The sequence below is a fragment of the Thermobia domestica genome, chromosome 6 (assembly GCF_964235325.1).
Source record: "Thermobia domestica chromosome 6, izTheDome1.hap1.1, whole genome shotgun sequence".
Classification (NCBI taxonomy): Eukaryota; Metazoa; Arthropoda; class Insecta; order Zygentoma; family Lepismatidae; genus Thermobia; species Thermobia domestica.
In genome coordinates, this window is record NC_137459.1 from 10,005,985 (window position 1) to 10,078,073 (window position 72,089).

Sequence of the window (72,089 nt, forward strand, 5' to 3'; positions counted from 1 at the left end):
CTTTCTTTTTTCTTCTTCTTTAATAAGCAACAACATTTTGGGAAACCAGCCTTATTTTCGTTTCCCAAAAGTAAGATTTTGTAGAATGTTCTTCTTCTTCCACTCACTGCTTGAATTATAATAATAATGTCAGTTATTTACTCATCCAGAGGTAATGCAAAATTATAATAGCACGAGATCGTCTTTAATAATATCGTATTCGATTTGGAAGTAGGGTCGATAACTTATCGAATCTCACTTGTAGAAGAATCATTAATTAGTCTTATTTAATTATGTCGAATTATCTAGTTGTTAATCTATTGATTTCCATTCATCTATTCATATCATGCAGGTTGCCTGTTATTGACTTTAGGAATATTCATTCATTTTTCCTTCTAATACTTGATTGATTTAATCTTAATGGTCAATTCAATAGAGATAATCATGGCATCTCTTCTCTCCCTACCCCATCAATAATATATCGGTTTTCTTTTCCTTTTGTATACTCTTTATTACTCTTCCTTTCTAACTATACAAAGCTTACTATTCTTCTTTAGCACTGCATAACAAGCAACTCCGTGCTTTAAGGACTTTGGCTTACCAAAACTCATTTATATAGCAATGTTCTGATTGTGGAGTCTAAATAATATATGTGGAGTTTTAATCCTTCACATTTTATTATGAAACTAGCTAAAATACCAATTCTTTGCATGGGTCAGATAAAATATCAAACAAACAAACAAACTGAACATACAAAGGAAAAAAATATTGGTCATTTTCTACAACTTTTACATATCCCGGTAAATGCCCCCTGAGACTTCCTGGTTCGAAATTAAAAAAAAAAGACTCTGGCCCCAGTCGATGGAGGCTGTATTTGGAAGTCAACGCATGTGAGAATATCACAATTTATCTCAGTAACCGCGAAAACTATGGACTTGACACTAATATCGGTTAGTTTGGATCTTTTTACCTGTCTTGGTATCTCCCGGTGACTCCCGGCCCGCAGCCTAATGGAGTGAATACGATCGGGGTTTCACCATTGATCTCAGCGATCTCGAAAACTATGAATTCGACACTAATATAGGTCATTTTCGATTAGTTTTATATGTCCCAGTAATCCCCCCCCCCTCAGACTCCTAATTAGAATTAAAAAAATAAACGCTTCGTCCTGGTCTGGGACTTGGACCAAGGTACCCGTAACCAAAATTTTGTAACTGTCGGTCCATTCGTCTGGTCCCCAGGCCGCACATAGACACACAGACAGACAGACACACAAACAAACTGTTTATTTATATTAGAATAGAATGAACGTATTTTTTTCTATAAAATTTTCAGTGTACAATAACTTGAATGTTCCTCGGCAAACAACGTGGCCTTGGAATAAAGTGTAATTGCCTTGGCCTACAGAGGTCTTATAACCGCTACCAGGTTATAGAAGGATTTTTTGTGGACACACTGTATATTTCGTAAAGACAGTAATCATTATTTTCGATTTATACTTTATTCTGCAACGCACATAAGTTCTTTCTTCGGTGGGAATTGCTTCTTTCCCACACAATTGGACAAAGAAGTCTTTCATCATTTTTTCATATATATATTTAGAACATTGCTTTTGGTGAGAACATTTCAGTTAGTGACTAACCATTTCAGTGTTTCTCCCTGACTCATTATATGCACAGTATATATTCTATAGTTATTGGGAACTGAATTAAGTGCTTTCCTTAATTACTTATGGAAACATTACAATGGATTAGAGAAATACTGGCTGACCAGATGTCTCAATGGCCAAAGTGGAACCAGCCTCACAGTTTTTGCAGTTCGTTATCTGTACTTTCTCATGCCAAAGTTATTGCCGTGTCTAGTGCATTATAGGCAGTTGACTAAAATTAACATAAATTGTTTTCCGTATACTTTTTGTATGTGCATACAGGTGAGTTAACTGAGTGATTTCTGAAATGAACTGCCAACACTTTTAGTTGATCATTGCAACCCGTTCCTTGAGCTTGGGTGCTCAGGGAGTTTGACTCCAGGTCTGGAAGCCGTAACCACGCATCTCGCGTCGAGCTTCAAATATAAGTGGTGTTAAGGGGCACAAGTTACTACCCGGCAAAGGACGTTTTCTTACGGCTAGCCCCAACTAGTGAAGTCCCAGGCTCACAAACCTAGTGCGCTAAAAAGTTACATACGCGCCCTCCAACATCAGCATTCTACTTTGGAGGATTTCTTGTTTCATTTGCTGAAGATTCATCTTTGCCCTGCATGGTTGTTGGCGCAGCAACTGGATTCATCGTGGGACGATCCAGACAACTTTTCCCCAGTGCTAACCCCCCAAGTGTGTCAATGGTGTGAGAGAAGCATTTACAGTAAAACTCATGACAGTAAAACTCATGTTCGTAGTGATTTACAATGTGTGTGGGTATAGATACTTACAATATATATATATTTACCCTGTCGGTGTGTCAGTCCGGGAGACAAGAAAATCTGAAGAACTGCTTCACGAGTCACCACAGGATGATGTAAAATTTGGTCATGATGTAGAAGGTTAAAAGTTATGAATTCAGTTTTTCGATAGAACCGATATTCAATCCGGAAGTGACAGACTATTTCCTTTCCAGCTGATTACTATAGAGCAAAGGCAATAACATATTGAGAGAAGTGTTTTTTTTCTTCAATCAATTAAGAATACCAAGAGTACATTCTACCACTGATTTCAGTATTAGGGACATATCGCCCCATAAAAACCAAACTCTTTCACGTGATGTACAGGTCACCTACTACTTGTTTGTTATCTCCTCAGGTACTCAGGTTCCTCGTTACGCAATGCTCTTAATAAACAACTTCCTTTTTAAAGCTCATATCAATATAATTCGTTGTTCTTGTACTCCATACTTTTATGTTGAGGAAAAACGAGAAGGTTTCTACAATCCGACTCAATATACATTTGTAGGTATTCTATGATAACTTTCATAAAATTCATAAAATTTTAAAGACGTGCAATTTCCTTGTGGGCTTTAGTAAATACGACTTTACCTAACAGAGTTCGGGTCATTAAGTCCTGGAGCTCTGCTGGGCAATTTATATAGCCAGAATGGAATAAAGTAGGAATGGTTTGAAAATTTTAACTGAAAACCTAATCGGTAAAAGACAATTCGGAAAATTTAGGCACAGTTGGGAGGACAATATGAAGATAGACCTCGCAGAAATACAATGTGTCTGTAAAGTTGCGCAACCGAAAGTTTGAGTAGGTATATCTTTTGAATCAAGAATGATAAAGACCTGAGACTTGAAACAAATGTAAACGTATTGTATGCAGATATTTTCGAAATCACCACTAATGTTGGAATTTGTAACGTTCTTGTGTAGTAACGAAAGAAATTACTGAAAGTGTAAAATAAAAACTGTACAAAATGAAGAAAATCAACATTCAGTTGCAGAAAATTGATTTCCGGCGGGTGAATCCCTGTATATATGTGCAGTATGCATCAACATTTATTGATTGGTAGGAAAATGCGATAAATTTGTACATGCTGTGTTACCATGTAAGAAAGGCTTTTTAATGCAAGTCCGTAAAATGGTTGTTTTTTTGACAGAAATGCGACCCCTGCCGACGCTGTTTTTGTAAAATTACTGCAATAGGTGTGTTTTAGGTTAATTAGTCCACAAAAGTTTTCCTTCCGTAACCTGCGATCGAGGCTGGTTAAATCGCAAAGTAAAGATGTTCATAAAAAATAAAAAAAAAGTGTTCTGGCTAACTCAAATTTTAATATCGAGTTGATTGTACATAATGTACATATGTAATAATAATTGCTTCTAGGCGATTGTCACACTTTGCCAACTCTTTGCCGACGGTTGACGACCGTCAAAGTCTGCAAAAGAGTCGGAAAGGCCTCTTTCCGACCCTCTGGTGACTCCTTATGCCGGCCACTTTCCGACGGCGGCGCCGGCGCATTTAATGCTCATTTCTGGCTGTTTGCAGACTGCTCGGCAAGGCAACTATTCGTCGCGGTCGAAAATCGCGCGGAAAGACGCTGGTGTCCGGGACTGGCATGGAGAAATTGTCCGACTGTAGGCGGCAGGATTCCGATGGGTTAACTACAAAATGGTGCAAAAAAAAAAAAAAAAAAAACATTTCGGCGCTTATCTCGAAAACTATTGGTTTTTCGTCAAAAGTCTACACAATCATTTCTACTTGCCTTAGCAAGACCTTTTAAATGAGCCATGTTTTATTAAAGTCGGACAAAAATTACGGGAGCTACAGTTCTTAATGGCGGCCATCTTGATGACGTCACCAATGCTGTCTGCGTCAGAATATAAAGTGCCACCATGAAAATTGTTCATGTAGATGAAGTTTTTGACGAAATAAAACTATCGCCAATATTTCTGCACTAAACCTTCCACGATATGACATATGCGCCTCTACTAATATACACAAGGATTCACCCGCAGGAAATCAGTTTTCTACAACTGAATATTGATTTTCATTTTGTACATTTTTTTTTATTTTACGCTTCCGGTATTTTATTTCGTTACTACACAGAAATGTTACAAATTCCTACGTTGGTCATGATCTCGAAAATATCTACATAGAATACATATGGTTTATGGTTCAAAAGATATACCTTGTCAAACTTTGGGTTGCGCAACTTTACGGACACACTGTAGAAATACATAGTAAAAACTGGATCCTGTTTGGTAAGGACATAAATCAACGGAGAACTTCTGTGAAAGCAGCACTGAACCTACGGGTTCTATGGGACATAGAATTAATAAATAAGGTTAGTTAAATAAGTTTAGGGTTGAAATGTGTCATGCATTGCAGAAGAAAAGGATTAAATTCAACTAAGTTGAAATTTCATGTATATACGAGTACCAAGACAATTGTCAATCAAGTATAGCTCTGCATGGGCAGGAATTTTTAGTCTGGGCGCGGCTCGGCCCATGAATTTATAATGTTTTAGCATTTAGGAACGAGCCCAGCCCGAGCTCATGTGATAATCAAATGAACCCGAAATAAGCCCGAATTACTGAAACGTAATAATTGTATTTTTATTTACAACACTTAGCGGTTTAATTTTCCAGTTGTGATTTAAAAGTTCTCTAGAAAGAATGGTGATGTATCGTTGCACAATATATTTACGAAGTTAGGCCCCTAAAAGGCCCAAGAAATATGATTGCATATTAAAAAAAAAGGCCCGAGTCTGGCTTCGGCCCGAAGTGATATATGCATTGTAGGCCCAAGTACGGCCCGTTGGCCGGGTTGGAACTAAGCCCAATTGCTCGGCCCTAGCTCATGCAGACTAAAGTATAGTGCTGGATGAAGTACTCTGCAACGTTTCACCACAACTACTGTATCTATCTTGCGTAATTCTTTTCCACGTTGCTGCGAATTGTTTATTTTCAATTATGTCACGAAATTTTGTTTTAGACTGTTTCTTACATTGCTAATATCAATTGTAACTTCCGTAAATACTGCATGTTCTCCTTGGGGCAAGAAGTTCCTCTGCTGGTTCAGGCTGATGTAAGTAAGCAGTAAGGTAATGTTTCAGGGCACCATTCGTTAAAATCAAAATCAATTTTCACGAAACACAGCATACGTATTAGTTAAAAGTTAAAAGTTAAGAATTACTGCTATTGGTTAGGGACTTAATCAAAGGCAAGGCAGTAAAATCCTCAACTAACGTATTGTCTGTAGGTTCAAAATGGATCATGTAAAGATAGACAAAAATATGTTTTATTTTCATAGAGCAAAATTTTACCATTTGGATAAAATTGTTTGTTTTATGGTGTTTAAAAAAGGGTATTTGTTTGCTACGGCTCGGCTGAGGAATACCTCTTGCGATGAGTAATTATCAATCGTTGTATGTTCCATATTTGTTGCTATGAATAAACATGAATTGCTGAAATTTTTCGGTACAAAAGTGACCACAAATGATCAGTATATGTATGTGATTAGAAACATCCAGCACTTTATAATGAACAGTATGACGCTCGAGGATATGAGCTTTTACTACTGTCCTAACGAACCTCGATTACACCTAAAAATACAAACAAAGAAAAAAAATAACTATTTTTTTTCGTTTATATTATGAACGAGAGTATTGATTTCGTTTAAATGTTGCACTCTCACTGGGAGGATCAAACGCAACGAGATCTGATCTTGTGTTCAAACTGGAATTGAACGCCTGTCGGGGATACTGACAGTCAGGAATTCTGCATGGAGCATGATAAAAAAAAAGTTCGAGGGAAAAGAGTGTGAAAGATCGTGCCTGAATTTCACGCATCGTTCCCCGCAACGGCAATAATTTAACATAGAAAAAAAAGATAGAGTAGTGTAAACACTATTCGTTCCAATTAATTTACACACACCGAGAGTTCAGGTGAGATAGGGTGGGGGAATAATTCAGGCACTTCAAACGGATTTTATCTGTAAATTTACATTTTCCAATTGGCTTCAGGTTTCCATTTACAATGGATATATTACAATTAAAACGACCTGCGTTTCATAATGCTAATGATTGCACGATTGAAACACAACAATCAATAATCCAGTAAAGGAAACACAGTGAACTTCTTCGGATGTGTTTTTCTGTTATTCGAATCAAAGTGCATTCTGTGTTTAGTTCATATTATGCAACGAACATTTCACTCTTTTCTACCAATCCAGCTACTTTTAAATATGGAAAACTATTGTTGAGATGCAATATTTATGTAGCCAATATATAATATTATAGGTTTGTTTTAAATGACTATACAACAAAATAATATTGATGAAATATTTTATATTGCATAGCTTCTCGTTAACAATTTAGTGTATACAAGACAAAGAAAAAAAATGCTATTTAAATAGTTCTTTCTGCTGGTTTAAACTAAGAAAAAATTGTAATAGAAAAATGTGTTCCTTTAGTCAGTTATTTCTTATTATTACTGAAGCTCTCTCATATCTATAGAAACAAAGAGAATATAATGAAAAATCAGAAAATAACAAGTAATAACTAAAAAATATATAATATATATAATATATATATTATTATATATATATATATAATAATATATATATAATATATATAATATAATATATATAATCTATATAACTAAAAAATAAGTATTATTACTGTGACAATTACGCTCACACACTTAATTAATTGTTCTTATATTCAAATTAAAACATCTTTATATGTAAATTCAATTTATTTTAAAAAGTCAAGGAAAATTTTATTTTGTTTCATTTAGCAGCAAGCGAACCTCTTTCATTTGTCCCAGGTAAAGAAGTTTCTATGCTTTTCAGAAAGAAAAAAAAACATAAGACGGTAACCGCACTAATAGACCACCCATTTTTCTACCTCGCCAGTAAACGGTAATGGAATTTGCTATTGTTACTCCAGCCATACTGTCGCACTACCTAAGTACCTCGATATCGCAAATATCACGTCACAGACACACAGGAACCAAAATTTTTTATCTACAATCTTCACAAGTGCTTATGAAACTCTTTAACATCACGTACTAGCCCAGAAGAGACGCTAGAAACCCAAGCCAAATTATCAACCGATTTTTGGGAAATGGTGTCACGAACTTAAAGCGGCGAATCAGAATCCGAAATTCAAAATTCACAAAGAGAAGAATGAAGCGTCTATTTTTTTTAAAAAAAAATAAAGAAAGCTGGGAGAACGCCCACACGGAAGAGAGGTTACTCTAAGTCGACACTTCATCGTGAAAACATCACCAACACGCGATTCATAAGCGTACGTCAACTCATATATACATATACATATATATATATATATATATATTTAAGTGTTTAAATTTCAGAAAAATGGCTAGCTAAACACCCGTTAGCAGCCAGTTACTTAAACCACGCGTTATCCACAGCAACTTCGTCGTTACAAGATTATTTATACAAATATTTAAAACATCGACAGATTTGAACTGAGTCTGTGATTCTAAATACGTTGATTTTCCGCATAAAGTGCAAAGACAGGAAAAGTAGTGCGATGTATGGCGGATATATATATAAACTGTGCGAGTGAAATTTAAGTGCAGATGGATTTGATAAGTGACGCATCGTTGCATTTCAACAACATGGAGATGAAGGACGGAGACACGGGTTCGATCCCCGATACTTGGAACAGATGCCTTGCCACACGAAGACCCAGACGCTTCAGACAAACGTGGACCTCTTCTCCGGGAGTTGAATCCAGAGGACAGCGTGGTCTGAGAAGGGACATTAGGAAGCATTGTGACGGTCAGTTAAGTACAGTGCAGTTTTCTTCTGAAGTGTGGAAATATAAGCGGAAGGACTTATTAAGGTAGGACAAAGTATTCTGTTATTTTCGTTATTGAAGAAGGACTATGGCCAATATTTCCGTGATTCGTGATCTCCATACTCACCTTTTTCTAGAAACTTCGGGACATTGTTTATTCATACGGAACTGTCCGTAAACATTTAGAGCATTTTTTTTCTTTCTTTTTAAAAGAAATAAACAAATAGCCTAATGCCTTGGGTGCATTTCCAAAATTAATTCACTGATATAGGAACTGTTAATTTCATTCTTGAATAAGTACCATAAAATTTTTTATTATTTTACTAGTGAAATTTGTATACATTGATTTGATCTTCAATCATGCATTTATTTGTAATCGTAATGTGTCAATATTTAGATCCTTGAAGCCGTCATTATAATCATTTTTATGCAATCCAGTATTTATTTATATCAAGTATGAATTATTTCTCTTTTAAACATAAATCGCGTTTAAGATGTGTGAATGTAATGTAATTTCTGTTTTGAGTAAACTATGATTTAGCGTCAAAGTCTAGTTTTTCAAATTTTAACAGTTGTATAGGTTGTGTTAGGGAAATATGTGTCAGAGCGGTAAACAGGCTTAATATGATTTTATTGTGACTTGTCAACTTTTATTATACTCATTCTTAAAAGAAACAATCAATATAAAGCTTCCAAAGACGTGCTATGTTGAGTAAGTTTCAGACAAATAAGTGTAAATATTCTTATCTCGTAATATCGTTAGAGTCTCATAAATAAGGTAAACAATTTAAGATACTCGAGTAAATCCCTTCGGAGGTACCTATTTGAGCAACGAACGCAGATAGGGTCCATAGCTATGGAGAAACGTGTATTCGCAAAATAAGGAATCAGTGAGAAAATCAGAAAGCGTCGACAATATAATTATTTTGATCAATTGGCCAAATGATAATAATAGTAGTACTATATATATATATTTCTGTGTAGTGTACTTGAATATGAAATATTTGTGTAGTTAGTGTTGTGTAACGATTTTTATTGTGAATTGTATTATTTACCAACTGATATAGTATGTGTACAAAGCTATGTTTTGTTTATGCAGATCTTTTAATATTGAAAATTCATTAGAGTTCATTAGAAACAGTGCACTAAATTTTCTCAAAAGCATACTATCGCTTCTAAACTATTTCTCCAGTAAGTCTTGCAAGCAACCTAAATCATTAATTCTTTCATTCCGCAATCTGATTCTTAAACTTATTTCCATTTCTTTTATTAATAAAAAGAGGTAGTAACTGTGGGCGAATTACTTAATAGTCGTTTATGTCTAGGGGGAAAACAATAAATCATTTTGCTAATTAATATTCAGTTTAATATAAATTTTTGTTTGTATAACTACGTCATAGTAATTATAAAGAATCGAATATTGTCAGTTTAGTTGAGTAGAAATAGATTGTTGCTAAATTTTACAGTCAAGATTGAATAATTTGAATATTACGTTGTACAGTGAAGAATGTGTTAAGAGAAATCATATTATTTGGTCAAAACAGTTAAAAGTCTGATTCATTTTCAGTAAAGTCAATTAATTCATTTTTTTGTAAATCCAAATTAACTTTCTTGTTGATTTTTGTAGATATCACCTTATTTCTCGTTAAATTTATTAAAAGTCTATTTGACGTTAGAACCAAAGCAGTTATGTGGTTATCATTTCAAAGATATGCCTATTTCTTTAACCGTTATTAGCATACCTAGAAGAACAGAAAAAGTTGAAGCACGGTTACATTGACCATCAGAAATTTTTATCTAAATTAACTCATTTTTTTTAAAAAAAACTTTAAATTAAACTTTCCTTGTTTGTTGCTTTTTAACTATTTTTGCTATCTCCACACACTTCGGTGACAGGGTGATAGTCAGTGTAGCCAACTGAACAAGCCATTAGCGAAAAATCTTTCTTTCAGCTTTGCAGCTTGTGAGATTTTTGCTCCGCATGTTTAAATTACTTAACTATTAACTACGCACCTGTTTTCCTAGCGCCTTGGAGACACCGTTATGGGGAAAACAGGATCGATTAGACATTAGGTCATCTTTCGTTATATATATATCATTTTTTTAAATTCCTAACCATCTTAGCAAAACTGTATCTTTACCTTGGAGAACTGAAGTTCGAGCCCCGTGGAGTCAACTTCAATTCTCCAAACTCTCATTCATTTTTTTTAATGTTATTGGTGTAATAGGCAGATGAGTTGCCACTCATCAATACCATTCACTTTTCAAGTACAAGGTCAGGTATTCATTTTTCTGATGCATATTAGGCTCATCCGTGAGTGCCTTAATTATTCGTTCTAGTTCAGATTAAATATGCAAATTAGAGATAAGGAATCGAATTCCGAAAACAATACGTTTCATATTCTTCGTCGCCCAAATACGTAAGATCTGCTTATTCATAATATCACGCAGTAATTCTATTTGGCAGCCCGAGCAGAAATTTTCCTTTAATTATTAGTAATTTTCTATCGTTGCAAAACTTAGCGCCCGAGACAATAACATTATCGTTACAAAACTTGGCTTCCAATACAGGAACCCCAGTGTAACAAGAAATGGCTTCCCGAACAGGGACACGAATGCGTAGTTAATCTTATTTGAAGGACCAACATGCGTAGTTAATTTTATTTCAGGACCGAAAAGCGTAGTAAGCTTAAAAAAAAAAAAAAAAAAAAAAGTAGGAAATTTAGTTTGGAGAAGCATACATAGTAAATTTCGAACAGCGAACGAAAACAGTAATCAAGTCTATTACGTAATACTAAAATTAAGAATGGGAAGCGTGATAGGAAATTAGGTAACTTTGTATTCAAAGAATCATTATTTCGAGATTACCCGTAGGGAACGATTAAGCGTTCTACTCCCCCTCGCAACCAATTTTATTTCATTTCAGCACATGCGTAAATAATAATAATAATAATAATAATTGTTCTTACCTCATGTTTGTTTATTGGTTTGTTTGATTGGAAGAGAAAGGAGATACACCATTTTGTTTGTTTAAAAAAAAAAAGAGAAGAAAAGAAGGAAAGAAGAAAACAAAAAGGTAATGCACCAGGTAAGCGACTAATATAAGTGAACATGCAAATTCTTGGCATATTGATGCATAAATTTAGCTAAGTTTGTTTCTAGTGAATAACATTAGTATTAATATAATTATATAGTCATATATAGATATATGTTTAGAATAGGTTAGATATAATACTTTTATTTACACATGCATTTTATTACTTACATATTATTGTGTTTTAGACATGTTATCTGTTAATTAATACACTATTTGTACACACACATAAATATACATGTGAACAAAAAAAAAAAAAAAAAAGAATGAACTAAGTTGTTGTGGAAAACGTGTGGTGATAAAGTAGCTTGGCATGCTACATTGATGAAATAGTAATATTTTGCGTATTAAGGTGAACTTAGAGTACGAAATTTAGAGTGATTGACAGCATAGGTCAGATAATTAGAATTAATTTTAGACAAATTTTAATAGGAATTATCCTGACAATCCAGTTATTTAAGTCTACTTGCAGATGCCACAGTTGAGGCCATCTACCTTGAGGCAACGACCAAGAAACAGGATGTCTGCAATGGAAGAAGCACAACGTTGTCGCACGTGTGGACGTGACCTATGGGAACAGGATTTGGATCCCACGGATGAGGCTCAAAATTGTCCTGAATGTGGTGACCAGAGGAATACAAGTCCAGTTATGGAAAATGATGTCACTCAAGGAAGTAGAGACAACATTCAACAGCATCACAGGCCGAACAGCATTAATGGCGATTTTCAGGAATCTCTTCTATCAGCGTTACATGAGTTCATGAGACAACAAAAAGAAGAAAACAAGAAAAACGAAGAATTTAGAGAAGAACAGAGGAAGAAAAACGAAGAATTTAGAGAAGAACAGAGGAAGAATATAGAAGAACAGAGGAAGAATATAGAAGAACAGAACAAGAAAAACGAAGAATTTAGAGAAGAACAGAGGAAGAATATAGAAGAACAGAGGAAGAATATAGAAGAACAGAACAAGAAAAACGAAGAATTCAGAGAAGAACAAGATAGAAAACTTGACAAGCTCATGGAAAAACAAGACCATTTGGCAGAAGACCTCTCGAGGAAATTACAGGAGCAAGCCAGGAGGCTGGACGAACACGAGAAGTCAAACAAGGAAGCGCTGGAGGACTTCAAGCGCACCATCTCCCAAAGTCTGGAGGAACAGAGAGAGCGGCAGCACAGGCAGTTGCAGGAGACAGAAGAACGTCTCACGGCACAAGCTGGCCAAATGGAAGAGAGGATGGTCAGGCAAATGGAGGAAAGGCAGGAACAGGTCCTAGAAGATATGCAGCGCATGCGGATGGACTTGGAGACGCAGACCCAAGCACAAAGGATAGAGCTGCAGACAAGGATGGAGAATATTGAACATTCCATGACTGTACGACAAGAGGAGCTAATAGAGAGCCTCACTAATCAGAGCACCAGGATTGAGGAACTCCGGCAAATCCAAGAGGTCGAACGGGAGAAAGCAGGAGCTATTCAGCAGACGGTGGACCAACTGACAGCATCCCTAACGGAGAAGATGTCCGAGTTGGTAGAAAGGAGAGTTGGGGAAGCAGTAAGAAATATACCTCAACCCGCCTTCTCAGAACCCCCTCGAAGGACTCCAACGCCTCCGGTTTCAAATCCAATTTTAGAAGACCTCAGTCAAGGGAATCAGGAGAGTGGAAGATCTGTGGACTCTCACGCTAGCTGCAGAAGTTTTCTTCGAGCTCCTAAAATAGATGAATTGCCATCGTTTGACCCGGATACGGATGTGGGACTGCCATCAACCTTCCTTGAGCGGTTGTTGGATGACTGCAGGCTATACGGAATAGCGCAGGAAGAACTTCTCCACATAATTCCACGTATCCTACGTGGAGCAGCAAAGATGTGGATAGACAATCACATCCAACAGTTCAGAACTTTTGAAGACTTCCGTCGTGCCTTTCTGAGGAATTTCCAAAGCGAAGCCATTATTCAGCGAAAGCTCACTCGCCTCAGAAACACACGCTATAGGGCTGATTCACGTAAGTCCCTGCGTGAATTCTTTTGGGAGCAAGTCAAGGCGTTCCGGGAACTAAGTCCTTCTATGTCAGAAGCGGAAGTTCTCTCAAACGTGAAGAACATGTTACCTTTACGTATCCAAAGGCAGCTCATCGGAGTTCAGCTGGAGGACACGGAGCAACTGTCAATGATCCTCTGGGACAGCGAAGAGCTGGACAGGATAGAGAGTTTCCAGAGAGACCGAAATGCCCAAAGGAATAACAGGGGTACGACAGGCCAACGGAGAGTACAGCATGTGCGTAGGCAGTCAACGGAGGAAACCGTATATAGGGACTCCGGAAATAGAAGACAACGGAACCATCCTTATCGAAGAGAGGACAATCGATTGCGCAACACTCACCAGTCATCACAGCGGACAGATGAAGACAGTTCCGGCAGCGAGAGAAGTACAGGAGCACCGACAAGAGGTCACGCGCAGCGCCGTTTCCGCCGCAATCAAAGAAACAGAGGAGACAGGCCAAGAACTGAAGAGAGACAAGTCCGACAAGTGACCACGCATCGAGGGAACAGCTCGGAGCGAAGAGGTCACACCAGAGGAAACAATCGTGGGTCACGAGGGAGAGGTAGCAGTACACCAGACAGCATCAATGCTACCAACCCACTGGTCCTGCAGGCAGAGCAGCAGCAGGAAAACTAGAATTTGACCGCCAACGGTCCAGGGTTCGGGTTGACGGTCAGTCTCAGTCTGCTAGAAAGGAACCCAATAAAGTAGTTGACACCGATGTGGAAGGAAATGAAACAGCAGTGAAGATAAGAATTAATGCAGAAGGCAGATGTTGCACAGAGACTAATCAAAGAAACGTTGTAGAGCAAACACAAAAGAATACTGAGCCTCAGAAGATGAATGTGCATGTCTCTGCCACTTGGCTTACCTCTGATGATAATGAGAATGAACAAGAGGAAGATGAAACACAACGATATCAAACACCCAGAATAGAAGTCGTTATAAACCAACATACCTTCGAGGCAATTCTGGATACGGGCAGTGAAGCTACGTTGATTACGGAGTCTACTTGGAAAAAGATATCGGCAGATGTTCGCAACCCGACATTGCGACAAGCACAGGAGATCAGATTAGTGGATTTCACGGGGAAGTGTCAATCCAGAGCAATCGGTCGTGCAGTTATACCGATTGAGCTCTCGGAGATGGAGATTGCGTTGGAAGTATTGGTAGTTAAACGACTCAACGCACCCATTCTCCTGGGCGTGGACTTTCTGTACCGTGTACGCGCCGAGCTAGATTTCAATCGCTGTGAGCTGCGAGCGGATGCAGAACCCGCCAACATAATCCGCAAATTCCTACCTATGTCAAGAATGGAAGAGGAACTTTGCGTCGAGAAAGATCTTCAAATTTCAAATGTAACCAAAGACGAATTAATGCAAGAGATCGAAGAAAAAGTGCGTGCAGCCAATCTACCCTCGCACATTGAGGCACAACAACTTCAAGATATCCTTCGTAATCACTGCTCAGTATTTTCTGATCGTCCAGGACGCTGTAGGGTGTATCAACATGATATTGTTGTTGAAACAGAGGAGGCCATAGTTTCAAAGATATATCCGGTTGCATTAGCACACAGAGATGAAGTGCGTACGCAACTTAAGCAAATGCTTGAATGGGACATTATTAGGCCTTCAAAATCCTGTCATTTGAATCCACTGCTGGTTGTACCTAAAAGTGATAAAACTCTACGTCTATGTGTTGACTTTAGATCCCTAAATAGGCATACCAAGGTGCTACAGACACGACCTCTGGAAATTCAGGAGATACTGCAGAGATTCCACGGTGTGAAGCATTTTGCAAGAATAGACATGAACTGTTCTTTCTGGCAGCTAGAACTGACTGAACGCTCGAAACCCTATACCGCCTTCCCATTTGAAAACAAATTGTATGAATTTCAAGTCATGCCATTTGGACTTTGCAATGGGACTCAATCCTTTACGAATGCGATGAACTTGGTATTAGGGGATGAGGTTCAGGACTTCACCATTTGTTATGTGGACGACCTCCTAATCTTTTCTAGATCGATGGAGGAACACCTGCAGCACATCGACACCGTTTTGGCACTTATCAGCAAAGCAGGAATGACGGTGAAATTGAAAAAGTCGGAGTTCGGATTAAAAGAAGTTAAATTTTTGGGACACGTGATTTCGCCAACCGGTATTGTAAAAGATAAATCGAAAGTAGAAGTCATATTGAACCTGGAGCCGCCTCGCACAATAAAACAAGTGAGAAGATTTCTTGGCATCTTAGGATATCACCGCTCATACATACCAAACTTCTCGCAAGTGGCGCAACCTCTCTTTGAGTTGCTGCAAAAGAGTCGAAGATGGAAGTGGACTCAAGCACACCAGAAAAGTTTCGAAGACTTAAAGAGGGCTATCGCGGAGGATGTGATGCTGTACCATCCCAACTTCCAGGAACCCTTTTACGTGCAGTGTGATGCATGTTTGTCAGGCCTGGGAGGCTGTTTGTACCAGAAACAAGGGGATGAAAGGCGAGTGATCCAATACGCCAGCCGAAGTTTAAGAGGAGCAGAGAAGAATTACGCCATCAATGAGCTGGAATGTCTTGCCATTCTTTGGTGCATACAGAAATTTCGCATCTACCTCCTTGGTCGGCGCTTCACTGTGATCACTGATCACAAAAACCTGCAATGGCTGCACCGCAGCAAGAACTGGAACAGTAGGTTGACCCGCTGGAGTGTACAGCTGCAGGATTACGCTTTTGATGTAGAGTACTGCAAAGGCAAGGATAACACAGTTGCAGACTCCTTGTCACGCTATTACGAGGAAGGCCCTGCAAACACTTTCAGCGTGAATACTGTGAAGCAGCAGACCTTGGTACTTGCAGTCACCAAAGAAGAGCTTGCGAGACAGCAGAGAGAGGATCCTCAGTGGCAGGATATAATTGACTTCCTAATAAAAGGCGATACTACGGATGGGAGCACCAGGAATCGGAATTGGAGTCAAAGCTATTGCTTAGCTGACCAAGTTCTATGCCTCAAGAACTTTCATGCTCCAGAGATGCTGACAATCTGTCTTCCGAAGACACTTCAAGACAAGGCACTCCAAGACATCCATGACAACGGCGGACACTTTGGCTTTTACAAGTCGTGGAAGGCCCTGAGCCAATCTTACTTCTGGAAAGGAATGAGGCGAGACTTGAAGAAATGGATAGCCGATTGTGAAGTGTGTGCTCGATCCAAAGTGGACAGACATCCCCCTCAGCGAACAGTAACCTCTTACCACGCAGAGCGACCCAGAGATATTTACTATGTCGATCTTGTAGGACCAATGACACGAACACCCACGGGAGAAAAGTATATCCTCACCGTGATGGATGGATGCACGAGGTATCTCGTAGCCATTCCCTTGAGGAACAGTTCGGCTAACCTAGTCCTCAAGTATCTCAGCCGTTACGTTCTACCCATCATTGGGGTACCAAATGCCATATTGAGTGACCAAGGACCACAATTTACCTGTTCAAGATGGAAGGAAGAAATGGAGAGACACAACATCAAGGTCTTGTACGCACCTCCATACCATCCGAAGTCGAACCTGGTGGAGAGAACACACGCTGAACTTCACCGACTATTCAGAGTATTCTGTGCCAAAAATCACACTTCTTGGGCAGAACATCTACCAAGCATTGTCATCCTCGTAAATCATGCGGTGACAGAATCCCTCTCTTATACTCCAGCGGAATTATTTCTAGGAGCAGTGCGAAGAAATCCCATCTTGGAGCATTTTGGTATTCCGAGGGAAGAACGAGAGACCTGGGAGGACAAGCTGTTCTATGCATCCCGTAGGAACATCACCTTGAAAAGGCGAAGAAATGAAAAACTCACCACTAAAGGTCCGGTGGTAACACCTGGGGACTTAGTGTTCCTGAAAGCGCACAGGTTAAGTGCTGCTGCAGACCAGACCGTGCGGAAGTTTTTCGATCTTTACCAGGGTCCGTATTATGTGAAGAAGAAGGTTGGAGCTAATACCTTCGCCATTATTGACTGTAGTACAGGAAAAGAATTGGTCCCACAACATCTGGAGAATCTCAAGACGTGGAAATGCTCAGAAGAGAGAAAGGAAGAATGGATCCAACGCATGAATGAGAGATTCTCACCCGGAGCATCCAGTAGCCAGAAGTAATCTTCAAACATGACATTGAGATTATCTCTCTCAGCGTGCACGAAATTTTAACATTAGGGTTCGGATTTTTTGTGAATATTTAAATTTTCTTCTTCAACATAGATTAGGGTTAGGACTTTCATGTATTTGTACTTTCTGTCAGAATTTGAACTTTTATATTTATCAAATGTTACTTCTCCTTAGATGCAGCCGTGCTTCACTCTGTTGCAGCACTTGCTACATCTTGGGAGGGGGGTATTGTGACAATTACGCTCACACACTTAATTAATTGTTCTTATATTCAAATTAAAACATCTTTATATGTAAATTCAATTTATTTTAAAAAGTCAAGGAAAATTTTATTTTGTTTCATTTAGCAGCAAGCGAACCTCTTTCATTTGTCCCAGGTAAAGAAGTTTCTATGCTTTTCAGAAAGAAAAAAAAACATAAGACGGTAACCGCACTAATAGACCACCCATTTTTCTACCTCGCCAGTAAACGGTAATGGAATTTGCTATTGTTACTCCAGCCATACTGTCGCACTACCTAAGTACCTCGATATCGCAAATATCACGTCACAGACACACAGGAACCAAAATTTTTTATCTACAATCTTCACAAGTGCTTATGAAACTCTTTAACATCACGTACTAGCCCAGAAGAGACGCTAGAAACCCAAGCCAAATTATCAACCGATTTTTGGGAAATGGTGTCACGAACTTAAAGCGGCGAATCAGAATCCGAAATTCAAAATTCACAAAGAGAAGAATGAAGCGTCTATTTTTTTAAAAAAAAATAAAGAAAGCTGGGAGAACGCCCACACGGAAGAGAGGTTACTCTAAGTCGACACTTCATCGTGAAAACATCACCAACACGCGATTCATAAGCGTACGTCAACTCATATATACATATACATATATATATATATATATATATATATTTAAGTGTTTAAATTTCAGAAAAATGGCTAGCTAAACACCCGTTAGCAGCCAGTTACTTAAACCACGCGTTATCCACAGCAACTTCGTCGTTACAAGATTATTTATACAAATATTTAAAACATCGACAGATTTGAACTGAGTCTGTGATTCTAAATACGTTGATTTTCCGCATAAAGTGCAAAGACAGGAAAAGTAGTGCGATGTATGGCGGATATATATATAAACTGTGCGAGTGAAATTTAAGTGCAGATGGATTTGATAAGTGACGCATCGTTGCATTTCAACAACATGGAGATGAAGGACGGAGACACGGGTTCGATCCCCGATACTTGGAACAGATGCCTTGCCACACGAAGACCCAGACGCTTCAGACAAACGTGGACCTCTTCTCCGGGAGTTGAATCCAGAGGACAGCGTGGTCTGAGAAGGGACATTAGGAAGCATTGTGACGGTCAGTTAAGTACAGTGCAGTTTTCTTCTGAAGTGTGGAAATATAAGCGGAAGGACTTATTAAGGTAGGACAAAGTATTCTGTTATTTTCGTTATTGAAGAAGGACTATGGCCAATATTTCCGTGATTCGTGATCTCCATACTCACCTTTTTCTAGAAACTTCGGGACATTGTTTATTCATACGGAACTGTCCGTAAACATTTAGAGCATTTTTTTCTTTCTTTTTAAAAGAAATAAACAAATAGCCTAATGCCTTGGGTGCATTTCCAAAATTAATTCACTGATATAGGAACTGTTAATTTCATTCTTGAATAAGTACCATAAAATTTTTTATTATTTTACTAGTGAAATTTGTATACATTGATTTGATCTTCAATCATGCATTTATTTGTAATCGTAATGTGTCAATATTTAGATCCTTGAAGCCGTCATTATAATCATTTTTATGCAATCCAGTATTTATTTATATCAAGTATGAATTATTTCTCTTTTAAACATAAATCGCGTTTAAGATGTGTGAATGTAATGTAATTTCTGTTTTGAGTAAACTATGATTTAGCGTCAAAGTCTAGTTTTTCAAATTTTAACAGTTGTATAGGTTGTGTTAGGGAAATATGTGTCAGAGCGGTAAACAGGCTTAATATGATTTTATTGTAACTTGTCAACTTTTATTATACTCATTCTTAAAAGAAACAATCAATATAAAGCTTCCAAAGACGTGCTATGTTGAGTAAGTTTCAGACAAATAAGTGTAAATATTCTTATCTCGTAATATCGTTAGAGTCTCATAAATAAGGTAAACAATTTAAGATACTCGAGTAAATCCCTTCGGAGGTACCTATTTGAGCAACGAACGCAGATAGGGTCCATAGCTATGGAGAAACGTGTATTCGCAAAATAAGGAATCAGTGAGAAAATCAGAAAGCGTCGACAATATAATTATTTTGATCAATTGGCCAAATGATAATAATAGTAGTACTATATATATATATTTCTGTGTAGTGTACTTGAATATGAAATATTTGTGTAGTTAGTGTTGTGTAACGATTTTTATTGTGAATTGTATTATTTACCAACTGATATAGTATGTGTACAAAGCTATGTTTTGTTTATGCAGATCTTTTAATATTGAAAATTCATTAGAGTTCATTAGAAACAGTGCACTAAATTTTCTCAAAAGCATACTATCGCTTCTAAACTATTTCTCCAGTAAGTCTTGCAAGCAACCTAAATCATTAATTCTTTCATTCCGCAATCTGATTCTTAAACTTATTTCCATTTCTTTTATTAATAAAAAGAGGTAGTAACTGTGGGCGAATTACTTAATAGTCGTTTATGTCTAGGGGGAAAACAATAAATCATTTTGCTAATTAATATCCAGTTTAATAGAAATTTTTGTTTGTATAACTACGTCATAGTAATTATAAAGAATCGAATATTGTCAGTTTAGTTGAGTAGAAATAGATTGTTGCTAAATTTTACAGTCAAGATTGAATAATTTGAATATTACGTTGTACAGTGAAGAATGTGTTAAGAGAAATCATATTATTTGGTCAAAACAGTCAAAAGTCTGATTCATTTTCAGTAAAGTCAATTAATTCATTTTTTTGTAAATCCAAATTAACTTTCTTGTTGATTTTTGTAGATATCACCTTATTTCTCGTTAAATTTATTAAAAGTCTATTTGACGTTAGAACCAAAGCAGTTATGTGGTTATCATTTCAAAGATATGCCTATTTCTTTAACCGTTATTAGCATACCTAGAAGAACAGAAAAAGTTGAAGCACGGTTACATTGACCATCAGAAATTTTTATCTAAATTAACTCATTTTTTTTAAAAAAAACTTTAAATTAAACTTTCCTTGTTTGTTGCTTTTTAACTATTTTTGCTATCTCCACACACTTCGGTGACAGGGTGATAGTCAGTGTAGCCAACTGAACAAGCCATTAGCGAAAAATCTTTCTTTCAGCTTTGCAGCTTGTGAGATTTTTGCTCCGCATGTTTAAATTACTTAACTATTAACTACGCACCTGTTTTCCTAGCGCCTTGGAGACACCGTTATGGGGAAAACAGGATCGATTAGACATTAGGTCATCTTTCGTTATATATATATCATTTTTTTAAATTCCTAACCATCTTAGCAAAACTGTATCTTTACCTTGGAGAACTGAAGTTCGAGCCCCGTGGAGTCAACTTCAATTCTCCAAACTCTCATTCATTTTTTTTAATGTTATTGGTGTAATAGGCAGATGAGTTGCCACTCATCAATACCATTCACTTTTCAAGTACAAGGTCAGGTATTCATTTTTCTGATGCATATTAGGCTCATCCGTGAGTGCCTTAATTATTCGTTCTAGTTCAGATTAAATATGCAAATTAGAGATAAGGAATCGAATTCCGAAAACAATACGTTTCATATTCTTCGTCGCCCAAATACGTAAGATCTGCTTATTCATAATATCACGCAGTAATTCTATTTGGCAGCCCGAGCAGAAATTTTCCTTTAATTATTAGTAATTTTCTATCGTTGCAAAACTTAGCGCCCGAGACAATAACATTATCGTTACAAAACTTGGCTTCCAATACAGGAACCCCAGTGTAACATTACTGTGGGCTGAATTTGGATTTAAAAGACATTGCAAGTGTTACTGTTCATCTCAGTGATCTCGAAAACTATGGACTCGACACTGATTTCCCTCATTTTCGATCATTTTTCTTATATATCTTCTTCCCTCGCCTTCCCCAAGTTGTACTGTCAAAGTGAAATGATATTTTTAAAAAAAATCCAGATTCGAACCCCATCTAGGTTGGAAATTTGATCGAGATCGGTGAGGTGGTTCAAGAGTTATTAAGTCACCAACACAGTCACTTTCATTCATATATATCATTCGTTTTTATGCTCATTTTGAGAGGGTTATGCTGATTTTTAAAATTGCATACTAAAGCAGATAACATGTTATACAACTAATAAACTACATTTCTACTTGCTACTTTTCTCTCATCTCAAATGCTGCATCTAAAATATATGGCTCTTTATCTATTTTATTATGGAGTACCATTTTCTTTCACTTCATTAAAAATGTAAATTGAAATAATTTATCATCTTTCTGATTCATATAGAGATAATATTTTCTTCATCTTTAGACTCTGATTCATGACTTTAGGGGAATAATCACGATTAGAAAATCATTGAGGGTGAAAGCAACGACAGGAGGGAAGCTCCACTATTGCCAAAAGCCAAGCAACGTGAAAAAAAAAGTCTCGTGTTTTTCCTAGTGGTCCAGTAGCTGAAACTTAATCTTGTGTATTTAATCTCCACAGCTTATTAAGGCGACTTCTCTGCAGACAGAAAGCAAGTCTCGAAGTGGATATGGTCTACCTTGTCAACTATAGTCTAGTCTCTAGTAATATGATTTGTAGTTTGGTGTAGATTTTGTTGATGAGAACGTAACAGAGACGTGAAAGGAAACGCCCGGTTTTCGAGATGTTCATCACTGAGCTTCATCTGAATGTAAGATCAAAAGAGAACCAATCTGTCATAAATGCAATGATGTACTCACTGCCTCTATTTCAAAAATATGTCAGTTTGACAATAAATTATGTTCATAGTCGTATTTTGCAATTCAGTTTTTAGTTTGCATCACACTTCTTTGATTTTGTGTAGCAAACTAGGATACGATACTGCTTAAATGAAACACTAATGTTTATATATATTATCTGAAATATCCGTTCTTTGCATGGAGAGGATAAGGTTTACGTAATATAATTTATTTGAATAAAAAAACAGAGTGAAGTAAATAAATGATGAAGAAAACGCCTGCGATGTTGCACCTTTCCATAAGTCAAATAAATAAATACATACTGTAAAGCAACGCCTTTTACGTTGTACCTGTCTGTTCCCGGAACAGCTGTTATGTTTTGTCTTGTCTAAACTTGGACCCAAATGCCATCAAAACATTCAACAATGAACTTAGAGGTCCCAAAAGCTATGGATTCGACTCTAATACCGATTATTGGACATGTTTTGGGTGAGAATTGAGTGAAATAGTGAAATGAAGGAAGTGAGAGGAAACAGAAGAACCCCGAGAAAAAAACGCACGGTGTTTTTAACCGAAAAACTTATTTGGTGCAAGCTGGGGTCGAACCACAGATACCACACACCAGAGATGAACTCTCTACCACTGAGCCACTGCGGCCCACGACGTTCACTGTTGTAGGAATTCCATCATTTCTGTGAACAAAAGAATTCAACTCTCCTTCTCCCTTCTGAAACAACTTCACAAGACAGTGGACACTCATCAGCCACTTTTCATTCAAAATGTCCAGTTTCCAAGTCTCGCCATTGAGCAAACTATATTGAGACTACTTTCCCTAAAACGACCTGCAGTGAATACAAGGTTAGAGGATTGTTGTATTTCCTCAATCAGGAGACCAAGCTGAGGGGAAATATGCATTTCGTTCTCACTTGATGCTTTGGAGTTGTGCGAAACACTTACTCGTATGCATGAGCCTATCATTAATATCCTATTCACTATTTATATCAATGAATGTTGGAAAAATAAAATGTGACAAAAGAATAACATTGTTACTAGCCAATGTCGATAGAAGTTCATGTGAATAGAGTGGTACTGTGCAAACCTGTTATAGTGGTAAAATAGGAGGCAACTAACCACGAGAACAGCTACTAAAAACAACAGGATTAATGACATGCGTGGGGTGTTAGATAATAACAACACTCCAGTGATAGATCTAATTATTAAAAAAATAAAAATAAAAACATCAGAGAATGGACTATATTTCCTCAAATATACAAATGTAGCGAAAAATGAAAACTTTTAAACCAGCTACCCGACCATAAAATCATTTTTCACATTGCTAACCATTTCTACTCATCTTGCTCATTTGTTTCGTTCTTAAAAGCAATAACAAAGAAATTTTTACCTCTTTTTTGAAACCTATAATACACAGAAACTGTTCTTTTTAAGGCAAGAATGGTAGTAACACGTGAGGTGTGAGGGTTTTCAATAAAATAATTAATCTTTTTTTTAATTTTACGCAGCACTATTTAATTATTACCTTTAGTTATTATGTATATTACTCAACCAATTTAGGAAACAGTTTAGGTCCTACAGAAATCAAGTTAGGAAACCAATTTAGGGGCTTGGGTGAGTTCAAATTCACTGTGATTCTTTTTTTTTTTTGTAGGAATTGTACTACTTATAATTAGTTGGAGCTCTAAGACCCCCTTTGAATTTGCTTGTATTTAGAAAGTCTCAAAAATGCAATACACCAGGAAAATCATTATAGATTTGGGCTGGCGAAATAAATGTGTAAGCAAGTATGATGATCCTTGCAACTTGAAGCATACAATTCTAGATTTCATTTTTTTCCTTTATTTCTCAATCTAACAATTTCCAGTCAAAACAACTGTATCTGATAGAAACAAGAGGAAAAATAAAAGAAAGCAATGCGTACGATGAAAGTTCAAGTTTATCACCACTCTATTTGTGAAATATTAGCTAAAATACCCATTCTTCGCATGGGTCAGATAAAATATCTATGTAAACAAACTGAACGACGAAAAGAAAAAAAAATCTGTAAGTTTCTACTACTTTTACATATCCCGGTAAACACTCCCTGAGACCCCATTGGCACGAATTAAAAAAAAAAAGAAACTAAAAAGCCTGTGGTCCCCAGTCGATAAGGACTGTGTTTGGAAGTCAACGCCTGTGGGAGCATTACTATTCCTCTCAACGACCTCGAAAACTATGAATTTGACACTAATATCGGTTATTTTGGATTATTTTTACATGTCTCGGTAACCCCCTCAAGTGACCCACTTCCCTTATACAATGGTAGATGAATTTGAAAGTCATCGCTAATGGAAGTGTCACCATTGATCTCAGTGACCGTGAAAACTATAGATTTGACAGTAATATTGGTCATTTTCTACTACTTTTACATGCCGCGGTAAACGCCCCGCCGAGAAACCCCTGGTTCGAATTTAAAAAAAAAAATGCTTCGTCTTAGTCTGGGGCCTGGACTATGGTACCCGTAACCAAACTTTGGTAACTCTCGGTCCAATAGTCTGGTCCCCAGGCCGCACAGAGACACAGACACATAAACTTTTTATATTATTTGTATTATATTGAATGTAAAGGATGGTTTGTGAAAACTTATTATACAGTATAGAAATCTTTCGAAGAAAAGAATTGAATTTTTCCTGCTGGATGCGGTAATGCAATTCACACAAATCACAAGATCAAAAGTACACTGAGAAAAAAAAATGTAGGTGATAATGATTTTGCAGAGTACTTTTAATACTGATATTGTGTGTGTAATCGGGAAATGTATACTTGTGGTAAATTTCATAGGCAAAGAATTATAAATACGAAAATTAGAATGAGCAAAACAAAATGTTGCTAAATGGACAAGAAAGTTTTATTTTCGTTTTATTGCTCTTATTTGCTGCTCTTTTACCATGAAATTTGCCACATACATATCTTTGCTGATTATACACATACTAACATTATAAGAAATACCGTCGAATTCGTTATCAAATTATATTCATTCAACAGCATATTTATAGACATGCGACACAAATTTTGGACATGAGTGTACATCAGACGTATAACTGAAAACGCATGTTTTATAATAGTTTCCGTATAAGTGTTCCATCTTTACGTACTTTGCGTATGAAACAATATAGGTGGTGAGGATCTCGCATACAAATGGAAGTATATAACATATAGCTGACGAAGGTAACATAAGTGTATGCATGTGATATACGGAAAACTCATAAATGAGAGACATCCTTGCAACGGCATGATGTAATATCTAAGGGCAGTGCCTATGTAGCATACAGATAACGTATTCTCCGTACTGATATCTGTAGTAAACAAGAGGAAAAATGAAATGAAATGAAATCTTTGAGTTTTACGTCCCACGCTTATGCCGGTAAGGCTAAAGGAGACGGTGATGATGAGTGATGAATGAAATGAATAAAGTGGGAGGAAACGGGAGAACCCCGAGAAAACCCACGCACACAGTGTTTGTCCACCACAAAGTTCACTTGGCGAGGGCTGGGATAGAACCCGGGACCCTAAGCACCAGAGGTGAACGCTCTACCACTGAGCCATCGCGGCCCGCAAACAAGAGGATACCGTATATTTGTACTATATGTCGCTGTCCGGGGAACGGTTTTTTTCTAGGTGTATTCAATTTAGGGGTCACTATTGCCATCTCATTTCATAGACGAAGATGCTAACACATAAGAATTGTTTATGAAAACTGCTGAATCTACAAGTTTCTGGTAGGGATGGTTTCGAGACGAGACGACATGAGACTTAATACAATCTCGACCTTGTCTTTTTGACACAAGACATCTTAATATATATCTCGATCACGGTATAGATTGTTGTCTCGATTTCGTCTCAGTCTCGTCTCGAAAGCCACGAAAAAATGTGTGAAATTAAAAATGCATAAGTAGTATCAAATTACAACATATTTCCTATATCTGAAGGGTAATGGAAAAAAAAAAAGGAATGTCACAAAACTGCATTTTGCAGAAAATGCCGTTTTAATATTGAATCCGCGTAACAAGAATAGGGTTAGTTAAATCACTTGTCCATTTTACATGGACATTTCTACATCTACGCATGCATGGCATACACAGTCAAATAGTACTAAGAGTCGCCAAAAGATAGGGCAAAGCACCCGAAAAAGCACATACATGGACATTCATTGTTTTTTCCCCTTACCCTTCATCTGTTATTTTTAGCTCACTATTGACTTCAGAGTATCCCGAGGAAATGCGTCCTTACGTGTCAGAATAGAATAAAGAAAACTTGAAGACGTCCGTAATTTCAAGTATCTGGGAAGTATTTTGACGAAAGACGCGTACTGAACCGAAGAGATCAAGTCGAGAATTGCCAGAGCCAAAAAATTATTCAACAAGAAGCCTTAAAATTGGACTAAGGAAGAAATTGGTCAAATGCTTGATATGAAACATTGGATTTTATGGTGTAGAGACTTGGACATTAGGGAAGTTAAAGAATAGATATTTAGGGAGCTTCGAAATGTGGTGCTGGAGGAAGATGGACAAGATAAAATGGACAGAAAGAGTAACAAACGAAGATGTTTTAAAACGGATAGGAGAGAAGAGGACGCTTCTAGCCACCATCCTTCGTAGAAAAGCCAAATGGATTGGACACATCTTGCGTGTCTTCTTCATACCGCTATAGAAAGAAAAATGGAAGTAAAGCGAGGAATAGGAAGAAGAACACAAGTGATTGGTGATTTGAAAAATAGAAGAAAATATTGGGAGTTAAGTTGAGGAAACTAAAAATGGAGAAAAAAAATGAAGAAATATTTCCTGGCCGAAACTGAAGGTTAAAAAAAAAAAAATAAAATAAAACTCATCAGTCCCAGGACCTGCGAAAAGGCAGAATACTCCATCATAGTTAAGTTGAAAACGGTCATGCTTTGTGTGCATGTGTACGCGGGTTCAATCTCCATTTGGTGTTATCAAGGCTTGGATGATTTTCATTCAGATTCTACTTGACGGGGCGCGGTGGCTCAATGGTAGAGCGGTCCTCCGGTGCTTGGGGTCCCAGGTTCGATTCCAGCACGTGTAGTGTGGACTTTGTGGTGAACAAACACCGTGCTCGTGGGTTTTCTTGGGGTTATCTCGTTTCCTCCCACTTTCTTCATTCCACCATTTCACTCATCTCTCATTATCACCGTCTCTTTTAGCCTTACCGGGATAAACGTGGGACGTAAACTTAAAGATTTCATTTCTTTTCCTTTCAGATTCTACTTGAAGAAATAGATTTTGTATAACTTGTCCATACTATCGCAAAGGACATTTGGCTGCTAGAGCCTTTGTTTGAGGGTCTCGTTTTCGATTTCCGGTGAGAGAGCATTAACAAAATATCACATTACGGTTGTTTGGATTCCATCTTAAACAATAGGGTCCACGTCTCTTCTAGCCTTGGCGCCAATATGGACGCTACATTCCAATTCAATTTATATTACTTTACAGTTTGATAGTTTTAACCAATTCTCTGGTTTAATCTAATGTTTCTTGTCTTTTCGTGATATTGCTCTATCATAGTCTCAAATTTCTGATCCAATTCTCTTTCAAAATTATGATGTTTAGAAAAAGTTGGTATTATTTACAAGAGCGGTTGCAATTAAACAACAAGAAATTTTTAAACATGTCTTTTCCTATGAGAATTTCTAAGCTAAGTTTCGGAACATTTTAGAAACAAAGTGTTTGAATCATTTAAATGGCTGGAAAGAGAATAAATTATATGGAATCTGAACTCAAAATTATGTGCTATTTAAATTATTTCCGACACAGCTAGATATCAAGGATCAGTGGTGGCATTCGGCTCTTTTCTTTTCGTACATACAAACATCCAAGGGCATTTGCTCTACTATCTCAAATATTATCTCAGTAATTTCTGTTTCGATACTGGCTTGGTCTCGTCAGGGTATCGTCTCAAAGTATTACCTTCTTTCTCAGTCTTGGTCTTGTCCCGGGTAAGTTTCGATCTATTGAGTCCCGGTCTCGTCTCTGTTTATAAGAGTCCGTCTCAGATTCGTCTCTAAATTTGTATACCTCCCTCAATTTTACCATCCTTAACTTCTGATATGTAATATTTATTCCCCAGGGAGAATTTAGAGTTTCCAGGGACGAGAAAGTGATATCTTTATTTATTAAATTTCTAGTCCTTAGTAGAAGGCGATATACTACTAAATGGGTTGCAAACAATTTATTAAAGCTTAAAAGCATTAAGTTGCAAATAAACTTTTTAAAAGTAACTAAAAACTTTAGAATATGTTTCCACTTTGGTTATAACTTTTATAAGAATTATATCAAGACTAAATATACAAGCGTCAGGCGTTGAAATAAAATTTTTGATTTCGATTTGATTTGAATTTCGATTAAACATCCCTTTCAGCAGCTAGGCTAGATAAGGCGTGGATTTACAGTTTAACCTTTTTCCGGGCCGTGGGAAGATATCTTCCCGAAATCATAGTGTCAAAAGTGCATTATTTAGGTTGGTGGGAATAACATTTCCCACTTGGTTATCGTGCAGTAAGGCAGGTCGAAAATGACTATTTTGGAGAACAAATGCCTGCTTCTGCTGACGTGATTAGCACGCACGTTAGTGCGCACCATCTGGCGTGTAAATAGTGAGCACTTTTTATTGATTTCTGTTTCCATACAATTCGATCCATACCCATTAGCATCGGGAGGGGAGGGCAAGAGGGGACATTTGCCCTCCCCTGGAAAATGAAATATCCCTAATGTTATGCAATTTGAGGTATTTGACCGCCCCTCCCTAACCTAACCTAACCTACCTAACCTAACCATTATTGTTTATTTTCTACTTACAATTGCTAGAGACATTTCAATCCAATGTAATTTGTTTTTGTAACAATCTTGCTAAATTACAAGTAAAATAAATGCATTACAGCCAGAAAATATTACGAAATAATAAATAAAAAATCTTCATTCTTCTACTGTGGGAAAAAACCCCGCTTTAAATTAGGCTCGTGGGAAGAATACTTCCCACCCCATAATCTATGGGAAATACATAGAACAAATGGAATCCAATAACATAATTATTCATATTCACCTTGTGGAGATCTTATTTTAATAGGCATAACACAGCATCATATTAAAAAAAAAAAAAAAAAAACGGCCCGGAAAAGGGTTAAGCTGGGATCTGAATCACGCGAGCTTCTACCTGAAATCGTACCATGGTCTCCCACAACAAAGGCTAACCACTTAGCCACGACGGAGTTCGAAAGAAAATATTGATTTAATTTTAGGATTAGTTATTTCTAGTAATTATTTAATTGACAACAACTATCTTTTAATTTGTTTCCTATGATCTTTATTTTTTTTAACTATAGTCATATCATTCTTACATTCATGAAAAGGTATGGGCCACCGTACTAAGTTTTTCTGCTCCGTTTAGCTAAATAATGTTGCTCTGCAGTTATTAATAACACTTTTTTGTGTAAAATACAAACAAAATTATAAGGAAACTTCTCCAAATAAAATCCTATCCTGAAAAGTAAAATACATTTTCTGTATTTTCCCTAAAAAATGAGTTACGTGATACTTTAGGGCTTTTAATAAAGCATTAATTTATAACACATATTAAAACGTCGCATGAGTCGTATTCAATAAAATAATATTCAAAAACTGAGCTCTAAGAGAAAACTATACCTTCCAAATATTCCCATAGAAGTGATTTAAGAAACTTTATAGGAACTTATGAAGTCTGAACAAAATTCTAGAAACACCCATTGTTAGATTTCGAATAAATCAAAGGAGCCATTGATCTAAAATTATCAATTTTGTATTGTATCCAACGCCCATAAATACACCAGTATTATCAAGGTATTAACAACCAACTTATATAATATATAATATATATATATATATATATATATGATGATCAGTGAATACACGTTTTCAGTAAACTGCAACCCATATTCAAGCTCAATTAGTACCGGTTTATAACAAGTTTTGGTCCGGTCTGGAATAGAAATATTATATATAATATTGGAAACCGAGAAGTCTTCTAAGCTTGTTAAATTCTTCCTTAATGCGATTTATTCGCAGACGACTAAGCAATATAACTATACAGTAACAAGAATTTTACGAATGATTCAAAGAAATAAATCAAAATATTGAGATCTTGGCCAAGAATTTTAGGAATTATAAAAAAAAAAATGAATAAAATGATTGCAATCTTGGCAAATAATTAGCTTTTTTGGATCAGGGGCCACAATTTTTTTTTTTTGAACGGCTCCTAAATCGAGTTTTCGTATTTTCTAAAGAACAAGCACATCATGCTGACAGTGATAGCTTGGATAAAGCATGTGTAGTTTTCTAGATACAAGGCCTACAAGAAAATTTTTGATTCAATGAAATATACTGGATTTTTAATAGAGACCACAAAATTTGTAATTTTCTTGTAGGCAAAATTTGTAATTTAATAGAGACCCAAACTAAATCGAGTTTTTGTATTTTATATGTATATGTAAAATAAACACATCATACTCACGTAAGTGATAGTTTGGGTTTGGCTACAGTAGGGCTATATATAGTTTCCTAGATATAAGGCCTACAAAAAAAAATGATTGAATGAAATAGACTGGATTTTCGATAGGGGCCACAAAATTTTTGAACTGTCCCTAAATCGAGGTTTCGTATTTTCTACGGAATAAGAACATCATACTGAATTAACTGACAATTTTTTCCTACACTGTATGCAATTTTTAACTGTCTGTAATTTGAAGAAAAATTTTGATTGAAATATGTTAGACCTTTTCAGCCAAAAATACAGAGCTTCTTAAAAAGAAACAGATAGACTGAATTTTCAATAAAACTGTACTTGAAAAAGATGAAATAGAGACACTAGTGAATTTGTTAGCACGCATGAAATGCACGTAATTGAATGACTGCTAAAGATTCTCAATGTGGTTAACCCTACTAAAGTAGTTATCCAAATAAGTTCTTACGCTTTTTTTTCTTTCTTCAAAGTAACAATTTCATCTTCCCTTTCTTATCTAACACTTTGTAAGTTTCGTTGTGGGAATATTAGCAGTGAGATAAAAGGAACTCAGAAGCTGAAGAAATAGTCATTAAAATTCTACGCCATTAATTTTAATGACCAAGTGACAACGGCAACATGTAATATATAACGTCACTCCCTTACTCTTCGTTGCAGAGTTACTTGCTGACATTTTATTGTCATAATTCAAATGAAAATTTTGTAGAAGTTTCGGGGTGGTTTTACAAGTGCTTGGATGGAGAAAGAAAGAAATGATTCACGTATACAATCATAAAATCTTCACGTACCTTGTGCTGAGACGGCTGTTTTTCGCGTTAGGATCACGGGAACTAGAAAACTCTTGACATCAAGTGGTTCAGCAAAGAGAGACTCCCACCCCAAAAATCAATGGCGACTTCCTGGAAAAACAAGGGGAGATTGAGGAAGAAAATCTCTGCACGAAGCACTTTGGCTCGGTTGGACTCTATACGAGTGGTGAAACACTGGAACCATCATTTCTTCCGCCTTATAACCTTTCTCCAAAGCTCCTCTGTTATTAAGAAATCATCCAAGAGTCGTAGAATGTCTTAACAGTTGCATAAAACAGTTTCTCGTGTATTGCAGACAAAGATCCATTTTTTTTTTAAATATATATTTTTCCGCTGTTTTACGATTTCAAGTTCCATGACTTCATTTGGGGGAAATGCTAAGTTTCTTTTTGACACGCGATTTCTTTAGCATCGGCCTGCTTCGAGTTGGGAAATTTACCAATAAATCCATAATTCAGTCAACGAAACATACAATTTTATTGTATTGTAAGAAATACAAAGTATATTAAAGATATTTGCTAATATTTATTCTTGAATTAAAGATCTGCATATTTAAGTTCCGAACTTGTTTTTGTGTGCATAAATAGGAAATTCGGAAACTACTTATTGTTGAAGTTTCAAGCAATGTGCTTTCAACAATATTATTGGTATTTATATATATATATATATATATATATATATATATATATATATATATATATATATATATATATATATATATATATATATATATATATATATATATATAAACATCAAATGTGAGCAAACGTCAATGGATAGATCTTGATGCAAAGTATTCGAGAAAATGGAAAAAGATATTTAACTTCTAAATGTAAAAATTGATATTGTGTGACAATTACTTGCAATATAATATGCTCTCATTGAGCGCTTCATTATGACACAGTATAGAGTATAGTCAGTATAGAGCATACGACATAGTATAGAGTATAGTCAGTATAGAGCATATGGCACAGTATAGAGTATAGTCAGTATAGAGCATACGACATAGTATAGAGTATAGTCAGTATAGAGCATACGACACAGTATAGAGTATAGTCAGTATAGAGCATACGACACAGCATAGAGTATAGTCAGTATAGAGCATACGACACAGTATAGAGCAGCGTTTCCCAACCGGTGTGCCGTGAATGGGCCGCTGGTGTGCCGCGAGGAAATGGAAAGAAAATTGTTAATTCTATAGGTATCAAATTGCAAAACATGGGGGAAAATGCATAATTGTATTTCACATTACAATGAACCTCTATTATGAATCTACAATTTTAAGTTTCATACCTTGTTACTTTTCTGTACATTTTTAATGCTGAAAAAAGTATTTGTTATCATTGTTATGACCATTATTGCTTCTTTATTGTTGCAGATATTTCGTAACTTGAAATTTTAAAATATCATTTAATCCTTTCGACATAGCAAACATTCCAAACATGCATACAAATTACCTACATTTGTTTTAAAAGTACAAGAAATTTGTTTTTTCGTTCGTTATTTAGTGATATCTTCCTTCTTAGTGAAAGGTTGGATACAGTTTTCGAAAAAGAAAGTGTATTTTTAAAAACCTGAGTACAATGTTTCATTGCAATTGTTTTCTATTTTAAAATTAGAACGAGAAATAAGATAATGATTTACCACGGGGAAAACCAGTGATCGAGATCAATAATAACTTTTAAAAAGACGGAAAACGGTATTTTGTACTTACAAATAATAATATTTATGAGTGTGCCGCGAGAATTCAAGTTACACCCGTAGTGTGCCGCAACTTGAAAAAGGTCGGGAAACGCTGGTATAGAGTATAGTCAGTATAGAGCATACGACACAGTATAAAGTATAGTCAGTATAGAGCATACGACACAGCATAGAGTATAGTCAGTATAGAGCATACGACACAGTATAGAGCAAGATGGCAGTATAGAACAGTGGTCGCCAAACTTATGAAGCTTCTGAGCTTCCATACCGTTTTTAAATCCTACTGTAAGCTACCAACCAAAAGAAGTACCATTTTTTTTTAATCTTACATTTGTTAATTGCCTTTAAACTTACATTTCTAGTAAATATCCAATCAAAATATCCAAGTTATCAAATATCTAATATACCCATGAAAAACGTGAGATGAACCATGAAAAACGTGAGATGACGTGAGAAACACCCATAACCCCACGCGTACCCAATCAACTGTGAGATGAGGCTGACAACGGCAGTTGCGCGGGAGAAACAAGCAGTTGTTGTCGTCAGCACCCCCTGCCGTTAGCATCACCTCAGTGGAGGAATTAAGGTTAACCAACCAGAGCGTTAACGCGATCTATCTAGAATGTCCCCGTGAGCTACTAGTAGCTCGCGATCGATAATTTGGCAATCATCGGTATAGAATATAGTCAATGAGATACAACTCAAAAATTCGAATAACTCAAATTCCTTATAATATTTTCCACGGATAAGACATTTACCACTTTTAGTTCAAGAGGATGACATGCCTCAGAGTAAACTCTTATGACACCAAAAGTTATACCATTTATGTATCATTGTTATTAAGTTGGCAGGTCCTAGGATTGATATTTTTTCTTCTTCTTAGATTTTTGGCAGGAAATGTGCCTTTCATACTTCTCGGCCTTCTGTTTTCTCTTTTAACTCTAAATACTTTCTCCTACTTTTAAAATCATCAGTTAGTTACGTTCCTCCCATTCCTCGTCTTCCTTCCATCTTTCCGTCTATGATGGTATGAAGAGTACTTTTTTTTTTCTTGCAACATGTCTCCAGTCCAATTCGTCTCCCTATGAAGGATGCTGCCTAAAAGCGTCCTCTTCTATCTTACCAGCTTTAAAACACTTGTGTTTGTTTTTCGGTCCTTCCATTTTATCTTATCCATCTTCCTCCAACACCACATTTCAAAGTTCTCTCAAAGTCCCTGAAGCGTGCAGCCCAATACTCCACATATAGCACAGTGGTCTTTCTTGTTGAATGCGTCTTTGGCTACGGTAATCCTTGACCTAATCTATTTTCAGCATTAAGTTCTCTCAAAGTCCCTGAAGCGTACAGCCCAATACTCCATATATAGCACCTAACCAGCTTCTTTCTTAGTCCAATATTAAGCCTTATAGTTACGAGTGGTCTTTCTTGTTGAATGCATCTTTGGCTACGGTAATCCTTGACCTAATCTATTTTCAGCATTAAGCGTCTCTCTTCAAAACACTTCCCATATATTTGAAATGATTTACATCTTCAAGTTCTGTTTTTGTACTACTCTGACACGTAAGAGTGCATTTCCATGTGGTATTCTCATGACTTTCGATTTTTCGACATTGATTTCCATTCCATATTGTTTTCCAGTGTCAACTATTTTGTCCATTATATTCTGTAGTTCTTCAGTTCTAGATATAATAACTATATCATCTGCATACCTGACATTGGTAATGATTTCTTTCTCCAATCTTGAAATTTCCATTTCCTATTAATGCTTCCTTCATTAAACATTCATTGTAAATGTTGAATTCATTGTAAATTGGAGCTACATCTACATCCTTATCTGACTTCTCTTCCAATCTCCAAACTACTGGTTTCTCCTTCATTCAAGCGCAACTTTACTCGTTGTCCTACGTATAGGATGCGAATAAGTCGTCGGTCTCTCCAGCTGACCCCGATTTAAGTATTTTTAGAAGTTTGGTTCAATTGACCCGGTAGAAAGCTTTATGTCAGTCAATGAACCACTAACACAACTCCTTCTAACACTACTCCTTACTTAAGAACTCGTTCTGATATAATTCTCATCAACCCAATAGCATCACTGGTGTCTTTTCCTTTCCGGAATCCAAATTGGTCTTCCTCCAATATATCTTCTATCTTACTTTCAGTATGCGACCTGTTCAGTATGCGACCAATATAATATTTCCAGTGTGAGAAATAAGGCTAATTGTTCTGTGACCGCTGCAATTCTTTGTTTGCTTTTTCTTGAGCAATGAAATTATTGTAACAACAAGAAAATCCTTTGGCCATTCTCTGCTTAGGTATATCTTTTTAATAAGTGAAGTAAGTACTTTCATTACATTATCTCATAATCTGCTGGTGCATCGCCATCTCCAACGACCTTCTTTCTTCGTATGTCCTTTAGGACTTGAATATTTTTCATTATACTGGATGTTTTTTTTTTTTTTTTTTCACCATCCACCTCTTTCTCTGTTTCAATCGCAATATAATTGCGATGGTTCTTCTAATCATACAGATCCTTTAATACATCTCTTCCAGCTTCGAAGGATTATTTGATGGTCAGTGACTACATGACCTTGTAGATCTTCCATTCCAAATGTTCGTTTACTTTTGTTAGCTTTCCCTCCTTATTCCTATGATAACAAATTATATAACTCCTGTGATGTATGCAACTCACTATAGCAACTTGGTAGTACCAGGTTGTATACAGATAAGGATAACATTGACAAATCTGCATTCAAGTATACCATGATTTTTACAAAATATGTTTCTCTTACAGTTTGTAACTTGTAAATAGGATATTATTTTTATTTCCATTTTTCGCAGATGTATGTAAAGCTTAAAGGGAATGATGATAGGTGAATGCGAAATAAACATTATTCTTTCTTATTATTAACAAGAACTGTGATAAGAAGATCCCAGCATGTGTTTGCTCAGTTTTGATTTTTGTTCGGATGAACACATATTTTCTAGGCTGATTCAGCATCATGAGCGAATTGGCCAGATACTTCAATTAAGATTCAGAAAAGTTTGGGCTGAAAAAACGGAAATAACGGCATGGCTGTACTGAATATTCATCACCCAACTGAAGCAGTATCGTCAGTCATAAAGGGTGGCGCAATTGTAGAGTGATTACCTTCTCGACTTAGAACCACAAAAGCATCAGGTTATAATAGGAAGACGATCACCGTCACCTGCGTGTTGACTGTCAAACAGTCATATTTCGAATAAGTTCTCCTACAATTTGTTTTACAGTGATGGCTAGGTCTATTTAGTTGTAGTGCGACATCTTCAAATTTGAAATTTAACTAGCTCAGAATTTTGTACAAATTTTTTCCACCCAAGAAAAAAGTGTACCATTGAAAATAACAAAGGAGAGCCATTTCAAAATTTGGACCACTTCGATCACTTGTAGTGTGACATCTTCGAATTCGATTTTTAACTACTTTGGTAGTACAAAAACCTACAAAAATGGGGAAGATTCTAAGCTAGTTAGAATTCGAATTTAAAGATGCCACACTACATGCAACAGAAGTGACCAAAATTTTGAAATTACTCTCCTTTGTTAATTTGAATGGAAATTTTTTTCTTGGTTGGACAAACATGGACAAAAGTTGGACAAAATTCTGAGCTAGTTGAAATTCAAATTTGAAGAAGTCACACTACAGGTGATCGAAGTGACCAAATTTTGAAATTTCTTTTCCTCATTTATTTGAACGGTACAAAATTTCTCCTTGATTGCACAAAATGGACAAAATTTGACAAAATTGTGAGCTAATCAAAATTCGAATTTGAAGATGTCACACTACAAGTGATCGAAGTGGCCAAATTTTGAAATGGCCCTCCCTCGTTTATTTGAATGGTACAAATTCTTTCCTTGGTTGGACAAATATTTGACAAAATTCTGAGCTACCTAAAATTCAAATTTGAAGATGTCGCACTACAACTAAGTGGACCGGTGAGGGCTGCACACGATTCTAACCTTTCCGAATATATTTGAATACATTTTTGAAAGTATTTTACATTGTATATGCGTACAGTGTAAGATGTTTGCAAATCTATACACGACTTCGTTATACATACGAGTAGTTAGTATAACTCGTCATCCAAATTCATGGACGACGACGAACTGACGGGTATGAGGACGGACGGGAATGAAGACTATAGTTAAAATGGGCGACCGTGAAAACAGGAGAAAGCAATGCGTATATCGTGATAGCTGTGAGTATAAAGCTAGAAGAAACCAAAAGTGAATTGTGCATGTCTTTCGTTTCGTAATATAGCTATCAGATCGAAATTACGTGAAAGGACAAACACGAGTGGGTTTTGACAATATATTTAAACCTCGTATAATTAAAGTGGAGAGAAGGGGTAAAATCCCCACCCAACGATAATTCGCACCCTATACATTTTTTGCCGATTTATCGATGCCGATGCTTGCCGATGAATTGCCGATTTATCTCTCAACTCGACATTTAGGGAACTACTGTATCAGCTAGAACACAAGATTTTCCAGAGATTTTACGTTCCACGTAAATGAAGTAAACTAAGTTAAGAACACATTTTAAACGTGGATGCCATTCAACTTTCCTCAAGTAAATTATTCATTTAAATTGTATGTTGGCTTTAGGATAACTATAGGAACTTAGATATGTTATTGCTAGTAAATTCACTTATTGTTTAAAAATTATGTGCAAATACAATTGGTATTTTTTCTCAAATTATCACATAAAACTTAAAATATTTTAAAACTTCTTGGCAGGTAGAGTTAAGTTAATAAAATCAAGATTCGGAATCGACTCACACTACCGATTTATTTATTTTTTTAAAAAAAATCTATAATAACAGTATTTACAGAAGACACTACAAAATTCTTTTCTCTAATTTTTCAGGTAGAAATTAGGTAGTCCTTGACGTAAGGTTGTGGACAGGATCTCCATAGAGCCCCGAAGCAGGCTAAACAGAGTGGCGTAGGGAACTCCAAATCTCCGAAGCAAGCAGTGAGCGGGGTAGAAGTCACCGAGCCCCGAAGCAGGCCAAGCAACTGTGGATAGGATTATCAACAGAGTCCCGAAGCAGGCTAAGCCAGGAGGAAAGGAATAACCAAGAGTTACGTGGCAGATTAGAGGCTTTGGGATTAGGTTATCCTAATGCTCCGAAGCAAGCACTAGGAGGGACACCAGAGAACTGGTACTGGTCCGCTGGTTGCTATCCAATTTATAGGCGTCCACAGCGGCGGTGGCGCTGCTGCTCTCCTGTGGTCATGCGCTTAGGTAGGAGGTGCCAATGGTCCGTCGTCTGCTGCTCGTAGTAATATCACTCGTGGCGTGTAGTACTCCAACGTAAATCCATGTGGTGATGTTTACAAACAGGAGTACATTGGCGTTGTTTCCATACAGAAACACGTGGTACATTAGAATATATCATGTTTCTGAAATCCACATGTAAAAAAAAAAAAAATGTATGTAGCTTTTTCAGATCTTCAATGATTAAAATTATTATTTAGTTATTAGTATTCATATAATAGAAGCTGATTATTTGATTTTCTTGTTATAATTATTCTAAATAAGCAATGTTATAAAGTTGGGAAGGCTTTTATAGCCAAAGTTTTAACATTTTCAAACTTGTCCCTTAGTTTTCTAGAAGTGTTACCTTCATAACAATTATTTTTTTTCACTTTGGCGATTGTATTATATACCATTGATGATGCTTTAATCAATTGTATTAATATTGATTAAGAAATGTGTTATGTTAAGATCGGATGAGAAACTTTTTTAAAAGTAATAACAAATACAAATGTTTCTCAAACACGACCTTTCATACCATTTTGAAATGTCTAACTCCTGAAACGAACTTCTAGCAACAAATTATTGTGACAAGGGAATAAACTATAGGCTAGTTAGAAAACCAATCTAGGTCGATAGAAAAGCAAATAGTTCTAACTGGTTTTCCTGTTCTATTCCGTGAAGGCAGTACTTTCTATCGTGCTGCATGGAGCCTCATGTTCGCCCAATCAGTTTTCTTTCCCATATGTTGGCTTGACTAAGCACTCTGGAACGTTGCGCTGGAAAAACTACTTGCCGGACATAAAATATATCCTGCGTCCAGCCAAGATACGGCATACTCGTTGCTCCGGCTCCGTATGTTTTGTTCCATTTAAGGTAAAGGCACACTTGGTAAATGTTATGTGCTAATGATAGCTGGCCTGTATTTCATGTGTTATTTTGTGCTACATCATTTCATAAATCCTGCATTTTCTGGCCATTTTCCCAATCTGAGTATCTTGAGCCATATACAGTGCATTATGTCTTTCTTTAGAGCATAATCAGACTTGCTACAAAACATATTGTTCCCTTCCTGAAATTTAACATTATGAACTGGTTGAACTGGAATGAAACAACATTGCCCAAAAGTTTCAGAAATTCAATCTGCAGGTCGGGAGACGAAATCCACAAACTTGTCATCGCATCGTTGACGGTTTCTCCTGCTATTTTTCTCTCGGTGTTAGTGAAACCAACGTGTCGTATTAGTTGATGCAATCTGTACCAATTAAATGGCGCTGGAGTTAATGCGTTACACTCCACTGGTTTAATAAACAGGAGTCTGCTTCGAGTGGAGGCTGTTATCGTCCATCAACTTTTTCAGTGGAGGCCTGCGAAGTGACTTAAGACCTTCTCTTCATAGGCTTCCGTTCGTCCACGGAAAACAAATGAAAGCCCGTCTGTGACAGAAGTGGAAGAGCTCCCATCTTGGGGGTGAAAAATTGAGACATGCAGTGAGAACCAGTGGCTAACGGGTTTTTACATTTCCTGCCTCACCATTAATTCTCATTATCATTTCCTACCCCCTCCCCTTTTTTCTCTTCTTGCTCACACACACACAAATATTAACACAGCCAGAAACTTTGACTGGTTGCCACTAAAACGTCAGCCTCTCGCCAAAGGCAGGAGAGCTCCTATCCACAGCACACGAGCCGTCATTTATCATGTCCGGGAGCAGCGGAGAAGGGGGGTATTAAAAGAATAGGGCATTAATCTATGTTATCATAAATTTTGGTTTTACAGCAAGAAGCCTCAAAGCATCAATATATCTCTCTCTCTTTTCCTTCTTTCTTTTCAAATAGGTGAGTTGAGTGGGTAAAAAAGTAATTCCTTCAAATCCCGTCACCCAGTTTATCCTGTAACTTGAACAAAGGCTATACTTCGATCGATTAACATGTTTCAAGTTTGTGAGAAAACATTTAATTAATTGAAAGTGTATTATGTTATACATAATACATCAACTGGTACATTTATTTTTTAATACTTCAAACGTCCATATCCATAGTGTTAAAAATATCATCTGCACCAAAATTCTAATGAAACTTCAGATTCATGATGGGTCGCAGTGTATCACGTCCTGTTGATGCACGACCCACTTACCCCTCACAAATCTGAACAAACTTAATCCATGACTCACTTACCCAAAGCATTTCTGCAGAATAGGTTGGTTCGGATTTGTGGTTGGAATTTATTTACGAATTCCAATTTAAATTCATAACGAAAAATCACTCGCATTTGAATATTCTCAATACTGCACTTTCATACGTCCCTGTTCAACAACACAATGTCTCCTGTCTGAATCGGTATCTCAGGCTGTTTGTTATATGCGTGCAGTGTTTGTGACGTTAGACACGTGACTTTAATATATCCCTGTGTTGTGTTGCTGAGGTAACTTTTCCATCAAATGTGAAAATTAATAGTTCACTTGCACCAACCTAATTACACTCGCAACAGGTTGAAGCTAAATTTATGTTTACCTACAGTTCTTGTACTAATCTTTTAACACATAATTCTTATTACGTTAGGGAACGACTAACTCTAGGAAATAATCTTAAAACTACATGAGTTCAGAGTCCTACAGACGCAATTATTACAATTATTACAATTATCATTGTTTTTCTCTGTAATACATGAAGTGCAGAGTAGTATATTGCATTGCATAGTCATGTGTGCTTCGTACAGGGCCGGCTTTACCGTATGTGCAACACGTAGACTTGCACGGGGCAGTAAATTTCGAGGAGCGCCTCGAAAATTAATATTTCTTGTTGGAAACGAACTTCATGATGATGGTAGTTAAATTTACTAAGCTGACCTTTTATTTGAATACTGCATTCAACAAATCATGTTTAGGTCGCATGGACAGTGCTAAAGCAAATGGTCAAACAAGTCCCATCATGAATTGCGTGATTGTTGTCAAACACAAAAACTCAATTCTCGAACAGTAAAGAACACTTGGTTCATTTAGCTATTTATCACAGTTTTAATATAAAAACTAATCTTGTCTTTGTCACAAACAAATTCTTTATCATTGAGGGTGGAAACATTTTTTTTAAAATTAACTGACGTAGAAAGGAAATCAAGAATTAGAGACAGAAGAGGTATTGAATACTATGAAAAAAGATTAGCATCTTTCCTCTGGTGGTGTGTTGGTTTTATCTTTCAGTAGCATAATATATATTTATTTAAAGAAAAAAAGACACAATGATATCGTATTTGTAATATTTAGGTCTTTCTGAGTCTGAGAGCTCTTTCCCTCCCCTTCGTTGTTCATGGTAGGTTGCATCAGGGTTGAAAAAGATACAGTTTTTTTTAAAAAGAACAAAACGTGTTTAAAATATGAAAAAAGCATGTAAAATGTTTTAAAAAACACACAAAAATACATGTTTTAAACATTTTGAACAGTTTAAAACATGATTTTAAACTTATTTGAAAATCGTGTAATAACGTATTTATTAAGACTTTCCTTTTCTTTTGCAACCGATCTTTTCATTTATTTTATTCAAGTTAAGATTAACTGTATTGGGTACAGAATATTTCTGTGGGTATATAGATTAGTAATTCTCAACTTATTTCATCACGACCTCCTTTTAATACACCCTCTTGCTAGTGATTCTCGTAAGCACTTTCTTGTTTATAATAAGCTTTTTAGGTAGATTTTAAAATCTACTTACCTTGGAGATTTCACACAATCTATCACCATCTTTGTGTATTGAGAACGGGTTGAGGGAGAATGATGAAACTTGGAAGTGGTCTGACACATCAGATAGTGCTATCAAGCAGCATGGCGGACATCTTTGATTGGTATTAGAAATTTCAAATGCAAAGGGAGCCATGACACATGCTTTAAGGCTAGAATTTTACCAGAAATACGCTTGTGCGATTATTTTAGCCCCCAAAACAGGTCATTTCAGAGTTACTGCTTCAGAAAGTTTTCTAGTTATGTCTCTAGGAGCTGAGCTCCCGTTTCGTGGAGGCGGGTGAGATTTTTGTTGCAAAATTTGATTACTATTTCAGAACACTGATGTCAATAACAATATTTTAAAATAATAAATTTTCGAAAAGTAATGTATGAAGCACATTTCATGTTGTGCTAACTTTAGAATATTTTCTGCAAGCCTATGTAATTGGTTGTTTTATGAGTCGATAATTTATCGAAACAATGTATTTTAATATTTGGGACATTCAAAGCACAATGGATCCAAATCCATTTTCAATAAAGTTCACTTTTCCTCAGCAAATGAATTCTATTCTATGTATTCTATCTTCGCAGCCAAGAGTCCAAACCAAACGTAACTAAAACCATGCGAAAGGGCGTGGGATAGTTTCATATGACAGCTGCTAGACAGGGTGTCAGTGAGACAGGAGGGCAACCGCCCCCATCCCCACTCTGGAGTTCAGATTTTGGTGGCAGTAAGGCAGTTTTAGAAATCTTTTGATTAGCAAAGTCCAACAGAACAAGTTCAGGTCCCTGCACCGAAAAAATACGCAGAATATTCCGATGATTAAAACTAGAAAGTTGCTTAGACCCAATTTCCAGAATTTTAAACAGGCCCGAAACTCTAAAGTAGAGCCACCTTTGGAATCCTTGGGCAATATATATATATATATACATACAAGAGAGCAATATGGGCCTATAGCTCCTTACGGTCAATGGAAATGGATTATAACTGATCAAAATCCATATTTATTCGGTGTAAGGACTTCAATGTGATGTTACTATCTTAAATTTATGAGCAAGGAGGGGGAAATTAGGCCTCCTCCCTACTCCATCAACGACTTTGTCTAGCGGTTGTCCTATGAAACACTAGTCCACACCTTTTCACGTGGTTTTTGTTTCATTTATTTCGTACGCTTGGCTACGAAGATACTACATTTGCTGAGCAAAAGTGAACCTTTTTGAAAATGGACTTGGATCCATTGTGCTCTGAATGCCACATATCTCAAAATATTTTATAAAATCTCAGTTGGAGCAAATTTATCCTGCAACCCAAGTTTGTTCGAAACACATACAATTAGTTTGTTTAGTTTGATTGATTACAGTCTTGGATAATTAGCAAGGCTATATGAGACAGGGTTTTTGTTTAAAGTGGGACCCGAACCACTAATTTTGAAATTTTACGTTGATCGCAGTCAAAATCCATACAGCAAATTCCGACGTCTCGTACCTCTACCCTCAAAATTTAATGTTAAAGGACCGAAAATTGCACCCTGTAGCGTGGTGAGTACATACAGACAGACGAACAAATTGAGATCAAATAGTCCCAGGCACTGAAGTTGCAATACGTATCACGCTTTAATGGTTAGCTATGTGGGCGACTGCCATATCTTGCCCTTTCTCGCCTGGTCCCTTTATAAAAGCTATGCCAAGGTGTGAAGTTTTTAAGAAAATTTAGAAGTGAGGTGGAGAGGAGGGACGAAATAAAATTTTCATAATAAAAAATGATTATGAAAAAAGTTTCATAATGAAAATGATATTGTTTATACAAAATTAATCCTTACCGAAAGTTTCCAGTTGCATCTCAACCATATCACTGACGTTTAGAAGCATCAAAAGCAATTTTTGAATCAACACTTATCATTTGTTTGAGTTTCCAATTTTTTCCCAACATTGCATTTTTCAAAATGATTCTTCATTTTTTGTACAGAACTAAACCAACCATTTCTGTCACACAATTTGCAACGAGCTCGTATGGTCATTTCCTATCTGATAAAGTTTGAGTTACTTTAATAAATTTTCTCCAAATGATGTCCTTTTTTCTTCCTGTAAACCTCATGTTAAACCATTCAAAAAATGAAATGAAATTTTTGAGTTTTACGTCCCACGGTTATGCCGGTTAGGCTAAAGGAGACGGTGATGATGAGTAATGAATGAAATGGTGGAATGAAGGAAGTGGGAGGAAACGGGAGAACCCCGAGAAAACCCACGCACACGGTGTTCGTCCACCACAAAGTTCACTTGGCGGGAGCAGGGTTTGAACCCGAGACCCCTAGCACCAGAGGTGAACGCTCTACCACTGAGCCACCGCGGCCCCCTTAAACCATTCAAGTTGCTCGGGGACTGAGAACCAACATGTACTGTATCAACGAATGCCTGCCATATTTTAATTTTAGAACCGCAATTTAGCAAATAACCTTTTGTTGTTTTCTGAATACAACACAAAAATTTGTTTCCATGATAATAATTTGATTTGTTTTTTAAAGTCAGTTCTATAAGTAGTCGAACAATCGACTACGCTACTTTCTCGCAATTTAACTGACAAGGCAGGGTATCCGATTGTGATAAGATTGCACAGACATAAAGAACATCTAAAAAGAACATGGAAAGGGTCAAATAGGGGATTAAAAATGGGGTCAAAATGAGATTATGTGCAATATAGCGAGAACGAGAAGAGATATCGGAAAAGTTTAAATGTACGAAATACTACCCATAGTCGACGCAATTCAATGAGGTAGAACGCACCAATGAGAAGAGAGCAGAACATCCGAAAATGGACCAATCACGTGTACAACATTGTCACAATGTGTTACGGAAATGAGCGAAAAGGGTGATTAGGAGCAGGAAGAAAGAAGAAACGAAGAAAGCAAAATACGTGTTTCTCTTGAGAAAGAGTTCAACTTTTTGGACGGACCACTGCGTTTGTTAATGTTGGGATTAAAGTAATACAGTTTAGTATATTGAAGAATTAAATATGCATTGGTTAAAGAAAACTATTTGAGCTTACTTGTTTACGTAACAAGAGGTCAAGTGGTAAAGAGCGACCCCGGAGTCCTTTGCTCTTCGAGCTCTTAATATGAGAAAACCAAAACAGGGAATATAACCTCAGATTGTTTTTGGTTCTCAGCAATGTTTATAACCCTATAACTACTGCAATGTTCTTGAATTTACGCACATAATCTCTCACAACTTCCAATATATATATATGACTTGTTTCTATTAACATTGTCTAGATATTCAGGAACTATCAACTCTGTATGCACTAAATCGCCAAGTAAACAAACCTCTATTTCCATCTACATTAGAGGGAAAATAATTTCCTGTTCAACTATGAAGCTCAATTTCCAAAACAATATAGAAACGAAATGATATATAATAAATCTTCTCATAAATCTTCTCATTTCCGGAACAAAAGATATAATGATATTTAGGTAAGCTTTCGCATTGCTCGACTATCACAGAGTTAGTAATGTAGGGTTTACTCTCTAAGTAGTTTTATTAGTCCTCAAGAGACTTAACCAAAACTTTAATCTTACTTTCAAAGATCAAGGTTTGTTTGCCATAGACCTTTAAAGAACAGTTTGTAAGAGAATAGGTGTCAGGAACTGATGTATGAAATACTAAAGATAGAAATACGTTCTTGGGTACTCTTAATTTTCAACTAAACTTGAAGACATTAGACTGACAAAAAAAGACATTAACACAGTTTCTTCAGTGTATCGTAATTAAGGTGAGTTTTCTGACCAGTCTTCAATAGAAGGTAGCTTGCTTTCCGTGTCTCTAAAATGTATTCCTTTTATTAAAATGGACCACAGTCTAAAATCCGTTGTGTATCTACAGGCATTACGGAATCACGTACCCTACAATGCAACACTCTTTTCCACATGGAGACGGCATTTTCCAGGACGTCAAGGCCACCGAACCAGGATAGTACTTTGTTTTAGGGACATCCCACGGAGCTGCAGCATATAAATTTCCCCTTAACTCACCGGATATTAATTCTACAGAACATCTCTTCGCGCCATGACTCTTGCACCGACAACCTGTGACAGTTGCCCCAAATCCATTTTTTATTTAATCTTAAAAGTTCATTTGATTTATTTATGCGTGTGATTAGAACAACTTTAGTGAATGCTATTTTAAATTTTGTTTGTAAAAAAAGCAAAGGGAACTGAAACAGTATTCTTTATTTCCTTTCCCTATCCAAATGTAAGATGCTTTTTTTATTTGTATACCTCGACCTACATTGAAATCCGCACTTACAGCTCATTAGTTGACTTGCTCCATTTTTAATCTTCCAATCGGTGATTTGACCGCGAGTAAATGTCGCTCAGATACCTCATTTTGACATTCTCTAATCTCCCTGTGCAACAAAACACACTGTATGTAACATTTCAATGCCAAGCTGACCTTGCATGTATTAGCGCACGTTTACACTTAATATTAAGTCTAGGAAACAGAAGTACCTTTAAAATTGGAATAACTTTAAAACACTTAGGATACTAAGTATAATATATCAATTCAGTGAGCCATTATGCCATACATGCTATAAGGACACAAGTAAGATATACATAAGTAATATGGACATGATACAATGATGATAAAGTAGGCAGGGGAAAAGCATCACTGGAAACCCCACAGGCATTCTATTAATCAAGCACAAATTACCATGACCTGGAATAGAACATATTGTTCTACTCTGCGTGCAAGAGAAAGTCTTTCTGCGCCTGAACCACATTGGAAAATCTATATCACACTCTACTCACTTTACGTATTGTTTTTTCCAAAACCGAATATTTCAGTCATTACCACGTCATAGAACATATAAAGAAAACAAAAATTTACATTGGTAGTTACCTCGTAATTTGTATTCACACATTCAAACGGTTTCAACACATCCGTGAACCAAAATACAAATAAATTAAAATCAATACTTGAAATCAAAAGAATTTCACAACACCGGAAACTGTTAGCCCTCCTCACTAATCTAGAGGCTAGTACGCGATTTCAATGCATGCGGTCTCTGGTTCGATTCCTAGAGGGAGAGTGTTGAACTCTAGACCCACATCTCATATAGCTTCGGTGCTGAAGCGTAACGTTACACATCAAAAATAAACTGCAAACTCTCTGAAGAAACCATGTTTCGTGGGGTATACAATATTCAGTTTATACTGTGATTCTAACAGCAGAAAACTCGATAATGAGAAGTAGGCAAACTAAATAGATTATGGAGTGTAATAATAAAGAGAGAATTAACAAATTACTATTATTAATATAGTCAAATCCATTGTATTGAACTGCCAATTCGAAACAAAGAAGTTAATCTCTTCTACTTGTTTAGCGTTATTATCTCCGGTGGTCTGGTTCCCGGGCTCGATTCCCTGTGGGAGAGGCTTTGAAATGTTAAATGTCCTCGATGTATCTGTGTTCGTGTCTTGGTCATTCAAGGTTACTGGACATAAATGTGAAACCAGTATAACCGAATATAATAGAGATAAGTTACGGATATACTTTCGATGAATCAGAAAAAAAGTAGTCTGAAGCATCAGGTTCGAGTTACTCTTAACATCAATTTTTCCTTCATGTCTTTACGTGTTTGTATGTCTTCTTTTATATTTAAATTTGAATTCACTGGAATATAGTATTTTATCGTGACCGAAATCATAGTGTTTCATCGTTAATAAACCATCGGAATCGTAAACGTGTGCAATTTGCTACATACACGAGTGTTTTCTTACTCTTACTTAACAGAGCGGTCTTAGCGTAGTGTCTTGAGCATTAGTTTCGTAATTTAGCTGTCTTGGGTTCGACTTCGTCTTAGGTAATTAAGAAAATTTTTATCATTCACAATGTTGATACTTCTTATGTATAATAACATGAAAAAATATTCAATTTCTCTCGGTCTTATAAGTTGGAGTTAAAACGACTTTCCTCACAGGGGAAATACTAACAATATAATGTCACATACCTACTATATTGATTCGTAATGTCTGAGAACGTAAAGTATTTAGCAAACAATTCATGAATATATAAGAGTCATCCTTAGGGCCTAGTATGAGCTATAAATGTGTCTGAAACTTTATTGTTTCATTGTGTAATTGTTTCAACTTCATCCACTATTACTAGAAATAATAATAATATTTTTGTTTGAAATTTCCAACAAGTTCCATATATCTGTTCAACCAAAATTTGTAAATACGAACTATTTTTTTATTTGTATATATATTTTGTTAAAATATCAATATAACGCATACACAATCCAAGGTCTGTTACCCAAAGAAAGGGAGTTATTATGTATCGTGATGAAGACAACTCCTACTTAGTTTCTGTTATGGCATCTGATAATCCGATTTTCATATTGTCCAGGAATTGACTTCTTTTTCCCCCTCTTTATCTTCCAAAGTATCTCTTCTAAGACAATTCATCCAACACAGGGTCCAAATCAATTTCTTTTATTTCTTCCTATCAATTTCAGTATACTTATTTACATTGGAATAGGACGTAATATTGAGGTCTCAAATCTTCAGTAATAATAATAATAATAATAATAATAATAATAATAATAATAATAATAATAATAATAATAATAATAATAATAATAATAATAATAATAATAATAATAATAATTTAGAAGACAAATTCCGGACCAGGACATACCCTCTGTGTACGTCCCTATAAGTAGCTAAGTAGCTAAATGTTAAACGAAACTTTTCTAGGCAAATTCCATGTAGAAAGTAGGGCTACTGAACTCACAAGAGCCCTTGGAAAATTAATTTTTAAGTAATGGTTATGCTGACTAAGCTAAAGTAGACTTGATGAGAATGAATGATACATTGGAGTAGAGGAAGTGGGAGGAATCAGAACCCCGAGAAAGCCTACACACAAGGCGTTAGTCCAACACAATGCTCACTGGACGAGAGCTGGGTGGAACCATTAAATTCACAACTGTTTAGTATTACTAATAATAATGGTATTAACCTTTTTAAAGTTGTCCTAAAATTAGGCAAAACTTACAGATAAGTCGAAATATCTGGAGGGTGTCCGGACCTCCAGGACACACATTTGCACCTACCCAAATTTTAAACGAAAGTGTTGCACAAAAGTTTCATGTAGAAAGTATTCTACTGTACATTTTAAGAAAAATAACTGTAATAAAAATAACTGAATATCATTGAACAGTATGGCATATAATAAACTAATTTTTAGGATATACAGAGGTAATTATACAAGCTTTGCTGCAAAAATACCTACACAGACCATAATTAAATGAGCTCTGAAATACAAAGTAACAAAATAGCGTATAAGATTCAGTCTACTGAGCAATTGCTACTTAAATAATGGACATACACTATTTCGAGAATCGAGAAAAGACGAGAAATGTTTACGATACTTTTCTTCTCGTCTCGATTCTCGTCTCCGAAGAGAGACGATAATTTGAATTAGATTTGTCCTGTCTCGAATGTAAAATGTTAATTCTCGTCCCGACTTTCTTTGTTTTGTTTTAGAAACGAGAAGAGAAATTCCTCTTCTTATGGGCAACATTAAACAAAACCGAAATATTCTTGCCAAATGTCACGTTTCTGCTTGTAATGGTATGACCTGAGCGATAACAAGCTCCTAACTCGTAACCTTCTGCGAAGTAATTATTATTATTATTATTTGATAATTATTCCTGAAGATTTGATAGTTCAATTATTGAAACATCCGAGTATTCAAAATTTTTTAAAAAAAGAAAGCGTGTCATTGCCAATCAATCGCCAACGAAAATCCTAAAGAAGTAATAATAATAATAATAATAATAATAATAATAATAATAATAATAATAATAATAATAATAATAATAATAATAATAATAATAATAATAATAATAATAATTGACGGACTTGAATTTGGTCCGAGCACTTCCAGACTAGTGGTCGAGCGTCTGACTACTGAACCACGATAACTACTCAACAAGTGATTCGTCTTTAGTATGTTTACGATAGGTTTCTTTGAATGCGCTCACGAAGTTTTACATTATATTTCTTCGTTTCAAAACTCCTTTCGTATTTCTTTTATCATGATATAAGTCAATGATTTTTGGCAATAATTTATATTAATAACTTAAGTTGTTCTTAAACCTATGGCTCTCAATTTTGTTTCTTCTCCATGCCAAATTACAGATATGAGAGATTTAATTCACATACTGAGCTCCCTCGTGGCTAAGCGGTTAGCGTACGCGTCTTTGACGTGGGAGACCCGGGTTCGGTTCCTTGCGGGAACTCATGTGGTTCGGGTTCCACGTTAATAAGTAGGTCCACGTCTCATATAGCCTCGCTGCTGAAAGGGACGCTAAACTAAAATCAGCTCAGCTCAGTTAATTCACATACTCTGCATTTGTTTCGAAACAGTCACCATTACATGATCAAACACTTCTGTTCGGCACTATACCTGCAATACGAAAAAACGATCACAAATTTATTTCGAGAGGGGCTTGAGCCCTATGTCTACTCCCTAAATACGCCACTGTATCCCAGTCAACCGTTACCAAGTTATCTCACACAGCAACGTAACAAATTTTTTGCTATATCCCTACTTTTGACATTGCTATATCTCTATTTTTGCCTTGTTGGGGTTGTAGTTCACGAGCACTTTAAATTTTTAAGATATAAATAAAAATGTTGTCTTTATCTATATAATATATATTGATTTGATTTTTTAAAGAACATTTTAACTTAACGAAGAGAAATTTATACACGGAGAAAAATGCATAATCCAGTCGGCATGTGAATGCTGTTTTTACCAGGTTTCCCCCCTCTCCACATTAAGTAATGTTGTTTCATCAGTAGTACGATCTACACCACCGTCCAGCGAAAATTTTGTATCGTGGGACTACCATTTCAAATCTAGAATTAACGCCATACCCATTCCGACGGTGGTAACTTAGGTATATAATGTTGGTACTACCTTCCTACGAGTGTCCCCTCTTGGTTCTTTCTAAATCTGTGACTCCCTACCTTACGAGAATAATATTTTTAACACGAAACCAATCATGTGAATAAAATTATCCAATCACAGTGAGTCTAGTTAAACGCCAAACTCCAGACTTGGCATGGTTTTCCCACCTGCTGTACTTTTATACATGAAATTACATTACTTAAGGAGTGCACCCGCGTAAATACAATGTATCCACACGGAAATCCTAGTCTTTTTTTTTTTCTCAGTGTACTTATTACCAATCTCACAGATGATGTACTTGATAAACGTGATGTTTTTATTACAAATTTAATTTGACTGTTATTGATGCCTCTAAAGTTTGTTTACGAGTCCTCTCTTCCGTATCGTTGACCTGATTGTATTCTATTTGCAGTTTTTTTTTGTTTAATACGGAAAATCAACTATATATTTTTTTTCGATTTGGCCATGTTTACATGTCACTATTTGTTGTTTTAGTTAAAAAATGGTCTTGTGTATTTTTTTTTAAAAAAAAGTTTGTGTTTGTGTTTCTTTGTTAGCAAAACCTTGTGTAATTAAACTGCAACGCCAGTGAACAACAGAGATTTATTATAAAATTTAGAATGAAAATATTTTACAATTTACAGTAAATATGTAAATGACTAAATATTAGCCCATGACTAATGTCAAACATGCTAGAATAATAAATTACAACTTGGTATCGCATGCATATTTATTTGTATCGCTGTAAGATGTAACAGTGAACTTAGAACGATGTAGTTACGTTTATGAAGATGCTCACTTTCGCTCAGAATGGCACAAGTAAATTTTGTGTACAACTGTAAGAGAAAAATATGAATTTCCATAATTAAAACTAGAAAGAAGATAAAACATATCGATGGGTATATGGACAATGGTGGTATGTCCATTTTTCTTCGAAAATCAGGTTTTGACTGATGTGGATTATGTCCGAAGTGTTTTTGTATTTGTAGCATATTACATAAAAACATAAGAACCTCCAGTAAATATTCAATTAATAATAAAAAACAGTAGAGAATGATAGAACAGAGAGAATAATAGAAAACTTTTATCCGTATTTCTTCTCTTCCTCGCAAAAATTCGCGAAATATCATTTCTCTATGACTTACGGTTTTTGAGATATGGCTCCTCAAACTTCCAGAAATTCAAAATTTTTGGCCAATTTCAGGGTAACGGTGGCAAGCTAGCCAGTGACCACATGTTACTATTTGATACCAAAATATTCACCATCCTCTTAGATATTGATCAACACCAATGTGATTTCTGTATTACTTATGGTTCCCAAGATATGGCTCCTTAAATCTCCAGAAATCGGAACTATCTTTTGAACAATATCTCGAGAACGGTAAGTTATACAGAGATGATATTGGCGTTAATCAATACCTAAGAGGATGGTAAACATTTTAGTACCAATATTAACTATTTTCCACAGGTTTGGCCAGTGGCCAGTTGGACATTGGCCACCTGTTACTGTTTGGTAAGAGAATGTTTACTATCCTCTTAGGTATTGAATAACACCAATATCATCTCTCTATAACTTATGGTTCCCGAGATATCGCTTTTTAAATCCGGAAATCGACCATTTTTTTTGGCCAATATCTTCGGAATGGTAAGAGCGACGCGAGAAATTCTACCACTTTCTCAGATTTTGGTGCTCTATCGAATGGAAGGCTCATAATTGAAAAAAATAACTAACAGACAGACAGACAAACAAACACACACACAGACATAGAGAATTCAGCAACGAACTTTTTTAAGTTCGTTGATAAATTTGTAGGTAGTTATTTAGTAACAAAATAATATAGAAAATATACATTTTAAGACAAATTTCTGATGTAGTACATTTTCACTGACCTATATTCGATGACAATGTTGAGTTGAAACATACAAAAGTTATGTTTTTGAAAATAAGGATTGGAGATGGAGATAACAGAACCAATGAACGAGACCAATCGAGAAGAAATCCTATGTGAAAGACGACAAAAGTAAAGGAGGGAGTGATTACGAAATAATTTGAAGAGGTCAAAATAAGAGCGGAGGAAAAGGGCTTAGCAAATAATAAACAAAATAAAGATTAATATAATAAAGTATTGTAAAAGGTTTCTGTAATTTTCATAAGTAAAATGTCCTAGAAAAAATCTCCTAGTTACGCTAATGTGATAATATGTAATAATGTAAAAGGTCATTCTCCGATTAGGAGGAAAAGTGAATAGCTCATTAGCTGTCGACCATGTTTCAAATTAAGATACCCAACTGAATAACGTGAAAACCTCATTAGCCAATAGAAGTTAGGAAAACTCTAATTCAGAAATGGTTGTTGACTATGCTCAGTATAGGCCTACACTGAAAAAGAAAACTTTTAGAAACGGGAGGACACTGTACACGTTACCGACATTCTTTGAACATCTCTAGATTACACATATTCACCCCTTGTAGGTACTGTGTTGTCCAAGTATGTCCCAGATGTATGTACAAAATGTGCAAAATGTATGTCAACCCTTTGTTTTCGAACTGTTTGCCGAGGAAAAAGTGTTTTAACTATGTAATACTAGACACTGTTTTTGGAGCATAAGCCCTTTTGGATACACGAAGCACACTTTATAAACACACTTTGATATATTTCTCCCTCAACATCCGCACTGAAAGTGTTTAAATGCTGTTTTACTAACTTTTATAAGGTGCAAATAGATTATGAAATACTTACTGAAATATTAGTATTGGTTTATGATACAGTACCTGAAATAACTGTTCTTTACACGAGAGGAATAGATTTATTGAAAATATTTGAACCCTATTTCCTTTAGGATATGTGTTTCAATGAAACATCAAAAGTGCATAGCGTTTTGTTTTAAATCCACTTTTATGTCATTTCAAGAAAGGAGCCACGGCATCGGAGGCTTCATCCCTAAGTAGTGCACATTTTGTTTACTAGGTGGCAGCAGTTGAAGCACACTGCCTTAATGAGTAAGAAGTATTTCTAATACTGCGGAGGACATGGGATTTTTGGTTGAAGATCAACGGGTAATTGTATAATTTTTCACTGCAGTTGGAGGTTGTGCAGCGAAGTGGGTGCATGAGTTCAAAGCAGTGCAGACTAGTGTGAAAGATGAGCAGAGGCCTTAGTGTCCAAAAACAGCATCAACTGATGCTAACTTTGCTCGTGTTGAAAATTCGATCCTGGAAGATAGACGTGTCATTATGCAGAAAATTTGTGATAAACTGGGGCTAACAATGGGAACAGTAGAACGAAAAATTACAAACCAATTGGGCCTAAAGAAAGTTACTTCTCGATGATGTTTAATGACGATCGAATAAGAGGCAAGGATTCAATCAAGTGCTGCAAAGTTGACACGCTTCAGAAGAGAGGATCGCAAATTTCTCAGAAAGTGTTGTGACAATAGATGAATCACAGATTCCATTATTCAACTCGACAACAAAAGGGCAGTTGATGCAATGGAAACAAATTACCTCGCACCGAAAATTTCGACAGATGCCATCGAATGAGAAGGTACTCTACGCTATCTTCTGGTTGACTGAGAAAATAGCATAATTGGCAATTGGCAAAATTTTATCCTCCATATGGATAATGCACCGCCACACCGTGCTAAAGTTCTGAACTCAAACTTGGCAGACCGCACGGCACGGGACTTCTCCCATACATATTATGTTCACCAGATTTAGCACCGCGCGACTTCTGATTGTTTCCAAAACTCAAGGATTATCTTCAAGGAGGACATTTTGTCCTTAGATTATCGTTGGGAAGTGATATTTTTCAGTATCAGAAACATACCCCGAAAGATGACTATGCCGCATGAAACAGAACTACATAAGCTATGAAACTAGAAAACATATGAAACTACATAAGCTAACATAAATTATTGAGCATTTCCTGTAGAGCAACAATGATTAAATTTGGCATGATTGTAGCTTTCCGGAACTAACCCACAGGAAAATTGCCAAAAGTGAATATTTTAAAATTTTTTTAGGGGTCTAAAGAGGAGATGAAGAATTTCACCATGTTATTTAGGCCTAAATGGGCCTTTTTTGGACCTATAATCTCATGTTTTATGTACTTAGAATTGGAATAAAAACTTGAAATTCGGTATGCTTGTACGTTTTTGTTAGTGTTACCTAAGTGAATCATCAGAAATAAAAAATTTCCAACTAGTGTTGAGCGCAAGAATCTTGGTCTTGAAGTTTTTCCGGGAGACCAGGAATCCCGATGCAAGACCAAGACCAAGACCAAGGGGTGAAAGACCAAGACCAAGACCACACCTGCAAGACAAAGACCAAGGCCAAGACTCTTGCGCAAGAGTCTTGCACAAGTAACGGTACTACTTGATTTTTTTTTTATAGAATGTAAAACATAAGAAAAAAATCATTACATCTCTTACTTGAATTTCTTGACTTCAGTAAAAATGCCGCGGGAGTGAATGTGTTCCCAGTAGTTTATGCAATCCATGTGAATGATGTGTCCCTGCAGCATACTGCAACAGTATGTCGTTTCCTGAATTGGTTGTTCGCGTTTTCTGTAGATATTACTCGTTTTCATGCCACACAGGTGTCATCTTGCAACATGCGAGCTTTTTTGGTAAACAAACACCGTGTGCGTGGGTTTTCTCGATTTTTTCCGCTTCCTCCTACTTTCTTCATTCCACCATTTCAGTCATTTCTCATCATCACCGTCTCCCTTAGCATTGGCTCATAATCGTGGGACGTTAAACTAGATACTTCATTTCACTTCAAAGCATATTAGTGGTGTTCTTCTTCCAAAACTAAAGAGAAATGTAGTATTGAATATCCGTAATTCCGTATGCCATTAATGCCGACTACATTCGTTGGAAATTTTTAATGTGTGCGCATAAACTGAATATCGAAAATAACATTTTCATGACATTGAGAAAGATTTAGGGCATGTGACCGCAAGTTTGATTTCATGGGCGGATGCTTATATGTTGAAGAATTGTTTATCAATATAACTTTTAGCCTCCTTAGATGGACGACACGCCGAGGATTGAGCGATATAACATTATACTACAACAATAAATCTACAGGGGGTAGACAACAAATTTGATAACACTTCATACAGGACATGTAAGTTTGGCCCTCCACTGTACAACACGTGTTGCGGCTGATGATCGTTTTTTATTTTCAATGAGTCATGTGGACTTTCCTCTTCCGTCAGCAGTAACCCGTTCACCTTGAGTGTCGTGTTGTGAAAGTGGTGCGGTAAAATGGGCGACCTGACAGACTTCCAAAGAGGCATGATCGTTGGTGCCCGTCTGGTTGGAGCTTCAGTGGCAACAGTGGCGACCATTGTGGCGGTATCGAAAGGCATTGTGTCCAATGTCACGAGGGCATACACAATTCATGGGGTAACGACATCTGTAAAGCACAACAGTGGTCGAAAGACAATCCTGTCAGATAGGGACCGGAGGGCATTAAAACGAATTGTAGCAGATAAAAATAAGACCACTGCAATGAAAATTACGTCTGAACTCAATTCCGGCCTACAGAACCCGGTTTCACCGAAAACAGTGTAACGGGAACTTCATAAAATTAAAATTCATGGCAGGGCCGCTATCGCCAAGCCCCTGGTCACAGCAGTAAGTGCGAAGAGGCGTATCCAGTGGTGCAAGGACCACAAGGCGTGGACTCATGAGCAGTGAAACGTGGAGTGTGGTCCGATGAATCGACCTTCACCTTGTTTCCAACAACCCGTGGTGTTTTGGTATGGAGAACACCGTCGCTGACCTATGATACAGATACCCTATATATTATAAAATTGAAAGTGATTATGTTTGTGATTCCTAATCTCTTGAACCACGCAACTGATCTCGATCAAATTCTCAACATAGAGGAAGTTCAGGCGTGGAACGATTTTTGTCATTTTACTTCGATTGTGCAACGCAGGAGAGGGGAAAGGGGAGGTATATTTATAAAATAAAAATAAAAGTGACTGTCATTGTGACTTCATCACTCTTGAACCAGCCGATCGATCTTAATAACATTTTCTATATAGATGAGGTTCGGAGTTGGGGTGCCTTTTCATGCCGCTTTGACGGTAGACGGTCGCGGGAGTGGAGGGGATATATACAAAATACACAAAACTTAATAACCCTTTAACCACCCGATCGTTCCCGATAACATTTTCAACATAGATGATGTTCGAACCTGAGATGGTTTCCGTCATATCACTTTGAAGGTGCAGCTTAGGGGAGTGTGAGGGGAGATATAAATATGATCGAAACTGACGAATATTAATGTCGAATCCATAGTTTTCGAGGTCCCTGAGTTGAATACTGACACTCCAAATTCAGCTCCTTAACTTGGGGAAGATTGATATACACAAAAACGATAAAAAATGACCGAATATTAGTGTCGAATCCATAGTTTAAGATGAACAGTGATACTTCCGATCCCGTTTAAATGCAAATTCAGCACCGCTACTTGCGGGAGTTGGAGGAAGGAGATATATAAAAATTATTGAAATTGATCATTATCAATGTCGAATCCATGGTTTCCAAGGTCATTGAGATGAACAGTGACACTTCCGGTGCCGTGCTTCGCAACATGGGGGAGGAGGAGATATATGAATTTATTGAAAATGACCGATGTTTACCAGTGCCGAATCCATAGTTTTCGGAGCCTCTGAGATGAACAGTGGCACTGCAGGATGCCTTTTAAATCCAAATTCAGCCCCTCAACTTGGGGAGGAGGAGGGGAGAGAAATATGAGAGGAGGGAGGAGGAAAGGAGGAGGGGAGAGAAATAATTGAAAATGACCAATATCAGAGAACGCTTTAGTAATATAAAAAAGTGACTGACAAACGAAACATATTACTATTTTTTTTTTTTAAATTTAACGAAGTGAATAATTGATGCTTGTATTCCATATTCACAAGTGAAAGTGATTTTGTACAGTTATTTCAAATAACTTGGAGTTTGATGCTGTTATTTTGTATTTCTAACATAGATCAAAAGTATTTATATCAATTGAGCTTACACAAAAGCCATAGACAATTGAGTCGTTTTCAGTTTCGAATTATTCTAAAATATTAAGAGTTTTGGTTACAATAATTATTATTTTAGTTTTTTTTCTCTTTTTTTGGGGGGGGGCAATATTGCTAAACCTACCACCATCAGCAGCAGCATATTAGCTATTCTGCCATTATTGGCAGATTACTTGTTGCAACTGAGGAGCTTCGATGTACGATGGTCCTCAGCTAGTCTCCTCGTCTTGACGTAGCAATTCTCTGTTTTAATAACTTCCTTCGACTACAGTCTCCTTCGCTCACTCCCTTACTTTCCTTCCACCATACCCTCTAGCACATCCCTCATAATACAATTTCTCCTCAACCAATATCCCAACCAGTTTCTCTTCCTCTTCTCGACAATACTGTATCTAAAATTCTTCTTTTTTTTCTCCTACTGCTAATATTTCTAACACCTTCTCATTCGTTTTCCGTTCAGCACAGCTAATTCTCTCTTTTTTTCTCCATGGCCACGTTCCGAAAGTCTCCAATTTTTTTATCGCTTTTGCGTAATGTCTATGTTAATGCCCCATAGAGTACACATTGGATTCAGTACAAAAAAAATATCAATATTTAATTGGAAGTTTGTTCAATACAAACATTAGCTAACTGTGGTTGAAAACAAAATCTGATAAAAAAAAAACTTAAGATTTTATCATGTTGTTTTGACTAAAGGAATTCTTGTAGGAGCTAAGGTGTTTTAAAATGTGTGCGATGGGTAGGATATATTACTGAGTTTCATTGTTAACTTTCACTGCAGTGCATATTCTAAGGGGAAAGGGGATTCGAATATTTTCCATAAACCTATTTTACCCGTGCGAAGAACGGGCATTTTAGCTAGTAAATGCATAAAGCAAGTGGCGCTAACCATAAATGAAAACTGACTACAATTATCTCGCCTCTACAACACAATGTACGCGCAGTACGTATCATAAAATTATTTGTATAAGATAATTGATATGCAAATAACTTAGTAAGATGCTAGTAACTGAGTGTTAAGTAAAGAGTTTTAATACTCGTACTAAATGACTGCCAGATCAATAATAATAATAATAATAATAATAATAATAATAATAATAATAATAATAATAATAATAATAATAATAATAATAATAATAATAATAATAATAATAATAATCGTGGAGAATTGCCTCCTATGAATATGTGAATATGCTCTGAAGCATGAGATAAACATCTCGTGTTGTTAATTGAGACGTTTCTTCCAGTGTTTATCTTTCGTATCCGCCTCACTGTCGACTGACTTCTGTGAAAAGTGAACTCGGAACGACAGAAGAGCAAAGAAAGTTACAGAACTTGACAGATATTGTGAGAAGCTGAGTACAACGTGCAGTTAGCTTTCAGTCTACCAAATCTTAAGGCCAATCTACACCATAAAAGATCTTGTACAAGATGTTGTAACTGTCATAAAAAAAATCTTGAAACCCTACCATATTTCCCCGTGTAAACATAGTCTTGATAGGATCATAAAACATTTTTTCCATCTTGCAAGAAGTTCAACAGTGTCCAACTTTTTGGGCCGTCTTGCTTGCTACCTGCTATCGCCCTCCCGCTGACATAAAAGAAAATCCAGTTGCGCCGCTTCCGAAACAACGGTTTCTTTTGGGCTGGAGGGGGAAGAGCCAAAATACACATTTTTACGACTGCCAGGGAAAACAAGTGTCTCTTCTTTTGTTAACAGCTCGGTTCCATGAATGTAGGCATCGAAATAATTTAGCTTCCTCACAGATATGAAAATAGCATTCTGAATTCAGGATGGTACTGCAAGCTAAATTCTGTAATCATAGCAGCTTTAATCGAAGTTATTATCTTTCAGAATTACTAATTTTCATAATAATAATAATAATAATAATAATAATAATAATAATAATAATAATAATAATAATGTTTTTTCCGATAAACTGATTGTCACCAAATAATATTATATATATATATATATATATATATATATATATATATATATATATATATATATATATATATATATATATATATATATATATATATATATATATATGATAGATTAAATGGAAATTTGAACCGATGTACATAGTTTTCAGGGTTGTACTTGAGCAGAAATCCTTAGGTTTTGCAATTATTCTAATTATGCCTATATTTTGATTGTAGATAGAAGCTGCGGTGGCTCAGTGGTAGAGCGTTCACCTCCGTTGTTTGGGGTATCTGGTTCGACCCCAGCTCGCGCCGTGTGGACTTTGTGGTGGACAAACACCATGCTCCTGGGTTTTCTCGGGGTTCTCCCGTTTCCTCCCACTTTTTTCATTCCACCATTTCATTCATATCTCATCACCGTCTCCTTTAGCCTAACCGGCATAACCGTGGGACGTAAAACTTAAAGATTTCATTTCAATTTTTCGCAATAATTCTGTAAGAAGAATAACTCTTTCTTTTAGTTTTATCATAAATTTTAGATGTTATTCTACTTGTTCTTCTTGGAAAAATAGATACTATTCTCTTATTAGCAGCGTTATTCACATCTATATCAGTAAAAATGAATGTGATTAAAGAAAAAGAAAAAAAAGAAAGAAAGCTAACTGCATAGAAATTGAAAATTGACTGACTTAGTTGCAAGTAAACCGTTTGACATTATAGCTGAAACAAAGATAAAACAAACTTACTTCGGTCTAGTATCAAGTCATTTCAATTGTATTGTTTTCCAGTAGTTCACCTCCAACATGCTAAAGCTCGCAGTCATGGGCGACTTTAGGATTTTAATTTTGGGTAGGTCCGCTCCTCGCGTATTCGATTGATTAATGACAATAGGAAATTACTTTTACAGTAGTTGTCGATGCTGTTTATTAAATAATTATTTACCATTAATAGAAAAAGTGAAAATATATTTACTTTTTATTATATCTTTTAGTATTTTTTATATTTTCAGTTTTATATATTTTTGGGTAGCCCCGTGTCTACCCGCTAAAACCGCCACTGCTCGCAGTACGTAAAAGGTTCCACAGTTCACAGCCTCAAGACATGTTTGGCCATATATTAAGCAAACAACGCAAAAGGATGCGCAAGACGGCCCTGATCCCCCATTATCTGACCCTATGATTTGATTGAAACTACAAAAAGACATACAAGTATTTTGATATTCATATTGATATTTTGTATTGCTGCTATTTACATTGAAAATATAAATATGAAAATCAAAGTATATATGATACTATTGCATATAGTATAGAATTATGTGTACACTGAGAAAAATCCGTTATTCGGACAGCGGTATGTTGTACAAATATATGGAATCCTTACGATTAGTACGGAAATCTGTACGGAGCATACGTTATCCATATACTACATAGTTACTGCCTTTTTCTCATTTAGACATTATATCATGTCGCTGCAGGGTGTCAGACATCTAACAAACTTCCGTATACTACACATGTATACGTATATTATATACGTCAGCTATATATTTCATACATCCATCTGTATGTGAGATTCTGACCGCCTATGGACAGTTGTTTCTTTCATCATGAGTGACGTCATTGAACAAAGAACAACTGTCGTTTTCTTGGGAGTCGGTTTATGCATATCGTATCATGGCATGGGAGGTCGTAACACCCCTCATTCCATATCTTCTACTTCGTGCTGTTAATACTTTACTACGCAACACGCTCTTATTAGTTTATTATAAGCTTCATATATTTACTAACTACCGAACGATATTTGTAGCCTCGGGCATTAAATTGGTGAATAATAATAATAATAATAATAATAATAATAATAATAATAATAATAATAATAATAATAATAATAATAATAATAATAATAATAAGATGATGAGTCATTTACTGAAAGAGGTTTGTTTACAACTAAAAAGAACAAAAGAAGGAAACAAAAGCCTGAGTAAGTACAACAGTTATTATAACATCAATTAAATATTCCTTTAATTACCGATTACTTTAGTATAACTCGCTTTAAGTTTAATATATTAGTAACATGTTAACGTGACTTATGGTTGATGATGAGATAGGTGATAATGGTTGAATAAAATTGGATGCAACAGGAGAATCCCAAGCACACAGTGTTTGTCCACCAAAAGCTCACTTGACAGTGGCTGAAATTGACCTATGGACCAAACGCGTAAGAGTTGAGCGCTCTATTGGGTCCAAGTGCTTTTCGTGAAACACTGTGAAAGGAGGGAATCAATTTTGTGAAGATAGGCGAATAGCACAGAGAGTTGAGGCACCAAATGTGATGGAGGGGGAGTTACTATCAGTCAACTTCACTTAGTTTTACTATGCATGCAGATTCACTAGCTTATCTGACCTACTTTTAAGCGCGTAACGTTCCAGTTTTGGATGTTCGAAATCTGAAAATATCGTGTTGATAGGTTTTCGCCATAAATACTTTCAATATAGACAAGTAATTCACGTGAAATATATTTACGACGTTAGAAGGTCCGTGGCATTATTTACATCTCATAGTTTATAAAAGGTATAAATAATACAATGTATATATGTACTGTATGCTATAGACTTATAACATGAATAAAGGTTTGCAATTTTATTAATAGAGGCCGCGATGGCTCAGTGGTAGAACATTTACCTCTGGTGCATGGGGTTCTTGGTTCGATCCCAACTCTCGCCACGTGAGCTTTCTGGAGGACAAATATCGTGTGCATGTTTTTTCTCGGGATTCTCTCGTTTCCTCACACTTTCTTCATTTCACCATTTCATTCATTTCTCTTCATCACTGCCTCTTTTAGCCTAGCCAGCATAACCGTGGGATGTAAAACTTAGAGATTTCATTTCATTTTTGGAGTAGTGACTTCGACTTTATTCAGCGGAAAGTCAAAGTTTGGTTTGGAAAAAATCATCGAAATTAATTTTATTTCTTCGGAAAATTCGATTACGCCGTTTTAGTGTTTTAAGTTCTTCTAATGTCCTTTTAACACGCAACCACCTAGTTATGTTACTGCATGTAAAGTATTGCTTAAATTGGAGCTTTTGTACAGGGCAACTGTAGTTGATTCCTCTAAAACTGTAGTTGCTTCCTCTATTATTAAATAATGAGTTACATAGCCCTATTTTAGATATCGTATTTGAGACAAGAGATTAAATTTCCAGTAATTCTTTCACAGAAATATTATCATATAGGAAATTTTGTCACGGTTATTTTTCACCTTTGTTGAACTAAATAGAGGCAAAGCATAAGCGTCTTTAAATATAGCCTTATGGAGCTATTGAGAAGTGAAACATGGATGGTGGACGGCATTTTTTCAATGGCTCCTAAAAAAAAAAAAAAAAAAAAAAATCACGTATATGTTATTTGAGGTAAGACTTCCTTCACTAGGTGTAGGCCTACGCCTTAATGCACTGCAACACACAAAATTCATATGAAGAACTGTTTCGTGTGGTGGTGCATCAGTGCAATGAATTTAGTAAATATCCAGACCTGTAACTGTGGTTATGGATTTCAAGATAGAGGAAATGCGGCTGTAAAAGCAACTTTTGGAAATTCAAGTCGTATACACCGTTGGGTTTTTCATCTGACTCAGTCAACATGAAGGAAGGCCCAAGAGCTTGGACTCACAGAACGGTACAAGAGCAATGAAAATATTCGTCTATTTTGCGATAAAACGAATGGATTGGCATTTCTTCTCATAGCAGATGTGCATCAATTAATACAAGATAATTCAGAGGAAGAGCTGGAACTTCTGGACTATTTTGATAGTACTACGTGTCCGGCGCGTATTGCCGTGTTAAAGCTTGGTCTGGGAATATTCGCTTACGTAATGTGCCCCTTCTATATTCCCCAGACACTTGGAATGTTCACCAAGCCACCCTGAACAGCAATATGTGTGTCAAAAGAATATAATTTCTGCTGTCATCGAAATAGCATATTGAATTCATCACGGTACTTCAAGCTAAATTCTGTAATCACAATAAATTTTAATCGAAGTTATCATTTCTCATAAGTCATTGTTCAACATTCATCAAAATAGGAAATAATAATAATAATAATAATAATAATAATAATAATAATAATAATAATAATAATAATAATGGGCTTCTAAGAATGGAGTCAACAGATTTTGGTGAATTGGCCTCCGAACCTATGTGGTCAATAATAATAGTAATAATATAATAGTTGTAGTAGTAGTAGTTCATATTTCTAAAGATTATATTTCATCTACAAGTGTTTTTCTTATTAGGTATAGTGTACGTATAACGAATAACCTATCTCCTTTTGCTTTCCTGGTGGAAATTGACCCCTTTTCATTTTCTGTTGCGAATTATCCGTGACCCGGTTATATATATATATTGCCCACTAGCCCGGTCAATGAAGGGAAAATGTCACAACAAATTTGTAGCAAGATGAATTATATACCAATCGTTAGCACACATGTAAAGGTATAATTTCTCAAAATTCTCCTAAATTCTCCCCGATGCTTATCCCGCTATTCCCCTAAACCCCCCCTGTGAAGCGTTTATGGCATCACTCATATCTTCGTTACTATATACCCTAGCGCGTTCACTCTTTTTCCCCCCCTAAGATTACGTAGTACAAATACGATTCAGTATAATTTATAGCTGGAAGTAACTGGTTAGGGGATATTTGTAAAAATCGAGACCCCCTCCCTCTGGAAGCGTTTACGGTATCACTCATATCTTCGTTATCGTACAGTCTGGCTTGTTTGTTCGTTTTTCATTTTATTTCTAAGACTACTTCTACAAAGAAGGTTTACTAAGATTTTTAACAGGGAGTAACGGTTTGGGAGATATTTGTAAGATGAATCGTGAAAACACCTGCTCGCATCGTGAAACACGGGCCAACAGAGCTGGCATGGCGTAACAACTGACTCGTTATTCCATCCCCCTTCTCTGATATTACACTTGTCTCACTTTTCGATATGATTTAATTAATGGATAGAATAGAAACGTTCGTAATATAATATCATCTTTTGATGTTAAAATATACTTTCAAAAATAATCAAACACAAGTAGGTTTCTAATCCTGAGAGAAATCCATATTCCATGAGGAGTAAAATATATAAATTAGTCCCTAACGGAGCGCTTGTTTAAAGGCTGTAGGAAAAAAATATATATAAAACTTCTTTCAAAAGGAAGATTCTGGGTGCGTTCGCCACTCCTCAGTGCCGCCTCTAGAAGGGTGGAGATAAATACGAATTATGAAGCACTGCAGTCCATACTTTTAGTTAGCGAACCAAATATCGAAAAATGTTTCAAGTTTATTTTTCAAACCTGCCCGCCCCCTCAATAATTCTTGGATCCGCCTCCGGTATCGGCTGTTGCCAATTAATTGCTAATAGTCATAGCGTACCTTTTGAAATGATTTCAAACGTTCTTTGCATAAAGTCCGTTCGCACATGCACCCTTTTACTGTGCGCCCTGGAGCAACTGTTCCACTCGCTCCATTGTAGTTACACCACTGGCCCAGGTCATACTAATATACTAAAAAATGTGATATTTGGAAGAAAAATCATTTTAATATGATAGCAAGGAATCAGAAAGGATTTTAAATTAAAATACGAACTCAAATGGGGAAGCGGTAATGGGTGTTCAAATGTTTTACCGAGAGTATTTTAGAAATCCCTTAAGTAAGGAACGTGAAACTCGGCATATCAACTCCTTGTTATAAATAACTGAACACATGCTGCAGCGTTGTCAAAAATTTCGATGTTGAAGAGGGAATGAAGGCCAATTTCTTTAATATTTCAAATTTTGCGATTCTTTGTTTAGAAAAAGGTCAAATGTAAGGATTTTTTTAAATTGGAGGTGTGTAATTCTGTATTTGAACTCTTAATTAAAAATAGTGAATATCTGAAAGCCACATAAATGTGAAGAAAAATACAATATATAGATAGACTTCATTCAGGTGATTCAGGTAAACCCATTTGTCATCCAGGCAGAACCCTGTAATGAGAAGGTTCACTATTTGCCCATTAGAGCGCAGTGCTGCATGGGTGGAAATGTCTTTCTTGCTTTCAAGAAGTTGATATGTGTAGACAGTAAGTAGAAAGATTGGGTTTCAAGATTTTTTTATGACAGCTACAAGATCTTGTACAAGATCTTTTATGGTGTAGATTGGCCTTTACAGCTGTTTGAAGGTAGGGTACATCGTACATAGGTCTCAAGAGATCACTGTTGCCAGGTCGCATTGTAGTTGTGGCAACTGGGCACTACTTGAAAGAAACGATTCACATTGTGACGTCATAGAACGCGAGGGAGAGGCTACCCTCCTGGTTTGATGACGTCACTGCGAGTACTAGCTACGTATCGATCAGTGTGTTTCCAGACAGTGAACCAAGATGGCCGCCCGGTCGTCGTCGTACTACCCCCACGAGGGGGAGGGTGCGAGGGGAGGCAGCCGGAACTGAGAATCGGGGTGCCAAAAGGAAGGGAAACACAAACCGACTGCTGCAACGAATTCTGATTTGATTTCTCAAGATAAGGACATTCGGCGTTTCTAAGGATTCAATTGCTTTCGAAATGTTTTGTAAGAGACGATTGTCAACCCGGAAGTGGAAAGAGCAATGAGATGAAATATTTTAGAATAGTAGTTAACGAAATGTTCTTCTGCTTTGACACAACTTTGATATGAATACAATATAGGCCTATACATAAAATAGCACCACGTCAGTTCAAATAATCCACTCCTTGATAAAATTCACGGTTAATCATTAGCTTATGGATGCTTAAACGCTTCTACACACAAAATGTCTTTAAACATTGATTCTATATCGCAGGGAAACAATGATAGGAACTATACCACAAGAACGTCGTTTTTTAATTACAATCGAAAGTTGATAAGAGGGTACATTACAAAAGTTGACAAATATGGACAAGAGTGTAAAGCTACATTATAACACTATAATTACATTTAACATCTTGCATGATTGGAATAACTTCCTTGAATTTAGAAACACTTCAGTTCTATCATCAAAGCTAAAACTCATACCCTTTTGACGTCAAGCTGCAACACGGGTGCATTCTGTGAGTACGTTCTCGGGTTTGATTCCCTACTGGGGCCAATATCTCGGATGCACATTCCGCTCTAGCAGTTGGTCTTATCTTCCTTAGTGATGGAAAGGAAGATCAATCAATCAACCAATCAATTATGCATTTTTGCCGTTAAAAACAATAAATCAGAAGTACTATAGCTTGCTAGTGCCGCTGGGTGCCATACTTGCCTAGGTTCGATTATCTTCTTCGATATATTAGTTTCGTTGGGTTTCCCTCGTTTCCTTCCACATTCACCATTCATCGTATCCGCGAGCCTCGCTATATTATCAAGGGTAGTTAAGCTCACAAAAATAAAACAAAATAAAATAAAATACAAAAAGGATACGAGATGTAAGAATTATTTCACAATTCAAATTGAATTTAGTTTTTATTATTTTTTTAAAAGAAATGTTTGACTAGTTGTTTAAACGTTTAACGACGCTTTTCAACGCCGAGACTATAAAAGATGTGAACATATAGCTAGCGGCGGATCTAACCCGGAGCTGGGGGGTCCTAAGCCCCCAGTTTTTGAGTAACAAATAATTTAAGGCATTATTTACATATTTTTTGAATGTTAATAAATTCATGATATGTTTAAAGTATGACTTCTGGCTGCCCCCAGGTAATCCCCCACTGCGTATAGCTTATGTGGTATTCGTTAATGGAGTCTGGATACCTTTACGGGGGAAACATTTAGCTGCCAGGGAATACTAAAAGAGTGTAATATTTTGTACGTTTAGACCAGCGTTTCCCTACCTTTTTCAACTTGCGGCACCCTACGGGTATAACTTGGATTCTCGCGGCACAATTATAGATATTATTATTTGTAAATATAAAAAATACAATGGTATTTTTTCTCTGATTACTGATCTTCGCACAGAGATGAAAACTCGACCACTGGGCTTTCCCCGTGGTAAATCACTATCCTTATTTTTTATTATAATTTAAAAAACAGAAAACAATTGCAATGATATATTGGACTCAGGTTTTTAAAAATACGCTTTCTTTTTCGAAAACTGTATCCAACCTTTTACTAAGAAGGAAGATCACTAAATAAAGAGCGAACAAACAAATTTCTTTTACTTTTAAAACACAAATATAGGTAATTTGTCGAAAGGATTGAATGATATTTTAAATTTTCAAGTTACGAAATAGTCTGCAACAATAAAGAAGCAATAATGGTTATAACAATAACAAATGCTTTTTTCAACATTAAAAATGCACAGAAAAGTAACACGTTATGAAACTTAAAATTGTAAATTTCTGGTACAGGTTCATAGTAATGAGCAATACAAATATAGATACATTTTCCCCTACGTTTTGCAATTTGATGCTATAGAATTAATAATTTTGTTTCGATTTCCTCGTGGCACAGCATTGACCCATTCACGGCACACCGGTTGGGAAACGCTGGCTTAGACAGTAACAGCCGTTTCACCAATCATTGCACAATTAATACCGGTGAATACTATTCATCTTACCATTAAGAGAATTGTGATTGTTTCAGCATCTGCAAACAAACAACTAGCCTGTTTAATGGCTATTCAAAATTGTACAAAAGAGATAGCCAACCAATCATTACACTTTCTTTTAATTTTTAATTATAATGACACTTCTTGTGAGTCATTGTACCTACAAATAGTTTCCATAAGTAGTATGTTCCTCATTGTTAAAATCACAGTTATGACAATGTCTATTACTAGAAGAATATGTACAGTCTTGCTTTAAAATAAATACTGGTCACCAACCTTTCTTGTAAATGCCTTACACTCTTACCTATAGTTGGTATTGATTCAAACAAATGCCGATTTTCTTTCGCTAATTGAGATCAGTAATTAGAAACGAAATAATATTATTTCTTACCTACGGTTTGCAGAATACGTTCTTCAAAAGCAAGGTAGTGCCCTACATTTTCTGAACAAGGATGTACATCGCTGTTAGGGGAAGATAAATTAACAATAAAGTCCATATCATATTTTACAGTGTTTATTTATTTATTTATTGCTTTTACATATGCAATTTACACACACACACACACACACACACACAAACATATATATATATATATATATATATATATATATATATATATATATATATATATATATATATATATATATATATATATATATATATATATATATATATATATATATAGGGATGGATTTAAGGGGTGCAAAAATGCACGTGCACCCTCTAGATTGGAAATATACACTACCTAAAGTGAGAAGCTAGCAGGGAAAATAGCAACACTTTCTGAAAAGTTCTACTGTCATGCTTCCGTTTGGGCTTAAAAGAAAGCAAAGTTTTGCAAAATCAGTAGTTTAAGTCAATATTCTGCAGATTGAAGGAAAGCTATTCGCCAAGAGTAGGTATCTAGCAATTCCAGGGCAATTCCTCATTTACACCACAGATGCCTAAAGGCATTTAAAAAATTCAAATTTAGTACAAATGTACTGGTAGTTATTGGTGTACCTCCCGTCAGAAAATCCTGGGTCCGGCCCTGTATGTGTATACGGTACGCTAAAAATAACCAGGTCATTTTACTTTTGTACGTATTATTCGTTTTCACGTTTCCTACTGCACCTCAATATATTAATCCCCTTCTTTCTTCGGGGAGTCCCCTTATGCAGTTCGCTCTGTTCCTTTCTGTTTGCGCCATCGTTTTGATGGGGTATGACGCCGACGTCAATATTTCTATTTGTTCGGCAGATATTACACTTAGAAGAAGGAGGATGCCGAAACGCTTGAAGACGCCACCGAGGTGGACCTATGTTTATTTGAAGTTTTGCTGTTGTTTTTTTAGCTGTAGAATCATCAGCCGAAGTTTTCTGGTCTTGTTTCTTGGTCTGGTCTTGTATATATATATATATATATATATATACGTGTGTGTGTGTAATAAGCAAACAATCTCTCAAGATCAAAATTATTGCTAATTATTATTGCTAACAAAAGACATACTATAATACCATTCTAGACTTTTAAAAGCCTTGCTCAAACCTTCAAGGCGAAGTCGGTAGGCTTGCACAGATTTACATTTGTATCGCTGCAGACCTAACAACCAAGGCTATAGCAAACTTGCTAGTTTCTCGATGGCAAGCTTGTTTCAGACTTGGCAGTAGTACATAATGTAAAGCTAGACTTAAAATTTCTTTAAATTCACACACCTGCCATGCATGACTTAAAATTTACACTTAACAAAGCCACACACAATCTCTAACACCCAAGCATTCTTGTATAGCCTTCATTTTTACATCTGGTCTAAGCATACACAGGCTTATACGTCAAAGCTATCTGGACTTCAGGCATAATTTGATATTACCCGTAGCAAAACCATACACAGAGAGGATTACTAAGGTTAAGTCTATCAAGGAAAATTAAGGACAAACTTTGACTTACTTTAGACGTGCTTTCGTATTGGGTAACATTATTTTTTTATCATATTTTTCAACGCTATAATAATTATTTTTGCTCGATTTTCTAAAAAAAAAAAGAAAAGAAAAAGAAAAAAAAATCTGATAACTTATCCTATCATTCTTGTTAGCTCGACGTGATCCATCCAGTGGTTACAGTTAAAACAAAATGGCGTTTAAGAGGTAATCGCGCTTTTGTAACCTTCACATGCACTGTCAACTATCTAGTGATAAGTGTGTCCTTGAATATCAGTTTTATCTTAACAGACGGCGCAGACATTCTTCGTGAATATTTAGGATTACGGACAATTGCTTTTGTTTACATTTTTTCGTGATCTACACTCGTCTATACCAGTTCGTTCAGGTCTATTAACTTGAAGTTTTGTTTAGTTATACACTAGTAAAATTACATTCAATCTTATTCTTAAAGCTATCTGAATAAAACGAGTGTTTCGTTCGTTCTAAAAATACGAACCGTTCCTTAATGTCTTTCGTTTTGCATTCGAATACTTGATGAGAAGTAAAAAGGCGGGTAAACTGAATTGCTCTCAAAATCTTCTTTCGTCTAATTGGTTTCGGTAGTTGACATAGGGTATCTTCGGTCCTGTTTTTCCCTCCACTAGGTCAGTAGTTAGAGCCATAAGATAGGGTTGGAAACGCGCATGCGACAACTCTTTTTTTCTTTTATTTTTATACGGAGAGAAATCGAAGCGGATGTGAAAGGTGAGATGTATTGTTAGCGGTGTGTGATGGGCTCCAAACAGCTTCCGCTAATGCACTTAAGAAGTTTTACAAGTTAAGTGCACGCGTGATGTAATTGTGCACTTAAAAACAAGAGCTTGTTTCCTGAGATGTACAATGCAAATTAAATCCTACAGCATTATGCACATTAAACTAGACTATCTGAAACGTTTGCTTACATCTTTTACTAGAACTATTAAATAAATTGCAATCGATGATGCAGAATTTTATTTCTTCCGATAATGACTACATTAAAATACCTCACTGATTCAGAAATGTTCTTAATATTCTATAGCATAAATCATGTATATCTATCTATCTATCTATCTATCTATCTATCTATCTATCTATCTATCTATCTATCTATCTA

General features: G+C 36.1%; 1 long non-coding RNA gene across 1 annotated transcript; it reads left to right on the forward strand.

Annotated features, from left to right (window-relative positions):
• Positions 1-17,942: 17,942 nt before the first annotated feature.
• LOC145687844 (uncharacterized) lies at positions 17,943-38,884 on the forward strand. The gene is made up of 2 exons (XR_014131796.1): positions 17,943-18,955; positions 38,408-38,884. It is a non-coding gene; the product is annotated as an uncharacterized LOC145687844 (long non-coding RNA).
• Positions 38,885-72,089: the final 33,205 nt, after the last annotated feature.